Source organism: Cupressus sempervirens, chromosome 4 (assembly GCF_028749045.1).
Source record: "Cupressus sempervirens isolate cs-2001-9-10 chromosome 4, ASM2874904v1, whole genome shotgun sequence".
Taxonomy (NCBI): domain Eukaryota; kingdom Viridiplantae; phylum Streptophyta; class Pinopsida; order Cupressales; family Cupressaceae; genus Cupressus; species Cupressus sempervirens.
The window spans coordinates 239,711,871-239,783,959 of NC_143121.1; the positions used below are offsets into that span (position 1 = coordinate 239,711,871).

General features: G+C 33.6%; 1 protein-coding gene and 1 long non-coding RNA gene across 3 annotated transcripts; both read left to right on the forward strand.

Moving 5' to 3' along the window:
* Positions 1-37,091: 37,091 nt before the first annotated feature.
* Positions 37,092-45,119, forward strand: LOC149560893 (disease resistance protein Roq1-like). Of its 2 annotated transcripts, XM_089824877.1 has the most exons (6): positions 37,092-39,076; positions 40,267-41,440; positions 41,682-41,960; positions 42,127-43,012; positions 43,154-43,470; positions 44,009-45,119. In XM_089824877.1, the coding sequence occupies exons 1-6, from the start codon at positions 38,586-38,588 to the stop codon at positions 44,510-44,512; spliced, it is 3,651 nt and encodes a 1,216-aa protein (XP_089681003.1). In that variant the 5' UTR covers positions 37,092-38,585; the 3' UTR covers positions 44,513-45,119. The 2 variants fall into 2 exon arrangements, with proteins under 2 accessions (XP_089681003.1, XP_089681002.1); XM_089824876.1 differs by having other exon boundaries at positions 37,093-39,076; positions 42,127-43,470.
* Positions 45,120-54,292: 9,173 nt separating this feature from the next.
* Positions 54,293-56,602, forward strand: LOC149560894 (uncharacterized). The gene is made up of 2 exons (XR_016363731.1): positions 54,293-54,925; positions 55,440-56,602. It is a non-coding gene; the product is annotated as an uncharacterized LOC149560894 (long non-coding RNA).
* Positions 56,603-72,089: the final 15,487 nt, after the last annotated feature.

Sequence of the window (72,089 nt, forward strand, 5' to 3'; positions counted from 1 at the left end):
GAAAGCTCATTAAATGCCTTTGTAAAAGAATTAATTTGAGAGGGAGGTAGGGGATGAAATAAGGTATTAGCACTACATGATGGGCATTGTTGGTATCTTTAGCTATTATTGTCTATTTGTGCCAAAGACTTAGTCATTTACTAGGTAGAGTTAGAAAATCATCACTGCAACCAAAGTACTCTATATAGGCTAAGTCATGTATATAAACTTGTATATACCAAGCTCTATAGGAGCCAAGAAAGTATGTGGTCATCAAGTATTTTCAATACAAGCCAAGTTCAACACCTACTAAGTGTTGAGCACAATATAGACTGAGCACCAACAACATGTTGAGTATCAGAGACAGTAAGTGTCAAGCAATGTAGAGTTTACATACAAGTTAGAAATTATACAAACTTTAAGGTAAACTATTTTCAAGTCGACATGAAAGGAACATTTAATATTTGTAAAGGTTGTTATAGAGATTTTTACACATTTATGAAGTGGATCACATATCCCTATTTTTTGTGATCAATGACTTAGATGAAGCGACAAAATTTGGAAGCATCTAGAAAACTCTTTACAAAACTCTTTAAATAGAGACGATTTTAACCTAGATTAGTGTGTATGAAGAGAGATATGTGAATAGTGTGACATACAATATGAAGAGAGAGATGTGAATAGTGTGACAGATAATATGAAGAGAGGAGTAATATGCAAATGGTAAAGCGAAGGATCAAGATCAGATCAGAAGTCAAGTAGAAGTGTTATGTTAACTCTAGTAGAACACGTGACCTAATTAGTGTAGTGAAGGGAATTAAAGCTTTATTAAATCTGAAGAGAGGATTAGTTTGTAAAGAGAAGACTCAAAATAAGCTTATACAACAAACTAAGAGTTGGGTATTGAATCATTTCTAGTCAACTTGAACTAGGGCAAATCTCTTAACAAAGTGATCTTAATAGATCTTTGTAAATCTCCTAATAGAGTCCTTACTTTGTTGTAAGTGCTAAATCCTCTAACAAGGTGAGACCTAATAGTCTCAAAAACTTTTAACGAGGAAGACCCCTCATAGGGTAGATCATATATTATGGTCAAACATTATAACCCTAATAGGTCAACTTTATTACTGTAGTAGTGAAGATTTGTGGGTGTCATCCCTACACCCATTTTACCTTCACCTTGGAGGGTTTCTAGGTAACCAAATATTGTGTTATGTGGCTATTTTCATGCATGTGATAGATTAGATTTACATGTTACATCAAGTTTACTTTTACAAGTTTTACATGCAGAAGACAACAGGTGAATGTATCAATAGATTAATGAAAAGTGAAAGTGTTAAGATTCTGATTCAACACCCCCCCCCAAGTATCTTGTTATCCCATTTATACTCTCATCAATCAATAATTGGTATTAGAGCATTGGTTCTCTTAGAAAAGCTTAATCACTTGGAGATTTTTATCACCCAAAATTGGCCCCATAAACCCAATTTGCTAAATTCATTGCTTCTAGTGATCAAAATCAAATAATCATCAAACCTTGTCTAGCTCATGCTCCTTAATTCAAATGTTAGGCATTTTCATTTAATTAATTACTTGAACCCATTCAAAAATACACATAAATATTAATATCAAATAAAGCTAAAATGAGTATTTATCTCCAACGATGATTTTAATATTTGGAAAAGTCCCAAATCATTTAATATTCATAATGGAATCATATTGGGATCAAGGAAAATATTTAATATTCATAGTGGAGTCATAGTGGGATCAAGGAAATCAATTTAATATCCAAGATGTCATTGTTGGATCAAAGGTATCATAATGGAATTTAAAGTGGTTCTGTTACACACTTTAAATATTCAAAGTGCTCACTTTAACATTTGAATATTCAAAGTGCTCAATTTGATATTCAAAAGAATTCTCCACTTTGTATAAAACACCAGAAATATGACACACCCACTCACCTTTGGATCAATTTCCACCCTTGATCTTGACCTCTAGATTTTGACCTCAACCATCTGTTCAACTTTAAAAGGGAGAGCTCTCTCCCTCTCAAGAGGACTCTCTCTCATTCTCTTAAGGTTATGTTGTAGGTTTAGAATCCATTATTGCAATCATTATTTTGGCAAGCTTTTCTTAGAGCTTTGAGGAGAGCTTCTATCAAAGATTATCTTAGTGGTGAATCTTTGTCATTTGGCGATCCCATCTCATTAGTTGATTGTCATTTGGTTAATAGTGGATGCAAAGTTGGTCAACCACGTTGCTAGATATATATACGATTTGGGTCCAATGCTCGTGCTAGTCACCCATTAGTTTTCACATGATTGGTCAAGAATCTTGGACCAATCGCCACTATAATATACATTTTGGATACATTTATTTTTAAAAAATTCCATCCTTTGCATGTTGTTTCTTATTGCACAACATTCTTTCTCCATTACTACAAACAATTAATTTTCCCTTGGGTTGGCCATCACCTACCATTTTCCCGATGTGTGTCAACCACAAGCCCCATTTAGCCAACTGTTTTCTATTGTGAGCTCACATAGGAAGGTGCATTTCACCTACATTTGAAATTCTCGATTTTTAATTCCACGTCATTCACCAACCTAGATTAGTAGTATATATACATTCATAATTATAAGATATTATTATTCTACACAATTCACTCTTTTCTAGTCTGGAGACTGGCATTTCATATTGATGCCAAAGTTTTAGAGTGCATTGCCCATTGACTCGTGGATTGTAGGTTTCATAAAAGGTAAGTGATTTTTAATTTACTTTTTATGTGGTACTGGTACTAGTTACTTTTTGCTGTCCACTAGACATCTCACATGCTAGTACCATAGACTATAGTACCCTAGTACCCTTTTAATTAGAATGAATCATATTATTGTTATTATATGTAGTCTAAGTAGTCTATATCACAACCTTTGACTTGTCACTTTTTGAGTGTTTCGTTCAACAAGTTGATTTCTTTTTTGTAGCCTTTATCAGTTTGCATTGTCAAACAAGAGGGGTAATAGGGGTTGCAATAGGATCCTTGAAAGCCAAGAGAGACCACCATTACCAAATCACATAATCATATCCACATATTTTGGTGGTCAAAATGTTGGCAACCTACAAGATTCACAAATTAGATCTCTAGTGTATATTGAAAAAGGAGATTCATCACAAGTTGGAGACCATATTGAAGAAGTTCAAGTTGGTGAACCTGATATCTCAGTCGAGGACAAAATTGAACATGATTTGGAGGTACTTCCCCTAAGTAGGGAGTCACAAAATGTAATGCCTTGCCAAGGGATCCAAAATAATTAACCTAAAGCTTTGATTAATTTTGTCAAATGTTTTTTTTTTTTTTCAAACAAGAAGAATAACATACACATCAAACATAAAGTAGCAGAAACAACAACATACAATCATCTATAAGCATACATAACAGGTTACATTCCTTAAGCATCCCAAGACGTTGAATCACATTTAAATTTAATTAATACTAATTCCATCAAATACCACATCCATATAAAAGAATAATTAAAAAGTCCAATGTCCATTTAAATAATATACATTTGTTCTGAATGCCACTTAGCAATAAAATTTGGAATGCTCAATCATCTACTGTACATGTCACAAGGTATGAAAGGCTAAAAAAATATAAATTTATAAAAATAGAATTACATCATCCTCCTCGAATCCATGATATGAAGTACAATATTATAAATGAAATCATCCACCATAAAAATATATATTCATCCATCGTAAAAGATATAAACATCCATCATAAGATATAATCATCCATCATAATGATACAAAGATAGAATGAAAGGAAATGTAGACAGGGAAACTCCTGTAGTATCTCTCATGTTTGTAGTCTGTACCTTATCTATTTTGATTCGAGAGATACTTGATACTCTTATTGTTTTATTTACTTTGAGATGACCTGAGGGTCGAATGTTATACTTTGATTCAATACCATAGATGCTATACTGCTATGCTATTTATTTTATCATATTTGCATGTTGATGCTATTTTGAGATGATAGTAGATTTATGATGATATCTGGTTATATGGTTTATTAGATATATTTGTTGATTATGTTATGAGATGGATTCTATGCTATAGTTATTTACTTCATTCTTGTTATTTACGCTTTCTATGAACGTGAGTGATGTAAATGGATTTATTAGTTAATTAATGCTTTAATTTGCTCTGGCTATTATATTATATGCAATTGCACTTGATCGTGTGTTTTAGTGTGCAAGAATTATATCCCTGGCAGTGGTGCATGGAGTTAGTGATTCAGTTGTTCATATTTTACCAATGTCATCCTTGTATGATCGATGTATCCTTATTTTAAGTTGTTTAAATTAAAACCTTTTGTGATTAGTAAATCCAAACTCATCTACATTATGTGATTAGATCACTGAGCATGTTTGTGCATTTAGAGGTTCACTCTGTCGCAAAAGTGTTAAGTGATTTTCTATGATTTTGGGTTTTCAAGCTTTAAATATTTTTGGATTTAATTTATGGTAGCTTTGCCTTATGTGAATTTCTATTACGGATAATAACCTATTTTCATTTGGGTCAATTCAGAGTTTAGCGACTTCAACTAGCTATTTTCCATAATCGACTATTCACTCGAAAAGTGAATAAGTATTGGAAAAGTGAATACATTATTCACTTATCACTTTTTAGAAATAGAAATTTGAGAGCTATTTTGGAAATCCTCTTCTAAAGAATTTGTTTTATGTTCATTTTGGGAGCTGTGAGCATGGGATTTTCACGAGGTCAATCTCGTTGGATCCGGGTCAGGGAGACCTTGCTTTGTTGCCACTTTCAACAATTTCAGCGGGTTATTTATTTTATCAAGCTATTTATGGATTTTACCCCTTTTTCTATCAAGTAGGGCCTTTTTGTTTTATTGCTTTTTCTCTATTTCAACTTCTGTTTCTTGTAGCAGTATGTTAGGAGGTTGAGAACTAGTGTTTCCCTCTATTTCTATTTGTTGGTTCAGCCTAGTTGGTTGGGTATGAACATTTTCCTTATTTTCAGGATGGGGGTTTGGGGTTTTGAGCTATTATGCTAGCGATTTTTGCATATGATGTTTGAACTCTTTTATTATTGGATTTTTGGGGTTTTTGCACCCAAAGACCAAATGGGTTTTAATTTTGAAATTTTTCCAATTTTTGGGGTTTTTACCTTATTTTGCGTCTTGCCCAGTTTTCTTGGGTTTTCTTGGCATGAGTTTTGTCACAGACTTGGACAATCTATTTGGATGTCAGTCAGACCTTTATTGCATTTTGGTTTTCCATTAGGATGCATGTAGCATCTGTCATCCCGATTATGTTTTCAGTTAATTGACTTTTTGCTTTGTGTTCTCATCTAGTCCTTTTGTTATGATCTTCATGATGGTGGTGCGCCACACACAAGTACATCTATTGGGTGACCTGCAAGGCCTGATCTTCCATGGTACTTCTGGAAGTTGTGATCATTTGGGATGGGTTGGGAATTTGCATGCCTATGGGCACTCATCGTTGGATGAGCATGGGTAGGGTAAGGTAGCATATGGAGGGGGCTTCTACCTCACAGCCTAGTAAGCATTGTGCCCAAAGGCTTGGCGAAGGAAGCTTTAATTAAGTGATAATTAAATAAAATCTTGCTTATATTTCATCCTTGTTTCCAAGGATCTTCGAGCGGGGCGTTATGTCTAGTATCAAAGCCCATGTTGCAACATTGGGATCTCTATGTTATGCTTCCACTATGGTTTTGTTTCTATTGTGTATTGTTATATTATGTGATTATTTGATATCTTGTCAATTCATGGTTTTGACTCTAATGCTTGTGATCTGAGTGTTCTGAAATTATCTTGTTTGCTCCCATAGTGATGCCTCCTACACATAGACTTGGTGGCCGTGGTGGTACCCATAGTGGTAACTGTGGAGATGAACACCAAGAAGAGGGATGTCAAGAAGGAGAGAAAGAGTAGGGAAATAATGATAATCAAAATGGCGTAGGGGTATTGATGCTAGTACTCCAACAAATTCTTGCTCGATTTGGCTCTTGTGTTGAGGAGCGCAAGCATGATCATAACCAAGAGGAGGGGTCCCATCACTCTGAGCATAGAGAGGAGGAATGTGAACATGAGCATTCTCTTACCCCACTAGGTGGTAGAAGGCACCATTGGAGTATGAGGACCACAACAATGAGGATTCCATCAGGTTGGATATCATGAAGTCCCTTTAGCAATCTAGACCACCAGTGTATGATGGTAAGGGAAGTGGCCTCAAGGCTGAGACTTGGTTGTTGGATATGGAGTGTTGCTTCACCATGTATCCATATTCAACAAATATGAGAGCCCATTATGAAATCATGCAATTGAGGGACCACACATCCATATGATGGAATATTGAGAGTCAGAAGATTCAGATTACTATTGCAAATCTCACTTGGGAGATCTTCAAGGAGAAGTTTCGGGAGAGATTCCTATCTCCTTAGTTCAAAGAGGCCTATGCTGATGAGTTCCACTCACTCCAACAAGGAAACATGTTAGTCGATTAGTACAAAACATGATTCTTTGAACATAGGCAGTATTCTAGTTATAACCATGATGACTTACTCCTAGCTGATCATTTCATTCGAGGCCTTAAGGATGTTCCCATTGGAGAAGTCCATATGCACTAGCCCAGGACTCTTGTTCTCATTGTAGAGAAGGTACGTATTGCAAATGAAAATCTAGCTAGAGGTTTCAATATCAAATCTACTTCTCAAAACCAAAGTGCTAGGAATTCAAGCAGGATGCATAGTTTACCTAGTCATCAAGAAAAGGCCAAGCCCAATCTAAACCCTCTTAGGGTGATCCTTACTGTAAGAATAAGAAGAAGTTTTAGGGAAAGTGTGGACAAGATTCTGGTACATTGGGAAAGAAAGGGGATAATCAGAACTGAGGATAGAGATCTTAGTAGGATCATCCTACTCAGAATGTTCAACAAAATTCTAGTAGGGGTAGTGCACCATATTCCAATGCTACTCAAGGAGGCCAGGGAATAGGTGCCAGCTTTGGGGGAAACTGCTACTCTTGTGGCTAGCCTGGCCATAAATCTTATGATTGTTTGATTAAACCATCTTTAGGACCTAGTAAGGGCGCATCAAGATCTAAGCCTACTATAGGAGATGCAAGTCAAAACCATAGAGTCTTTGCGGTAGTTGAAAACCATCACACAGAACACCAAGGTACAGTAGTCAAGGCTACAAGTACATTGTATGGTATTTCAGCTTCAATTTTATTTGACTTTGGTGCTTCAAATTCTTTCATTTCACCATCTCTCATTCAGCGATGTGGGCTAGTGGTAGTGCATCAAGTTAATAGGTGGTAGGTTGAGTTAGCCACGGGATCCAAAGTGGCTGTTGACTCATTGGTCAGAGGTTGTAGTTTGAATTTGGGAACCTTCACCACAGTGGATCTACGTATTCTACCTCTAGGATCATATGACATTGTGTTGGGCATGGATTGGTTAGCCTCTCATCAGGAAAATATATATTGCCATCACAAGGTGGTACAATGTGTGAATGACACAGGTGGGCAGGTAGAACTATTGGGAGTTCAAAGACTAGTCTCACTTTGTATGATCTTAGCTATTCAACTGAAACAGAGTGTGTGGAAGGGTTGTTAGTTGTTTCTAGTGTCTAACAATGATCTTGAGGAAGCTGAGAGCTATATAGTGACACTTGATGATCACCCACTCCTTCATGAGTATGCCGATGTGTTTCCTGAAGAGATTCCAGGTATGCCATCACAACAACATTGATTTCTAAATTGATCTTGTACCAGCAGCATAGTTGATTTCATGAGCTCCTTACTGCATGACTACTCAGGAATTGAGTGAGCTCAAATTATAGTTGGATGGATTGTTGGACAAGGGCCATATCTATCCTAGTGTATCCCTATGGCGTGCACCAGTCATCTTCATGAAGAAGAAGGATGGTTCGTTGTGTTTGTGCATCGACTATTGGCAATTGAATAAGGTGACAGTGAAGATTCATTATCCTTTGCCAAGGATAGATGACTTGTTCGATCAGATGAAGGGAGCATAAGCGTTTTGAAAGATTGATCTAAAGTTGAGATACCATCAGCTTCGCATACAAGAGGTTGATATTCATCAAACAACTTTTTTGTACATGGTATGGGCATTATGAGTTCATGGTTGCACCCTTTGGGTTAAACAATGTGTCATCTATGTTTATGAGTTTGATGAATGTCGTATTTCACACTTACCTCAATCAGTGTGTTATTGTATTCCTGGATGACACATTGATCTATTTGAAGACTGTGGAGGAGCATGAAGTCCATTTATGTCAGGTATTGTAGTGCTTGAGAGACCATCAGTTGTATGGAAACCTGAGTAAATGTGGGTTCTTCCAGTTTGAGGTGAAGTATTTGGGACATAGAATCACTGGTGATGGAATTGCAATGGATCCGAAGAAGATTCACACTATCATGGATTGGCCAATACCCACTAATGTCTCAAAAGTTCATAGTTTCATGGGATTGGCAGGTTACTACCATCACTTTGTGAAGGATTTCTCATGAGTAGCTCATCCCATCACTTCTCTTCAATGTAAAGGGAAGAAGTTTGTTTGGTCAAACTAGTTCAAGGTAGGATTTAATACTCTTAAGGATTGTTTGACCAGTGCACCATTCCTTGCAGTGCCTAATCCTGTAGGTGATTTCATGGTTTGCATAGATGCTTTGTTAGAAGGCGTGGGTGCGGTGTTGATGCAGGATGGTTGAGTGATTGCATATGAGTCTAGGGAACTCAAGGACAATTTTCTCAACTACCCCACTCATGATTTGGAACTCACAACCATAGTGCATGCCCTTGTCCATTGGAGGCATTTTCTTTTGGGACATAGGTTTGAGCTACATAGCAATCATAGGAGCTTGCAGTATATCTTTACCCAACCAAACTTGAATGCATGACATCGTCGTTGGATGGAGTTCTTGTGTGAGTATGACTTTGATGTTCATTACATTAAAGGGAAGGAGAATGTCATCACAGATGCTTTGAGCAAGAAGCAACATGAGGTATCAGTGATGTCATTAGGAGTGGACTTGCAAAGCCATATCTTGGAGGCTTTTCTTAGTGACACTTAGTATCAAGAGGTGAGGGCAGAGATTGAGTCTAGATGTACCCTTGAGGGGAGATTTTCAGGTTATATGCTTGAGTCTGATGGACTCCTACGACACTCAGGGTGTATCTATGTACCCGTGTCTAGTGATCTTTGTACCTTAGTTTTTTCAAAAGTGCATCATGCATCATATTCTGCACATCCTAGAGTCAAGAAGATGCATGTTGATCTCAAATAGTTGTACTTCTGGGTAGGGATGAGACATGATATTGTTGATTTTGTTGCTAGATGTCTAGAGTGCTAGAGAGTGAAGGTAGAGCATCAACATCTAGCGGTTCTTTTGTAGCCACATACCATTCTAGAGTGGAAGTGGGATATGATATCTATTGATTTTATCATAGGGTTTCTTATGTCATCACAGAGACATGATTATATCATGGTGATAGTAGACAAGTTGTCCAAGGTAGTACATTTTTCACCCATGAGAACATCCTACATAGCTTCTTTTGTAGTGCATGTTTTCTTGGTGGATATTGTTTGTTTGCATGGGATTCCTCATTGGATCATTTCAGATAGAGACCTAGTGTTTACTTCTGCACTATGGACATCTCTCTAGCATGTGTTGGGCATGCAGCTGAATTTTAGTTTGGTTTATCACCCAGATATTGATGGTTAGATTGAGAGAGTGAATCAGGTTTTGGAGGATATGCTTCACATGTATTTTATGGATAGGTAGGTGAAGTGGGAGGACTATTTGTACCTTGTTGAGTTTGCATACAACAATGAGTATTATAGTTCTCTTGGCATGTCACCTTTTCAGGCCTTGTACAGTAGACCATGTCATACCCCTTTGAGTTGGGATTGTTTAGAGGACTGAGATCTTTTGGGTCCAGAGATGATTTAGGACATGGAGCAGTAGGTTATTCATATTAGAGAGCATTTGGTTACTGCTCAAGACAGGTAGAAGAAGTATGTAGATGCCCATAGGTTGGATTGTCACTTTTTTGTTGGTGACAGGGTGTTTTTTGCGAGTGCATCCAAGGAAGAGCCCCATCCATTATGGGAAAGGCTCTAAGTTGGCACCACATTTTGTCAGGCCTTTTGAGATCCTTGAGAGGATTGGTCCTATTGCTTATCGACTAGCATTGCCACCTAGCCTATCGTGCATCCATGATGTTTTTCATGTTTCTATTTTGAGGCAGTATATTTTGGATGTGACCTATGTTCTTGATAGGGATGCTTTACAGTAGTGGATGGGTAGCTTACTTTGGAGCCCATTTGTATCCTACAGTAGCAGAGGCTGACCTTACGAGGTTAGGACATCGAGCAGGTAAGGGTCCATTGGGAGCCGAGCAATGAGACCTCTGCAACTTGGGAAGATGCTACACGATTGAGGGGATTGTACCCCTACCTTTTTGTTGGCTTCCAAGAGTAAGCCTATGCTAGTGGGGGAAGATGTTGTGCCTCTCGTGTTTGCAGTCCATACCTTGTCTATTTTTATTTGAGAGATACTTGATACTCTTATTGTTTTATGTACTTTGAGATGACCTGAGGGTTGAATGTTATACTTTGATTCAATACCATAGATGCTATACTATTATGCTATTTAGTTTATTATATTTGCATGTTGATGCTATTTTGAGCTGACAATAGATCTATGATGATATCTAGTTATATGGTTTATTAGACATATTTGTTGATTATGTTATGAGATGGATTCTATGCTATGGTTATTTACTTCATTGTTGTTCTTTACACTTTCTGCGAACATGAGTGATGTTGTCATGCCCAAAAATATAAGGGTAAAACACACACACTAAATTTTTTTATTTATTAAGATAATAAGGTTGACAAATGTTCAGAAGATTAACTATGATTAAATAAGATAACATGGTCATAAGAGATTTTAAAAGTTTAACTATAATGGGACTAATTGTTCGAGTAGTTTTAAATTTGGATTACCAAAGATACTTTGAAGATAGATACAAGTTCACATCGATAAGAAGATTACAACTTGGTTGAACATTTTGTAAAAAGGGTTATAATGGGTGAACTAAAATTCTCTAATAAATCAATTAATTAAATTAAATAGCTAAATTCCATTTAACTAAAGTCCTAATCCATCAATTTGCTTTAATAATTCCTTAAAATATTACCTCCTAAGGATGACATTAGACATAACACAACATCTTATTCGATACGTTTAAACTAACATGCTAATAGATTGACATCTATCTCTTAATTACATAATCTTGTTTTAGATACAATTTAATCGTGATCAATATATCACTAACCTCATAATGGACAAATTAACTAGTCCCTTCTATAACTTAAAAACTAGATCGTCATAACAAAATAAATCATTTAACATTAGGAGAATTCGAAGCTCTAGATGATCAATTAAATTTAACTATGCAACACATACTAATTACATTTAAATTTTCTAATCCAAATCAAATTTATTAATTTTAACGTTTGCAATTAAAATTGAAAACTAGTCTTATTTCAATTAGATCAATAAGTAAATCTAAACTTTATTCTAAACTATTCTGAGATTTAAGTCCAACATTGCATTGCCAATATTACGATCAATCTAACTAATTCACAATAGTATAAAACCAATTAATAAAACATTAAAATTATTTTAATTAAAACATTCAAATTTCTAGTTAAAACTTTTTAAATTAAACTAATTTAATACTCTAACAACTAAAACACTATTATATACTAACATCCATGCCAACATAAAAACATTATATCTCTCTTAATATTATCTAATATCTACAATTCTAACTAAGTTTCGATACTACTCTTATTCAAAATTAACTATAAATTTAAACCCTAACTAACATTTAATAAACTATCCTAAAATTACATACTATCTACTTTACAACTTACACTAACATTAAAACAAAAAATCACATAACATAAAACAAAAAATCACATAACATAAATGAATTAAAAACAACTACACTAAACAACTAAATTAAATCTAACACTAACTAATTATGATATAATCTAACTACACATCATATAACTAACTACCCTATACTGCACATCCTACACACTAACATAAACCTAAGCTAGCCCAAAACATGGGTCATACTCCAAGGTGAGAGCGCTATCCCAAGCCTGTGCCCTGCAGACTTGGTACCCACTTCCCTCCACCTTGCATGACCTTCAAACCACAAGCAGCGCTTGGAAGAGAATGGGAGAGGGGTAGGTAAAAGGTAAGTCTTAAATTTTTGCACACATTACTTGCCCCCCCCCCCCCACTTGAATGACATGACAGCATGTCGCCTTCCAAGGAGAAATAAATAAGGTGGTTGCTACCTGGATTTTAAAAAAAATACAAGAGTGAGATAACTTTAAAATATATGTTGTTTTCTTTTTAAAAAAACTTACAATCCCAACTCCCATCCATCCACATTTACTTCATATCCCCTCACATGCAGCCCACGAAAGATATATTTGCAGGGTGTATTGGTCAAGAAGGTGGATTGTAAGTTTTAGAGTAACCAATGAGTCTATTATTTTAATATGGTAGTGACATGCGATAAGGGGTGGTGGCATAGGATATTTATCCTAGAAATTATTATTTCCATTGCTTGTTACCCTTTTTGCTAAGCTTACACTCCAACTCTCAATCAATTCAATGATGCCTAGGAAGATGTAGTCATGAGGAGAGGAGAGTAACTAGATAGGATATTCTAGGGTAGTTATTACTAAAGTTTTATAGTTGAGGTAGGATATTAGTCATATGTAATATATTTAATTTTGTAATTAAGTTATTGCATTTGTTTAAAAGAAACAATGATTATTAAAGGGCATCTAAAAGAATATTCTCTGTGACTTGGGGGGGGATTAAAAAATTTCCCCGTACATTTTCCAGAGAGGTTATTAATTCTTGGAAGTGCACTTTTTCCTTTTGAATCCAATTTGTCTAAGTGATGGTATATCTTATCTCTTGCTATATGTTTTTTTTATAAGAGTGAATTTTATCCTAATGACAACATAGATCTCCTATGAACAAGTATACTAATATAAGGATGTGCGTAGCATTATACTTTGTCTTTCTCTCGTGTTAATTGTGTTTTATAAATCATCACATAGCAAGGTATATGTTCCTTTATAATCAGAATTCATGGTGATGCATAATTCTTAATCAAATTTTGATTGTGTCAATTTTGAATTCTAACAAGAAGAGAGATAACTTTGTGATCACAATGTAGGAGTTTATTTCCCCTTACTACTTAAACATCAAATTGGGAACTTCAACATATCAAATTGCTTTTCATTAACATAATTGAAAATTTGAAAATTCATAATTCAAGACATCTATCATTCTATTTTCTCACATACATTTGCAAAATTTGAAATCACATGAGAGCAATACAAGGAGATTTTCATAATCTTTTTCTTTCTCTATTATTCATCCTGGTTCAAGGCTCCATCGAGAAAGAACCAGTAAGAAAACCCGATGTCTTTGCCAATACATCAAAATTTAAATACATTTTACATAATATTACAATTCAAATAAAATCTCTTCTAGAACCTACACAAGTGCTTCCTTCCAATATCTTCAATTCTTCAAGGAAAGCAAGGAGAAGACAAGAGTTGCCCCGGGGTGAAACATCACAACATCAAGAACAAATCAAGCATGCACCCCAACCCGATTTTACACAATAGGTCCAAGCATAGAACTTGACTAGGGGGGAGGTGGATTTTCTCAATGGGAGACGCCAATCACCATACCATAACATAGCCCTTTCAGGGCTAAAACTTCAAGAACTTTCATTCTTCAACAAGGCCCTTTCGAGGTTATTACCACAAGGGTTTTCATTCCTTTCCATATCAAGAATTCACAATATCAACAAGGTATGTGATGACAAGTAGGGGCCCATACACCCTACCCTCTTTCCCTCCTCTCACCATGAGAGGAGACTCTACACCATTGAGGTCCAACTAAGGCCCTTCCCCCATACATGGCCACTTTTTTCCTATCTCGGGGTGAGTAATGCCAAAACAATCCCCATGAAATCCCCTCAAAACACAAAACATCAAAGCAAGCATGAGAATAACATCAAAAGAAAACAAGTTAAGATCCCTCCCAATCAACCCCAACACACAAGAAAGAAATACAAAAACAACACAATGCCTTAAGCATGATTCAAACAAGATTCAAGCATGAACAAATGAAGAACACAACTCAAAGAAGTGAAGAATTCCTACCTTCACCAAAAGAGTTATGGCAAAAATAGTAGGTTGAGAAGAGCTTTTCCTCTTTCTTCCTTCAATCTTCCAACTTTCTCCAAATCTAGAGATTGGGTGACAACCCCAAAACTACTCCAAAATCTTCTAAGTATCATCACTTAACTCAACTAGACTTCAAGCAAACTCAAGATGGAGTTTGAATCACCAACACATGGAGATGACAATCAATTTTCGCAATCCATCAAAAATAGGGCTTTTGAGTGACCCTAAAAGTCAAACTAAGAGGCTAAGGGGGTGGAAAGTACTCCCCACCCATACCGTTACCCCTAGGGCACTTAAATTTAATGATTTTGAGCCTTAAAGACTTAATAGGAACAAATAAAAGCTAGGGGAATAATAAGACCAAATAACAACCTTTAAAGAAAGACAATGCAAGGATAGCACATTTAAACAAGGGGTTCACTTCTGTCTTTCCTTTATGTCATGACCCCAAATTTAAGGATATATGAATATATGAATAACATATTATATAATGATAATAATTAAGAATAATAATAAATATTATAATTACATTATGAAACCAAAGAAGATTATAATATATTCACATTTGAATATATATATAATATTAATAACTAATAATAATAATAATAAATTGATTAATAGACTAATCAATATAATATATATTAATAATACAAGAATTAATATAAACAATAATACAATATGATATTATATTTATAACAACATATATTTGAATATGTTATTATAAACATACAATATTATATAACATATTTAATACTTATATCTTATAAAAAATATAAATGATATACTTATTAATATAGTTATATTAATTAATCAAAAACTTATTAATATAAATATATAATTAATATAATATAACTATATTATTATTATTGATATAATGAAAGGACGTGACCTTTATAATAAAATTATATATATATTGAATCAACTTTGGAGAAGAAGCATCATATAGGAAGATTATAAAAGTGGTACAGATGAAAATGGAAAAATATATGAATGTCTCAAAAAGGGGACATTACAAATGGTATCAGAGCTAGCATCTTGCCAGCTTGTAAATCATAAAGACATTTTGGAAATCTAAGAAAAAGAATCATGGTCAGAAGAATAGAAGTTAATCATCTTACAAAGATAGCAACGCATATTCTGGGAGAGGACAACAACAATAACATATACCCAGTGATAGAAATAATATAGACAAATACAACATCGAATGCAGATATAATTTCCAATTGTTACTGGAGAATAAACATATAAAAGATGTCAATCCTCTAAGAGCATATTAAGAATCACTCAAGGAAAGGAATACAGACAATGGAGATTTGATTCATTAGTGTGCACATTCATAGGGAATAATCAAAAGAGATCCCATTTGCTATAAAATTAGAATTCATAGCCAACGAATTATGTTAGAAGCATGTAAAGACTTATCAAAACCCTGTAGACATCAAATATCAAACACAGTTGCAATTATTAGATTCATAACATGATCACATCAGACATGAACAGTAAGAATCCATAACTTAGAACATTATATCTAACTCAACATTTCATTACTAATCATGGAAAGAGAAGAGGATTCAATTTGAAAATATATAGACATCAATATTGCCACGGATTGTGTGAAGGTCTACGCCCAAAACATAAACAGATACCCACAAAAGTCTGTGCAAAGGGGATTGTACATCAACAATACATCAAGGATGTTGTAAATATACATTTAAGGGAAATTCCAACCACGTACCAAGTCACGTAAATGTTTAGGCCGATTACACAATACACCAGACCCTGTCAAACAGCAAGTGCCAAGTGTTAATCAGATTGCTTCATTGATCGGGGATCTTCACCAAAGACAGGTATATATTATATACTTAGTGTCTATATCTCAAAATATACATTACACATTTGAGATGTGCTACAGATTATGATATATATACAAGTGCAAGAAAACTATTGATACACCAGCGAAGATATTGTATGGAGAACAATAGTAACTATAAGAGGAGTTATCTAGTGATGAATAGAGGCATAATTGTGAAAAAGAAAAGACTAATATAAATGTTGAACAAATATAACCCACGAAGTACGAAGTGTTCCAAACACCACTTAACACTGTGACTAAGATTAAAGGTGAATAAATAAGAGCTAAGACATGGCAATGAGACTGTTGTCTAAATACAACTATATTAAATAGTGACAATGAACATTATTACTCGTCCATTTAAATAATCCATTTCAACTTAGTTGTGATAGCAATAACTAAAATTAACAGCAGTAGTTGATGATCTCTCTTTCAAGCTCACGAACTCAATGAAGTGACAATAAACAAAGAATACAAAAAAGTTCAGTAAATTTTTACAATTCCTAAAGGTAGTAAAGAGGAGGATTAAAATAGGGGAAGACTCCTCTTTGGTTAGATCGAGGAAAAAGATATGGTAAAAATGGTGCAAGCACCCTTAATCCTCATTCGATCTGGAGCTTCCACTCACTCTAGCTGCGAGCACCCAAGTTCATCTTCAAATTCAGATCAATGGATGAAATGCCAGTGGCCCCAGACTTGTGTACCTAATAATGAGTTGTTGCTGATATATATAGGGTTACTTATCTGTATCTTACATATTATTCATTAATTGGTAGACAAAGGGAAATAATGAACTTGACATTTACGTTATGAAGCGAGATGAAGAACATAGAGTTTGTAATTACAAAGTAAAGTGTAGCAGCTTCAATATAGCAGCGAAAGGAATTCAAGTTCGGCAAGGGAAACAAAACAAATAAAATATAAGAATAGTGGTTCATAGTGAAATCTTAGAATTATCACATAAGAAGAAATTGATTTCCAAGGGCGTGGCTAAGGGGACTTGGTCCGCACATCCTCACATCATAGCCGATAGGGTTCAACAACCATCCCAACAGCATCTTGCGTCCATGCGGATATAGCTTTCACTTACACTCACTACAAGATAGAGATTAGGTATTAATTCATGATGGGTTTGTATGATGCCTATCAATAATGGACCCCAAAGCGATCGTAACTGAAGAGAGGATTAAGATAAAATATGTAAGGATATCGCCTGATATAAGGAACCCTCCATTAATAACCTCTGATCATATATGAAAATAAAAAATTCAACCAGTCATATGAAACAAATTAGATGTACTGCGAAGAATCTGACCAAGAGGTCATTCAGAATGTAATATGATAACGAAGAAAGATATATATATTTACAAAACCCTATGCAGATATAGTACTAGTTATTGCCATATATGGTGTGGAAGAAATATGAGATTGTTAAAATATAATGGAACTTGATGGTCATCAAAGAGGGAAATCATTTAATTTTCCAAAGGAAGATAAAAATAAAAAGATGACACATAAAAGGTAATGAGGTAAGTTATTTATTGTCTTGGTATATTTTCATGAAATATTATTATTAGTAATTTTGATGAATGGTGAACATTCAAATACCTATGATCCATGGTTATATTGGAGAGTCGTGTAGAATACTAATTAGTTAACATAATGGAATTAATTAATAGACAATTGTTTTCAATTACAATATTAATGTCAAAAGAAATGAAGCATAAAATAAAAATTTGTTGATATGAAAATAAGTATATATTATCCTTTGAGTATAATCTATTCATTATAGTCTCTCTCTTATTCTTTATTTTCTATTAGAATTATGTGCCTTGATCTTTTCTTCGAGAAATTTCTTGCAGGAAAAGAGGGAGATTAAGATTCAGAGGGAGCCTCGAGGAAGTTCAACCATAGTTAAAATATGAAATTGTAAGTTTTCTTAATTAATGTAATCATAAAAGTGTAAAATTGATTATTTGAGAAATGATTTAGAGATTTCAAGTAGCTTTCCTATGGAGTCTACAATCAAGAAAGGTCTATAAGACGCCTTATTGTAGTACTAGTTAAGGGAAAGACTATATAGAAACCCTACTGTATTTAACTTTCCTATGGGGTTTGCAATTAAGGGAGGTTTGTTAAGACACCTTATTGTAGTATCAGTTAAGGGAAAGGCCCTATTTAACTTTCCTATGGGGTATGCAATTAAAGGAGGTCTGTTAAGACACCTTATTGTAATATTAGTTAAGGGAAACACCATATTTAACTTTCCTATGGGGTCTGCAATTAAAAGAGGTCTGTTAAGACACTTTATTGTAGTATTAGTGAAGGGAAAGGCCATATTTAGCTTTCCTATGGGGTCTGCAATTAAAGGAGGTCTATTAAGACACCTTATTGTAGTATCAGTTAAGGAAAAGGCTATATTTAACTTTCCTATGGGGTCTGCAATTAAGGGAGGTTTGTTAAGACACCTTATTGTAGTATCAGTTAAGGGAAAGGCCATATTTAACTTTCCTATGGGGTCTGCAATTAAGGGAGGTCTGTTAAGACACTTTATTGTAGTATCAGTTAAGGGAAAGGCCATATTTAACTTTCCTATGGAGTTTGCAATTAAGGAAGGTCTATTAAGACACCTTATTGTAGTACTAGTTAAGGGAAAGACTATAAGGGCATTTATCCTTCCTATGGAGTCTACAATCAGGGAAGAGTTGTTATGATACCCTATTGCAGTACTAGTTAAGGGAAAGATAGTAATGATTCCTTTTCACAAGAATCTTTCTAGCCAAATAAGAAATCCACTAAGTAGACCACCTCGTGTGGATGCCTAACACCTACCATTGAGGCCAAGTGGACCAAAAGTTTCGCTCTTGGGCTTAGCATGGATTTGGCTTGGATTAACTTATTATCATTCAAATTTCTTTGAAGTTTATATATATGCATGTACTAATTCTTATTTTGTGGTTGCAGGATTCATAAGCCTAATGAAGAAGTATAGTCATTGTGCATTGTTAATTGTAGGATTTAATCAAGGCTATGTATGATGTGTCTACATCATGTCTACTTCGTGTCTTCATGCATCAATGTGTATGCCTCATGTTTTCTTTGTGTCCTCATGCATTCATATGTATACCTCATGTTCAAATGCATACTGCATGTATGGCTCTTTACAGAATAGAATGAAGTAATCTTATAAGTAAAAATTTGAATAGGATCTAGTAGTCAATTTTGTTATATAAGGGGGAACAAATATGAAAATGATTATTTCTTGAGGACAAGCAAATTCGAGAGGGGCGGACTTGTCATGACCCCAAATTTAAGGATATATGAATATATGAATAACATATTATATAATGATAATAATTAAGAATAATAATAAATAGATAATAATAAATATTATAATTACATTATGAAACCAAAGAAGATTATAATATATTCACATTTGAATATATATATATATATATAATATTAATAACTAATGATAATAATAATAAATTGATTAATAGACTAATCAATATAATATATATTAATAATACAAGATTTAATATAAACAATAATACAATATGATATTATATTTATAACAACATATATTTCAATATGTTATTATAAACATACAATGTTATATAACATATTTAATACTTATATCTTATAAAAAATATAAATGATATACTTATTAATATAGTTATATTAATTAATCAAAAACTTATTAATATAAATATATAATTAATATAATATAACTATATTATTATTATTGATATAATGAAAGGACGTGACCTTTATAGTAAAATTATATATATATTGAATCAACTTTGGAGAAGAAGCATCATATAGGAAGATTATAAAAGTGGTACGGATGAAAATGGAAAAATATATGAATGTCCCAAAAAGGGGACATTACACTTTAGGTTTCCTGGCTAAATTTTCCTGCACACTCGTTGCACACATCAGTAGTTCAAAAAAAAAATATATATATATATATATATATATATATATAAAATACGCATTAAGAAATTCATGTAATTTAAAACATCCATTTTCTACAATTCAATTGTTTATCTTATTCTATTCATTAAAAAGAAAATTGGAAAGTTCAAAGTGTTAGTTCTACATTCATCTACTTCATCATCATACATGTTTATAAAGCATTAAATGATGAAATCAAATATCTGAAAGTAAAGCATCACACATCATAAATAGCATAATAATGTCTAGTGCATCAAATAATGTTATGACATATCGAGTCATGAGTATCAAAATAATAATGTATCATCGATGCTAATATGGGTCGGGGCGAGGCCTCACAGATGTAAATTGATTAATTAGTTAATTAATACTTTAATTTGCTTTGGCTGTTATATTATATGCAATTTCACTTGATCATGTGTTTTAGTGTGTAGGAATTATATCCCTGGCAGTGGTACATGGAGTTAGTGATTCAACTATTCATATTTTACCAATGTCAACCCTTTATGATCGACATATCCTTATTTTAAGTTGTTTAAATTAAAACCTTTCGATGATTAGTAGATCCAAACTCATCTACATTATATGATTAGACCAGTGAGCATGTCTATGCATTTAGAGGTTCGCTCTATAGCGAAAGTGTTAAGTGATTTTTTGTGATTTTAGGTCTTCAGGCTTTAAATCTTTTTGGATTTAATTTTTGGTAGCTTTTCCTTAGGTGAATTAAGAGTTTAGCTACTTCACCTGGCTATTTTCCATAATTAGCTATTCACTCGAAAAGTGAATAAGTATTGGAAAAGTAAATTCATTATTCACTTCTCACTTTTCAAAAATAGAAATTTGAGAGCTATTTTAGAAATCTTCTTCTAAAGAATTCATTTTCAGTTCATTCTAGGAGTTGTGAGCATGGAATTTTTGCGAGGGTAGTCTCATTGGATCCAGCTTGAGAAGACCTTTCTTTGCCACCACTTTCAGCAGTTTCAGTAGGTTATTTATTTTATCAGGTTGTTTACAGATTTTGCCCCTTTTTCTGTCAAGTAGGGCCTGTCCATTTTATTGCTTTTGCTCCATTTTAGCTTTCATTTCTTGTAGCAGTATGTTAGGAGGTTGAGAACTAGTGTTCCCCTCCATTTCTTTTTGTTGGTTCTGCCTGATTGGTTGGGTATGAATGTTTTCCCTATTTTCGAGATGGGGGTTTGGGGTTTTGAGCCATTATGCCAGTCATTTTTGCATATGGCATCCAAACTCTTTTATTATTGGATTTTTGGGTTTTTTTCACCCAAAGACCAAATGGGTTTTAATTTTGGAATTTTTCCAATTTTTGGGGTTTTTAACTCATTTTGCATGCCACCCAATTTTCTCAAGTTTTCTTGGCATGAGTTTGGTCGCAAGCTTGGATGATCTATTTGGATATCAATTAGACCTTTATTGCATTTTGGTTTTATATTGGGATGCATGTACCATCTGTCATCCCAATTATGTTTTCGGTTGATTAATTTTTTTCTTTATGTTCTCATCCAGTCCTTTTGTTATGATCTTCATGATGGTGGTGCACCACACACGAGTACATTTGTTCTGTTTTCAATTGATTAATTTTTTGCGTTATGTTCTCATTCAATCCTTTTGTTATGATCTTCGTGATGGTGGTGTGCCACACACGAGTACATCTATCAGGTGACTTGCGGGGCTCAATTTTCCATGGTACTTCTGGAAGTTGTGATCATTTGAGATGGGTTGGGAATTTGCATGCCTACAAGCACTCATCATTGGATGAGCATGGGTAGGGTAGGGTAGCATATGGAGGGGGCTTCTACCTTGCAGCCTAGTGATCATTATGCCCAGAGGGTTAGAAAATGAAGCTTTAATTAAGTGATAATTAAATAAAATACTGGGTGGTAATAAACTTAAAATAATAAAAGATGTGGGATGCTAGAGCCTTCCATTGAGGAGTTGAATCTACACAAGTCTAAGCTTGGGTTTTCTGATGCCAAGCGACTCCCCATGATGTTAGCCCCTACTTAGTGGCCCTTTGAGATGTCTGACCAGGACCTGTTGTTATGCATTGTCTCTATCTTGGATTTAGTCATCACATTGCTTGGTGTGTGTATTAGCCATGGATGTTCACTTTGTGTGTGTTTGGGGTTGGATCATTATCTCCATCAACATGGTGGTTGTGGACCTATGGGTGCCACATGATTGGGAGGCATAGCTACCTTCACCACTGTTAGGGACCAGTGTACAGAGACAATCTATTATTCTAGCATGACCATTGCTAGATGTTTTCACTTGGTACTTCAGTTTATGGAGTATGCTTTCTTGTGATTTATGCTTTCATTGGTATGCTTGTATATCATGTTAGATGATGTTAGTTTTGATGCATTCCTTATTATGATGATTAGCATGTGATAGGTAATGTTATCTACTTATAGGATTATCTTATGCTTTACTACTAGCATGTTAGATTTCCTTATGCTTATGGTGTAGCATGCTTTAGTAGTGATGTCCCTATTACAACAATATTGACAATCTAATCAGTGGCTTGGGATGTTACGTGTAGGGGATGGCTAGGGCCCACAATGGTCTTATGATGCCATTGATGGTTGGGAGAAACTACATACTTGGTTATTTTTCTCATTGTGATGTTAATTATGTTTAAATGTGATGTTTCTTTTAGTACACTGTGATGTTTCCCTTTTGTACTTTTCCTTCATTGTTTGTTAGATGGTTAGATTCCATCTTTCTATCTTTCAATTATTCAGTTATAGTTTGAGTGTTCATGCCTTGAGATGTGGATCCAATACTCCTCGGTGTGGAGGAACTTTTTTTCGTAGATTCCTTAGTTTTTTTCTGCTTTTTGTTCTTGTGTGTTGATTTGAGATCTCATGCGAGAATGCAAGTTCTAGCATGGCCTGTTGGGTTTCTTTGCACAGCTTTGCACTTCTTCATGCAAAACCTGACATCAGTCTATGCTATTGGAAAGTTGCTTCTTCACACAAAAATGCACTTCTTCGCACGACATGTGGTACTTCTTTGCATGAGAATCTGGTATTTTTTGGCTTTGCATGAGAAATAGGGGCTATCTAGGCTTGTCGGAGAAAAGTTCAAAAATTGGTTTTGGATACCCTTTTTGGTTTTAGACCTTCCTAGTTCAAAATAGATTTCCTAAGGGGTTTAAAATATATCATTTAAGTATCTTAAGATATATTTGAATATATGTGATGAGTCATTTAAGATAGGTTTCAAACCTCTACAAGCTAAGATAAAGATTCTAGGAAATTTCAAGGCTTCAGGATTTCAAACTTAGCCAATCTTCAGGAGTCAGCATTTGTCTTTCATCTTGGATGATCTCTTATGTTTTCTCATTTATGTTTTGGTTAGTAGTGGTGTTTGGGGATCCGTTGGAGTTTGGATGATTGTTAGTCTTTCGTTGTGATATTTGTGATCTGTGTATGTTGTTGTCATGTGCACTTACACTTGTTTTAAATTTTTTTTATCTTTCTTGTATTTCATCCTTGTTTCCAAGGATCTCTGGGTGGGGCATTACAAATCTAGCCATGGTAGCAACTGATTGATCTCAATGGTAAGAGTAAAGAGCACTACCACCTAACCACATGGAATCTAAATGGCCCACTCCCACCGCACTGAGGAGATAGTCTCAAGTCCCAAATAGGATATCAAACCAAATATCAAAAGTACTCTCTAAGTCCAAGAAATCCTAAAAGTATTCTATCTCAAGGGTTCCAAGATAAATCGACATCTAAACCGAGAGGCACACAAAGACACGTAGGAAACTTACTATGTAAGTGGGCAAGTGTCATCACATGAATCATGCTAGAGTTACCCTGACAGTCTCTCAAGACCCCGGCCCCCTAGTAATCCCTATGTGGCCACTAATATCCTCTTGTATTGACAAGGCATACTACAGATGCAAGGTCATAACCAAGCATTCTCTCTATTCCCATCCTAGTTTGTACTAGCACTTGTGGCATGGGGGAGAACATACAAAGACTCTTATTAGGTTCATTTTATTCCCATTTAGTATAGTGTTTTCACTTATTAAATAACTTACAATGGGTTACCCTAGCAGCCATTTAGGGCCCTAGCCCCCATTGTAAGCCACTTCCTAACATTACATATAGATAACCTACCCTAGGCTCATAAAAGAAAAAATCAAAGAATCATATAAAATCACCTCAGTCATATACAAGTGACTAGAAAGTATCAAAAGATAAATCACAATAACACATCAGTTCTCTACAAGCAACTAGAAAGCATCCCAAAATAACTAATTGAAGACTCAAAATGGTTAAGTTAAGTAGGTCATACATTCACCTTAGCATCACATAAGAACACTGGAAAGCAATAACAATCAATAGATCAACACACATCATAGAGCATACTAGACACATTACCATGGTTGGGTTTAAAGAATAGAGATCAAAACATCATCAAGACATCACAAACACAGAACTCCTAAGCCTCTAGTAACATCCTAAGACTAGTCAAAGATAGATCAACCCCAAAACCCCAAAGCATAGAAAACACACAAAACACAAAGTAGTCTTATAGTTTGGTTTGATTTGAAAACCTATCGTTGAGTTAAATGGAAGGTTTCAATTTTCGTTTCAATGTACGTTTTCAAATAGACAATTCTCAATTTCCCCTACAAGTCAACCCAATCATTTATTTGAGTCATATATAGAATTTACCCCATTATATTTAAATCAATTTCTAAAAATAATTAAAGGATAATTATTTATTCATTTAAATTATTAAAATAATTCCACTAACTTAAAATAAAATAAATTACAATTTTATTAAAAGTTAGGATTATTAATAATTAAATAAATCTCTATTTCTATTAAAATAACTTCCATTATTAAATAAATAAACTAAATTAAATTTCATTAGATTAACTAATTATTATTAATATATATAAAATAATTTTATATAGAAAGGGAAGTCGTGCAGCCAACGACTATCGTAGTACCTGCAATAGTAGGTACAGTTGCCGCCAACTATGGGTAGTGGAAGGTGAGGATGTGGTGGCCCCGCCTCCCCCCCATTTTTTTTTTAATATATAATTTTATATAATAACATTTACCCAAAAACAAGACCCCCCTGCCCACTAGTATTATATATATATATATATATATATATATATATATATATATATATAACATTTACAATTTTAGTCTGATAGGAAAAATACATTTAACCATTCAAATTTCTAATTAAAAAATTTATTTTATTTCAAACTCTTCCCGAATAAAATTAACACTCCAAATCTACAGAATGAGGTTTCTTTTACTATATTTTAAATCTCCATGAACACACAGAGGTATTAACATGCATTCAATAATTTACAATATTGAAATATTTGCGAGTTCATCATAGAAAAATTCAAATTTACAATCCATAGTCACAAAGAAGACAAAAAAGGAAAAAGCGTAATAAATTGTGTGAATAATCACAAGCATCTACTAGACTCTAATGCTAATTGCTACATCCAAGAAGATTGTGAGAAAAATCTCTCCTCTCAAAACCTTGTCTCTTCCAAAATTCTTTCCTCTTCCAAAATTCATGGTCCCTTCCCAAAACTTTTGGTCCCTTGAAAATGAACCCTCAATTGGTGATAAGGAGTTCTCTCCTAAAATTGAGGTACTAATTGTGCGACTACCCAAGAGGACTCCTTGCTCACCAGACATTAACTCATATTATCTTTTATTTATCTTTTATTTATCTTTACCATGCACGTCTATTGAATTATAAAATAACTTTATTTAATTTTTACTTGACTTCACTTTTCAATTAATTTATTAAATTTTAATCTCATGCATGCATTATGCAATTTTGAAACTTTAATAAAATAATAGTTTTTTCACTTTTAATTTATTTTTGAAATGCTAATTGATAAAATAACTATTAACGTAAATAATAATAATATTTAACATTTATTTAAAAATGAACTCTAAATATTATTATTTTAAAATTAAATAAATATTATCACGTTCTAAAATTTAAACTTATAACTTTTATCTTAATATTTAATTCTTTTTATTTAATTAATTCTCCAAATTAATTAAATATTAAAAATATTATAATAATTTTTCATTAAATTAAATCATTAATTTAATTATTTAATTTGACTTAATTAACAGAAAAATCACCAAAGACTTATAAAATAAAATATGAAAACTCATCATAGAAAACCACATACTAAATCAAACTAAAGGGTTATAATCACGAATTAATGTCATTCGACGTATTCAAAAGGTAAACAACTCAGATACTTGTCCTAATTTTCTAGGACAAATGGCTTAAAGGTTTAGGATTTGGATTAAGAACTTATCCCCCCTCTCTTACCATTGAGATAATGCGATAGGGTATGCTCATTTTGACAATTCAGGGAAGTCAATACCTAGTACTTGTAATCTGCATAAAATCCACGCATGTACAAACACAATATTCTAAACAAAACAGGCAATGACAGGAAGTGGTGCATCATGTAGATCCCAACTAGTAGGTGACTATGAATCCCTTCCTTAACCACATCAAAAACACCATATATAAAGAAAACATACACGCACACCATACAAATGCAGTATGGGGTAAATATCCATAAGAAAACACATGATAATCCATCTAACTAATCATCATCAATAACTAGAAGCATTGAATAATCATCATGCATACATGAAGTATAGAGTACCAAGTAATCTCATCGTATAATCAACTGAATGTAAAATAATATCTGATAATCTCAAAACAATACTACTAATAATCAAGCATAAAACTGGCCTAAAAGAGTTTGACAATGATAGTAAAATGCAAACTAGGGGTAGAAACTACATCCACCCCCCTAGACTTAGGCTTACTCCTGGAAGCCTACAAGAATTTTAATACTAAAGAGCTCAATGTGTGGGTCCCATTGGACCCTTTCCTCCTATAGGAGGATATGACTCCATTGAGAACACTCTCTGAGATCTACCCATGTCTCCAATTGTAGGTTCTAAAGTTGTGGGTCTCTGGCCTGAGAATTATGATTTCCCTTGAGGGCAATGGGACGACTTGTGTTGATGTTGTCTACATGAGAAACTCCTCTGCACTCTAGGTGCACTAGACTACTAAAAACTACGCCCACTAGGATAAGACTAAATACTCTAAGATGATTGGTCATACTGGTTGCACTTATTGCACTGTGCATTGTGGTAGTTCTTAGAGACAGAACCACCATCACTACTCCGAGTTGGAGGATAAGATCCTCCCTACTGCTGATTACCCCAATAGATCAACACACATCATAGAGCATATTAGACACATTACCATGGTTGGATTTAAACAATCGAGATCAAAACATCATCAAGACATCACAAACACAGAACTCCCAAGCCTCTAGTAATATCCTAAGACTGGTCAAAGCTAGGTCAACCCCAAAGCATAGATAGCACACAAAACACAAAGCAGTCTTATAGTTTGGTTTGATTTGAAAACCTACCATTGAGTTAAATGGAAGGTTTTAGTTTTCATTTCAATGTACATTTTCAAACAGACGATTCTCGGTTTCCCCTACAAGTCAACCTAATCATTTATTTCGAGTCAAATATTGAATTACCCCCCACTATATTTAAATCAATTTCTAAAAATAATTAAAGGATAATTATTTATTCATTTAAATTATTAAAATAATTTCATTGACTTAAAATAAAATAACTTACAATTTTATTAAAAGTTAGGATCATTAATAATTAAATAAATCTCCATTTCTATTAAAATAACTTCCATTATTAAATAAATAAATAAAATTAAATTTCATTAGATTAACTAATTATTATAAATATATATATAATAATTATATATTTTAAATAATTATTAAATATTAAAATAGTTCATAAAATTTATTTAAATAATAATTAAAATTAATAACAATTAATTATAAAACCTTAGTAATAATCATTATTAAATAATAATACAATTATTTTAAAACACTTAATAATAAATATTATTAATTAATAATGAATAATATTAAATTTTTATTGTTAAATAAATTTAATATCAAAATTTGCAAATTTTAAAAAAATAACCCACTTGTGTTTTTAAAAAGCCCACCAGCTTTAAAGGGAGGTCATGCAACCCCTCCCTGCTATCGCAATCCTTCAGAAGCCGAGTTGAGAGGTAGGGCCATTGTAGATTTCAGCACCAGGTTCAAGCTCTACAAAAGTTGACAAGGTAACTCACTATGGTGATGTAACTTTAGATGGAGAAATAGTGATATCTCAGTTTCATTATGCAACAATGACACTAGAACAAATAAACATGTTGCAACAAGATTTGGAAAAAAAGAAACATTAAGAAATACTTAGAAAGGAATTTAGGCAAAGGCAAGCATTACAAGAAATCAAGGAAATCTTCTTAGATGCATTCAACCTGCCTACACCTAAAGAAACAAAGCCTTTATTGGAATAATTGTTAGAAAATTGTTGAGAAGGTCAATAATGAAGATATTGACACAAGTGCAAAACACCCTGAGTAGCCAAAGAAGAAATTCCAGAATAAAGTCAACGAGAAAATATCTAGAGAGATTGCACTCACTCAAGTTGCACTAACCACAAAGGTTGAAGATGTGAAGAAAGTACTGTAGAATAATTTTGCATTGTACAATAAACTGTGTGACCCAGCACTCTCCACTTAAGAAACAAGACATAGAATTCTGAGTCTGGAGAGAAATCTCAATGTATCAGGTATGCAACTACCTCAAAACCCAGCTCAGAGTGAGAAGAATTTTCATGCATTGCTTCAATCACAGAGTCAACTAGCTATGTTAACAACAGAAGAGGCTAATATAAGAGCTAAGTTGACACAAATTCAAGCCTCCCTCACCCCACATATGGAAATACTCCATAAAGAGCTAGGATATGTAGAAACTTTGTTAAAGAAAGATCCTCATCTTTCTACATTAGATGGACTAGTTCACCTAGCAGTCAAGCTGGCAATCCAACTCAAGTCATTGGATGTTGCATGTGACAACTAGGACGTAGCTTTGAAGATAATTATGTAGGTCCACAAATCCTTTTTGGACAAATACACTCTAAGTGCATAGACCTTTTGACATAAGTGTCAAAAAGGGGGAGATAAAAGAATGAAATAAAGGAGATAAACAAAAAGGGGAAGAGAAAGAAAAGAGTAAGAGGGAAATAAATGAAAGGGGGAGAAAATAAGGAAAGGAGCAAATAAAGAAAGAAGAGAATAATGAAAAGGGGAGCTAAATTAGTTTTTGACCCAGGTGATATACATTTTGAGGAATACAAGATTAGAACAAAACAGAAGCAGAGCATATCAGATGACAATGCATCAATTACAAAAACATTAAAGGCAAAGAGTATCAGTCAGCAGAGACAAACCCACTCAGAATGGAGAATAGATTTTTGATACAGAACAAGCACATTAACTCAGGGGGAGTTATAAATTTTGAGGTATATAGGTTATTACAAAATTTTGAAATTTTGAAGTTTTATATATAAGCTGAGTTGTGGATATGATTATACTCGAGAAGATGAGATTGATTATGTACAGTTAAGTGTTTTTGACACTCATGTCAAAGGGGGAGATTGTTGATCTCAGATTGGTTTTGATAATTGAGTGTCAACACACTTAAGACATTTACTTAGTTGATGTCGAACTAGTAATGTATGTCGAGTATAATATGTAAATACAAGACTCTACCGAGTTGCACTGAGTGTCAAGTCACTCATGTGCGTAGTCCCTCAAGTGCGAAAAAAAAGGACCATGCTAAGTGATTCAGGTGCTGAGTAAACAATTGATGCTGAGTAGTCCTAGTGTCGAGTCAAAAATAGAATTACAGTATGTGCTGAGCATCAGTAACATCAAGTGCTAAGTAACACAGATTGGACATATTTGTTTGTGATTGCACAAACAACTATTTAAACCATTTTCAAGCTGACATAAGGTCAGATTTTGATTCTTTGAAGATAAAGACAAATCTATTTGCAAAATCCCTATGTGTTTGCATGTAGCCAATCAGAAAATAGGAAGGATTAACTGGCAAAAAGGATGAATCTCAGTCATAGATTCATACCTAACCCTAAGCCACCAAAGTATTTATAAGGAAGATGAAGCCACAACAAATATGATGAAGCAAGGAATGAATAGAAAGTGCGAGAGATAATGTTACAGGAGGTAACAAAGGGGTGAACACTTGAATTTGTTTACAGAGCACTTCAAGGTGACTTAGCAGTGAGAGTGAATTACATAATCAGTTGGAGGAGAACAAAGAACAAAAGGATACAACCATTATTACATTAGATTAGAGAGGATTAGGAAGGACACTGTACAAATTTGATCTCTAATCAGACAACTAGAGCCAATCACAAGATCTATGCTGAAACATCCTAACAGGTGATTTTGGTTTAATCTCCTAGGTAGAGTAGTCCCAACAGACTGTTGTAAATCCTTTAATAGGGTGACATTCCAAGTGGATGTTCTAAAGTCCTTTAGCCAGGCACACTTCTAATAGGGTGTTAAAATCCTCTAACAAGGTGGGACTTAATAGTCCTTGTAAGCCTTTAACAGGGCAGATCATGTTTCATGATCAAACCATTATAACCTTAATTGGCTACACTTTATTGCTGCAATAGTGAGGATTTGTGGGTGTCATCCCCACCCTAGTTTTACCTTCTCTTTGGAAGGTTTTTGGCTAATCATATCTGGTGTTAAGTGTGTATGTTCAATTGTTTACATGTTTGAGATGCATTTACTTTTCATTTTATTTTCAACTCATATATTGCCTGCATCTAATGAATGGTGAAAGCTTTACTAGCTGAAGTTTGAACTCCAACACATAATGTGAGTTCATGATTTGGTTATATTAGTTATGGCTATAACACTGCACAAATTCCATACTTTTTTAAGTTTTACTTTTTTAGATTTCTTCTTGTTGGGTTGGGTATCCTTTATGCCAGAAAGAATTATAGGGAAGCATTAATGCTTTGTGGTAGGGTGGAAATATTGTGAACAAGTGTTTGAATCTTCTTTCAGGAAGGACCGTCTTTGTAGTGCTTAAGCTCCCATGTCTTCATCTTGATGGTATTGGTAATTTGTTGTTTACTTTTGTTATTGATATAGAATTTAATATTTGGTTTAATCTTTATTTTACATTGATATGATTTTCCAATTCGTAAATAGCATTTTGAGTTTTTATGTAGACAAGTTTGTCAAAAAAATTTCTAGATTGATGTAACATCTCTTATTGTGATTATGCTAGGACATTCTACAGATGGACGATATTCATGTTAAGAAGTCAAGTCCACACACAACTAAGGGTGAGTGAATCAGTTGTCTCCGATTATAATTAAAACCAAACTTATAAATTTGGACTCCAACAATTAAAATAATAACGCGAAACAATAATAAAAATTATACACTATAACAAAATGATTGTGTTGACTAGGGAAATCCTTAATTAGAGAGAAAACTACAATGGGGATGGTATCCATAAGATAGAGTACTAATATATAAGTTCCTTGTTGGTGGATGTGACCCAGTTACGAGTAAACTACAATGCATTTGGTATAATAGTTCTTGTTAGGGGACAAATCTCTATTAGGAGACCTGCAATCCTTGCTAGAAGGTTCCAACCTTGATAATGTTGATAAGAAACAAATAAAATCACTACCTAAATGCTCCAACAAGTGTGAAGAATAACCCTTCAGTATAGCATATCCAAGAAAATGAACTGACTGATCTACAACTTGTCAAAATAATTCCTTTGAATCTCTCCACAAACATAACACAACACCGCTCTTCTATGATCATCCAACATAAAAGCTTGCATCCACTGACCACATATACAACATACATGATGATTTCCAACTAAGGAAAACATCATTTCTTTATACCCTTACAAATAATTAATTAGGTTGGCTTGTTAAGGCTACCCAATGTACAATTAATTACATAAGTCCATGCTAAGGCATACATACCTTCATAGGCATCATTAAAAGTATTGCAATATAGTTCCCACATGTCTTAATAAAAAATTACATATAACAAGGATAAATGATACGCTTCCTCAATATTGTTGGTTGCTAGAAAAATATATTGCACATAACACAACATTGACCTTTCCATAATAACCCAAATGTCTTGCTATCATGAACATAGGCACATGAAAAAATCTTCTACCATATTAAAAGCTTGTTGACATAAATTCCACATCTCTTATAAGATACAAAAAATATGCTATTAATTATCTCTACCAATAATTCTTATAGAGTGGTCAGATACCAATCTTCACCAAACATATTGAAACTCATTTGGAACTTTATATAAGATCCAACAAAGATATATATGATGTCATTACTCATTCTTCTACACAAATCTAAGCTCACATAACTTAACCTATCATATTGCAACTTTGTTGTGCTAATAATCATTGTGTGATACACAAAATCTATGTCTGTCATGATCAGTACATAAAAAAATGTTGTCATTAATGAGAAACATAGTCACACATAAGCAATACATCCAAGTGCCAACAAGACATCTATTCCTAACAATCCCCCACTTTGGCATTGATGACAATATATGATGAAAAACCACCAACTCAATAGTAACCTCATAACATGTTGACAACTTAATACTTTTTTTGAACATCCTCAACACATATAGCCTTTACAATTATGCTACAATCTTACAATACTCTTCCCCTTTTACATATTGTACTTCTTCTCTCTTTTATTTAGGTTTTTCAATGTACTTAATCTCCCCCTTTGATGCCAATGGTAATGGTGCCAATATGCCAAATATCATTTGACCTTTCAAAATGATCCCGCTTCGATGATGATCTTCATCAAAGTACTTGAATTGGATCAAACCAATTTGCAACCAAAAATACGTCAAGTGCCAAAAAATACTGTTATGCCAACTTTGGTGTGCTAATAATCATCTTGCAATACAAATATATATATATTTATCATGATCACATAAACATATGTTGTCATCAATGACAAAACTAATCATACATAAGTAATACATCCAAGTGCCAAGAAGACCTCTATTCCTAACAATTCTTATTTCATAGGCACTAAAGTATGCCTTATCTTCTCAATAGTTTTGGTTATAGTTGTATATTTTTTATTCCTATATTATTTGAAATCTATTTATATCTTGTTGAATTATTCATTCTACCTTTGACCCATTAGACCAACTCCCTTTATTTTTGTGAATTTTGTTGATGTGGCTTTGTGTCATAAGGGCTTTCTTTACATGACACTTCTACTATAGGCCTCATCTCATTGATAATTTCTTCTTACTTATTTGATCTGTATACACTAAACAAATTATTAAGAACAAGATAACTCTAATACCAAACTATAAATTCAAAATAGCAAAAATCAAGAAGATAGAACAGAGAAAATATATGCTATATTTAAACACATTTTTTATTTTGAAGTAGAAAAAGTACATTTAATATTATTTATTATCATTAGATTCATATGTTTTAAATGCAAAATTTATTTTATTTTGAAAGAAAAAAAGAAAACACATTTAAATTTCTTTGCATGTTTTAAATGTAATTTTTTTGCATTCAAATAAATAATGAATTTGATTTTATTTATTATTATTAGATTTCATAATTTACATAGTAATTTTTTTCAAAGCAAGAAACACATTTATTTTCTTTCTTAATATAATTTGGCATGCCCATGATGAACAATATCTTTGTCTAGTTAGAATAGTTCATTTCATTTTTATAAGTTTTAAATGTATAGTATTTTTAATGAGAAAATAAATAAATTTATTTTTCTTTATTATTATTGAATTTATAATATCTGAATCAAAAGTTGTTACAAAATAGGATACCTACTTTATGTAAGATAAACTGCAATGTAAAAGTTAATGTTAAGAGTTATATTGATGATAGTGGAGACAAAAAGAAATTGTAAAATTTAAATTAAAAAAAAGGATAATATATTACTAGCCTATGTTGATGTATAACTCTCTGGATCCCTTCTAGGGATGACCTAGTACACCTAATGGCTATTGGCTAGTTGGCTTTTCGGGCTTAACCATGTTGCAAATGAAATTTGTCATTTCAATCCTTAGTTTGGTCTAGCTCTATTCAAGCAATTCATGTAACTTGTAACTATGTAATTGGGTAAGACCCATTATATTAGGCATGATCTATATGATTGTAACTTGTAATTAATAGGTCTTATCCTACTCTTGGCACCAAAACTACAAGGGTGATTGGAGGTTTATAAAGAGGCATTGATTCATATATATGCAAGGTCATTCTTGCATCAATATAAAATAGATTTTGTGGTATACAAAATATTTAGTATGCTGAAGGATGATGATAAGAGCATATCATCTATGGTTGGGAAGGCAACAAATCTAATGGTTCATGAGCACTACCATAAAATTGACATGGTATCATAGTAGGTCAAAGAAAACAACCCAAACCAAAATAGGAAAACTAGATTCTAGAAGATTTGTGATAATGGGTGTCAAATATACATGTGGTTTGATGAATTATTAAATATTGAGAAATTCTTGCTAATTGCATATTGGTAGAAATTTGAGAGAAAGAACCTATACAAATTGTCATTGTGATTAATATTTTTGAAGAGGAAGAAATGACATTTAGAGGGAGAGTATTCAGTTGCAAAAATTAGATTCAAAGAGAGCTTGAGTGGCAGACGTAGGATGCTAAGTCCTTTGCAAAGGATCAACAAGCTTGTGTAGTAGTATAACTAAAAAATCTCAAATTGTTGGACAAACCTCGGAGCCAATTTCTTAGTATTGTAGTAATCAAATCTAGTGAATGTTGCCCCTATTAAGAGGGTGTCTCAGCTAAGAGGGAGTCTCAACTTTCAAATGATCTTTTATGTGTTGTCAATGAGCTCTTCTCCATGGGAAAGAAGTTCAAGATGCAGTCTCTCATTAATGAATTCTTCTTCGTGAGGGAGAAGTTTGAGGTGCAACCCCTTGTTAATGAGTTCTTATTTGAGAGAGAGAAGTTCAAGGTGCAATTCCTTGTTAATACATTCTTCTTTTCTCAGAAGTTGGAGTTGAAATCCCTAATTCCACCCTATGTAAGTAGGCATGGTGGAGATGCATTCTTCTCTAGGAGTAGTATGAGGTGAAAGCCCTCATTTCAACCTTTGTGAGTAGGTATGGTGGATCCACCCTCTATATAGGCATGGTGGATATGCATTCTTCTTTGGGAGAAGTCTTAAGGTGAAAGTCGTTGTTCTACCTTCTACGAGTAGGTATGGTGGATCTAGCCTCTACAAGTAGGCATGGTGGAGATGCATTATTCTCTTGGAGAAGTATGAGGTGAGATTCCTCGTTCCACCCTCCATGAGTAGATATGGTGGATCCACCCTCTATGATTAGGCATGGTGTTGATGCATTCTTCTTTGGGAGAAGTTTGAGGTGAAAACCCTTGTTCTACCCTCTACAAGTAGTTATGGCGGATCCACCCTCTGTGACTAGGCATGGTGGAGATATTCTTCTTTGGGATAAGTCTGAGGTGACAACCCTCATTCCATGATCTATGAGTAGGTATGGTGGATCCACCCTCTACATGTAGGCATGTTGGAGATACATTCTTCTATGGGAGAAGTTTGAGGTGAAAGTCCTTGTTCTTCCCTTTGCGAGTAGGTATGGTGGATCCATCCTTTGCAAGTAGGCATGGTGCATGCCATGGAAGAAATTCCATGATGTTGCACTTTTGTTTAATTTCCCTCTAGGAGTATCCATGGTGAACATCATCATATTTCTATGATCAACACTTGTGTTTTAATTCATGGAAGTAGCCATGATGGATCCACCCTCTAGGAGTAGCCATGGTTGTTACATTCACTTGCATTTTTATGGGAGCATCCATGATGGTTTCCACTATGTAACTTAGATATTGAGAATGAAACCCCCCCAGCTAAGAGGGAGTGTTGATGTGTAGCTAGGTCAAATCCCTTCTAGGGATAACCTAGTACACCTAATGGCTAGTTGGCCTATATAGAACTTTTCCATGTTACAAATGAACTTTTTCATTTCAATCCTTAATTGGGTCTAGCCCTATTTGGGCAATTCATGTAACTTGCAATTATGTAATTGGGCAAGACCTATTACATTGGGCAAGACCTATATGAATGTAACTTGTAATTAATAGGTCTGATCCTATTTATGGTACCAAAACTATAAGGTCGACCTTATAATTTATAATTTATTTAAAACTTTATATTATTAATGTGTTTTACTTTAAAAATTAGAATATATATTTTCAAACTTGATATTTGTTAATATATTTTATTTATAATTTATAAAAAATATAAATATATTAATTAACTATAATATATTATATTTTTTCCTTTTATAATTTGTTTTTTCTCTTAATAGTAGGCTAGGGTAGGTACAATGAGGGAGATCATATAAAAATAAAACAAATGGACTTTCAAATAAATATTATAAAAAAAAATAATAATGCAGGAAGGAAAAATAGAAAACTGCACCCATGTACCAGTTATAACACGCTGAATTACAGAAACTGGATGCACCTAAAGAAAAGACTAGTTTTTCTATAAGGATAAAATTCAGGAAATAATATAATAATTTGCATTATTGTTTGGTCATACTTGGCGCCCAAGCAAAGTTTAGAACTTTCGCTATGCCGGTTTTTGAATTTTATCAGTGTCACCGTCAAATACCGTCAAATATCATTCAAATCTATGAATAAGAGATTGCCTGTTCAGCTTTTACAACATTCCTTTTCTTGTCATGTGGTTCTGATTCCGATAAACGTTAAATATTATGAATAGCCTGATTGACCTATTTGATCTCCCTGGTTTATCCGGGAATATACACAATGAATTGCAGATTGACCCGTTTTATAATATATGCATTTTGTATTGCCTGCAGAGTTTTAATGTTGAAATGTTCAATCAGTTGAGCCACACAATTTTTCACAAGTCAAACCCATTGCGATGCTCTAACTTTCGTTGCAGATAACAGGCAATTTCGTTGCAGAAACCAATGTAGCCTTGGGGCACAATTGGAAGCTCTGATAAGGACTTTTAACTGGGCTTGAAGTCTTAGGCAAGGAAATTGCCATGAAATTCACTGAATGATTTCATTCTTCAATCTGTCGCGACATCAAGATGTAGAACAATACGCTACGGAACCGCATTATCAAAGTTTCGTGGCAAATTTGATGAACACTGCTAATATCATACGCGTCTTTATGGATTTTTTTGGTTGAATATTCTGAGGATGTACGTTATATATCGTAGGCTCGTTTGGGCTACATTGTGCAGAGTTTGCTGGATGTGACTTCCATCTTACAATTCAAATTGGAATTGTGTCTCTGGTATGTTTTCAGTCTTCTAGTTTTAGTTTGAATTGGTGAGTATCGTTGCTGCAGGACACTTCAGTTTGAGCTTGGCTGTGGAGAAATTCTTTGTTATTTTGTTATTTAAATAGGAAATTCAAAGTTGACCTAGATAATTTCGAAATTAGGTCTTGTAAAGGGTACGAGACATCGCCCCTTTTATGAAGAGAAGCACAGTAGTCTTTAACAAGAGATTGCAGGCTGAATCATTAAACCTTCCCCAGGATTATTAGCCAGGTAGTATCTTAATTCATCCAGAAATTGAGATAACACCCACTAGCAGAGTAAATCACCCCAGCCTTCGAAGAGCAAAAGCCCAAGTGTCTCTTAACCATATCCGGTAGCTACTAGCTGGAGGATTTACTATAGAGTTGCGAGAAAAAAATCTACAATATTTTTAAACTAGAGATTCTACCTAAGCATAGTAAACTGAAACTCATCAGCCTTTGTGAAGATTAAAGCCCAATGGTCTTAAAGACACAAAATTGGAGATAGTACAAAAAAATACTATAAATCACCTCAGCCTTGCCGATTATTAGAGCCTTACTGTCTCAAACTCAGATTTTAGGCCTAATCGTGCTCTTGCAAGATCAAAAGCCCAATAGTCTGAAACTCAGATTACATATAATAGCTGGAGAAATCAATCCAGCCTTCCAAACAATAAAAGCCCAATAGTCCTATGCTCGAATAATAGGAAATAGCCGGAGAAATCATCCTGGCTTTATCAAGATAGGTCCAAGACTAAGAGCCTAAGTTAGTGACATAGGGATTATACTCAATAGGAGGAGGAATCACTTGACCTCAACTCACAGCTTACAAAGTAGTAGGAGGAAGAATTGTCCGAACACTTGAAAGACTGAAATTCCAATAGTCAACTCAGATTAAAGCCTTGCAGCCTTGGAAGGACTAAGATCACAATAATCTCATTTCTACATACTAGGGAGACGGAACTGTGTTTTGCTTTGGCAGAAGAAGAAGGGGCCTCTGCAACAAGCATTAATTAATATGTCACTGACTAGATACAATCCCTTAAACAGGACTACGTCCTCTCCATCCAAGACATATGATGTTTTCTTAAGTTTCAGAGGGGGGGATGTAAGAAAAACATTTGTAGATCATCTGTATACTTCCTTGGAAAATGCAGGGGTTAATGCTTTCCTGGATAGCCAAAAGTTGAAAAGGGGGGACGAGATCAGTTCAACTATTCTAGAGGCAATTGAAAACAGTGCCGTCCTCATTCCAATTTTCACTGAAAACTTTGCAGAGTCCCATTGGTGCTTGGATGAGGTTGCCCACATGTGCAAGTCAAATGGAATAATTATACCCTTATTTTTTAAAGTGAATCCAACAGATGTAAGAAATCCTGGGAGAGGTGTCTTCGCTGAGGATTTTGAGAAGAAGAAACAAAGATACCCACCGGAACGAATTAGTGAGTGGAAAAGTGCTCTTTTAAAAGTTTCCTCCTTCTCTGGATGGTCTACAGAAGACACAGCAGGGTATGTAAGCTAATTGCCCATTCTTTGTTAGACTGTTATTTATATTAACTAGTAAAATAAATGTGTTAAGAGATTGTGTTCATGCTACTCTGAAGAATTCTAGGAATGTTTGGTAATATAAATTTTTATTCAGAGGGTATTTATCATTTGTAGATTGTATGGACTAGCAATATCAAGGACCATAGATTATTAGACTTCAGGTGGAACTACTCCAGTTTGTGAACTGTAATATCCCGAAAGTCTAACCTTTGAATACCTTGACAATGCATTTGCCTTAACCAATTGGATCAAGAATTAAGATACATTTATCATAGTAATCGGTGAACCATGTATTTATTATTTTATTGCAGTTAGAATCCCAGTAGTTCAATAATATGAATTGTATTATTTATTTGACTGAAGCATAATTATGGATAGTCCCGTTTAACAGGGCTTGTATATGAGTGTGATTGATTATATAAGAGGTATAACAATATGCACCGGTATTTTTCTTCACTCATACTGTTGTATGTTGTGAAATTTCTAACTTAATACGGTAATGATGATTAAGAAGAATGAGAAAAAATTACTTAATGTTGAATGATACATTGATATAGCAAGATTGACAGAAACAGAATTGTCAGTCAATATTTTAAGAAATACTTTTTCTTCATCATCATTATAGATATCAATCTATCTCATTCAGTAGCTCTGTCGTTCTTTTCTAAAATCCCATGCATAATCACAAATTGAATAACATCCAAATTTCAGACCCTTATAAGGAAACGGCTATTGAGCCTCTGCAATGCACGAATTCATTCATGCCTCTCATCCATCATAACTTCACCCGCTTCGATGCATTGGTACATCATAAGGGCTAGATAGCTGCTTCCCTAATTTACATACTTTCTTCTTCTTTCTTGGAGCTGAATCCTCTAAAGTCATTGTTGTTTGGGTGAATATTCTTTATCACTCTGTTGAATTTGACAATAAAAACAGTCGAACTTTGGGAGAATTTGTTCCTCCTATGTACATATTGAAGGTCTCTCATATGATTTTAAAAATCACAAACCCTATAAATTCTTAGGTTGAACAGCATTTTACTAATCAGTACTAGTCAAAGAGTTCTCTTTTTTGTTGCTGGACACATAGTAATAATTATTACACAAAACTGGACAATGTCTTATTTTGCAATCTCGTTTGTCTTTCAGATATGAAGCAGAACTCATCAAGCTTGTAGTCCAGGATGTTTTCAAGACATTACAACAGAAAGTAACCTTACTGGAGGAAGCTCCGCCCCAGCCCTCAGAAGAAGAGCCCGCAGATACAGCACCCCAGGAGATCAGAAATGAACCACTTAAAATTTCAAAGTCAATCTTCATCGACATGCAAGAACATACGAGTAATGTTATAAAATTGCTCAATACGGATTCTGATGAAAATGTCCTCACAGTTTTCATTTATGGAAATGGAGGTGTTGGAAAAACCTCGCTAGCAAAGGCCATTCACAATCACATTTATCTCAAATTTGATGCTACCTGCTTTGTATATGACGTGCATCATAAAGCCCAAAATACAAATGGTGTAGCTAAGATGCAGCGCCAGATATTGAAAGACCTTGTCAAGTTCAAGGATAAAGTTAATGACGAGGCTCATGGAAAAATGTTGATGAAAGGCCGTTTGAGGTCCATCAAGGCCCTTGTTATTCTGGAATATGTTGATGACTGGAAGCAGTTGGAGGCTCTACGAGGTGATTGGTTTGGACCAGGTAGCAGAGTGCTTGTAACAACACTTGATCCCAACACACTAAAGAATGAAAACGGAAGCTTTATTTATGAATTGCAGGGACTGCCTAAGGAACATGCCCTTGAGTTTTTTAGCTGGCATGCTTTCATGAGAGATAAACCAAAAGAAGATTATATAGAGTTGTCAAGCAAAGCCGTGGATATCTGCAATAAGTTGCCATTTTCACTTGAAGTTTTGGGTGCTCATTTGTATAACAAAGATTTAAGCCATTGGATTCAAGTTATTCAAACACTAGAATCTTCAAATTGCAATGGAAAGTATGCCATTCTTAGATTTTGTTACGATGGCCTCAAACCTGAACAAAAGGAGATGTTTTTAGACATGGCTTGTTTATTCATAGGAAGAAAGAGGGAAAGTGTGATCAGCTTTTGGAGAGCCAGTCATTTGCATCCAAATGCAGGCCTAACAAAAATGAAGCTGAAATCACTCATCAAATTAGATGAGCATGATAGACTTGCGATGCATAGTGAGCTGAGAGATATGGGAAGAGCCATTGTAGAAGATGAATCAGCAGAACCAGGGGAACGTAGCAGATTGTGGAAGCCAGAAGACGTTGAACTAGTTTTAATGGAAGACAAGGTAAGGCTTTGAGTTCCATTTATTTTTTGCTTCCTCCCAGTATTTTTCTAGTCCTTATGTGTTGGACCAAACGTTATTATAGACAAGGTATTTGAGGTGTGTTTCTAGTTTATCTTTGCATTTGGTCTTTCCACTGTATTTCATTGGCATGTTCCATAGGACACTAGTTCTTTCTGTTTCCTCTCATAATTCAAAGTCAATATTAATGCTAATAAAACTGTATCGATTGTAACATGACCAGGGAACAGAAAGGGTGAGATGTCTTACATACCTTCAGCAAGATGTAAAACTTCAAACTCACAGTTTTCAAAGAATGTGTAATTTGCAATTGCTTTGGCTTGATGGAGCTCTTGTAGAGGGAGACTATAGAAAAATGCCTCCTGATTTGAAGTGGCTAAGATGGGAAAACTGCCCTCTAAAACGCTTGCCATCTGAATGGACTATGAAACATGTAGAAGTACTTGACTTAAGCTTCAGCAAAAGCATCGAGGCACTGTGGTCAGAACCATCCAATGTAGAGGTGATTTTTAATATTTTAGGAAGTTAAAAAGATTGAAGATGCATAGTTTATCACTCAATTCTTTCCAATGACACAAAAGCACAAAACCTTTAATGACATCAAAAAACTGAATAGACAGGAATACCTGCTTGATGAGTTCCTAATAATATGCCTTTCCTGTTTGCAGGGTCCAAAAAATCTCAAAGTACTTAAGCTAAATTACTGCACTAATCTTCAAGTCCTCCCAGATTTATCTAACCACACATCTCTTATTCAACTGGAGCTCTGTGGTTGTAAAGAGTTGAGGGAACTGCCAGAGTCCATTGGATTTCTGACAGAGCTTAAGTATCTTGATCTGTCAAATTGTTGCAACTTAATCCAACTTCCAATCACCATAGCTAGCCTAAAATCTCTGGAGGTTCTCTTTCTATCAAATTGTCACAGCATCAGAATGTTACCCGACTCATTTGAAGATCTGGGAGTTCTGAAAAAAGTCAAATTGGATGGAGTGCCCTTTAAGAATTTGCCCAAATCCTTTAGATGGTTGTCCTGCTTGGAGAAGCTGTCCCTTCTTGGTTGTCATGAATTAAGAAGCCTTCCTCAACCAATAGGAGAATTGAATCGCTTGCGGTATCTGGATTTAAATGGTTGTTCTAGTTTACGGACTCTACCTGATTCAATCTACGAACTTGAAAGTTTACACCGGTTGGATTTGACTGGCTGTGAAAGAATCAGCTTAGAAGCACAGATAGGGGACCTTGTTTGTTTGGAAAGGTTGGTTCTAAGTAATTGTGCAGCAATATGGAGCTTGCCTATATCAATTGGTCAAATAAATTGTTTACAACACCTGAACCTGAACCACTGTACTTCTTTATTTCGACTGCCAGAAGAGTTGGGAAATCTAGTCTGTTTAGAGGAGTTGTTGCTCAATGAATGCTACAATCTATGTGAGCTTCCACAGAGCATTGGGAAGCTTTCTTGCCTAAAGACTCTAGAAATGGAAGAAACCTACAGCCTTTCTGTTCTTCCAGCTAGCTTTTCAAGGCTTACTTCCTTAAAGAAACTAAAAGCAGGTGGTTGTCCTCTACCACAAAATATTGGAGAGCTGTCATCATTAGAAAATATGCATCTAAAGTCATACAAAATGTCTATTTTGCCACCAACTTTTGGCACACTTTTGCACCTAAACAAACTCTATCTGCGTCACTGTACAGAATTTTTGGAACTTCCAGCTCTTCCAAAGGAACTCATTGAAGTTCGTATTCAAGACTGTTTGGGACTAAAGAAAATCTCCAACATGTCACATATGAAGAGGCTAAAGCTGCTGAGGATACACAACTGCAGGGGACTTGTTGAATTGCCCGACTTCAGGTCATTGCAGTCATTGCAAGAGCTCTCAATATCAGAATGTAGGAATGTGAAGCCTATTCAAGGGATGGAAGGGCTGAGATCCTTAAGAAGAGTGCATGTTACAGGTTGCAGATTGGCTGGCTCAGGAAGCTCTATATTGAAACCTCGCCAATTAATCAAGGTATCTCTCATTTTCCTTTTACTCTGTTTATCAAATGCTAGAACTACTTATAGTTTAATTACGCAGATTGGTTGCTAGACTGCTACTTTCAGAATATCGTAGAGAAAAAAAATTAAATTGGTCCAAGGGCACTAGATTCTATAGTTAGCAAGCTTAGAAATCTTTTTGTTGAAAATAACCCCTAGAAGTATGGGGCAAAAAGGAGCTAGGACAAATGGTTAGAGAGATAGCTTACTTAATTTGAGCTAGTCACCCGTAACAGTTTTATTCGAGAAGCAGTCAGCATACAATTTGAAATGTCTCGTGTCGGACATGGGATATTTAAGGATCCAACATGAGATATAGAAGAATCCGACTTGAATATCGAACATGGAAGGGAGGAGCCATGCTGTAGACCACATTTCTGTCTTTTGATTAATGGCCCGTATCCATAACTAGAGAGTTACATTTTGATTGACATCCATCTTTGTTTATAGTGTACATCTTCAAAATTTGAGGGTCAATTTATGCTTACCTTAATCTTCTACTGTTATTACAGGAAACACGTTCTCTAGAGTTACTCAGTTTTTCAGCAAACAGGGTTCCAGAGTGTTTAGAAAAGAAGATGGAAACTAATGGTGATTATTTACTGCATGCAACATTGGACTGTGCTGAACAGTGTTCAGGGATTATATTGTGCTTTATGGTGAGGTTCGAGAGTAAGATTAGTTCAGTGGGTGTGGACATAAGCACTTTAAGACATGGTGAGGAGATTTTCAATACCAGGCTCGTTAACCACTCAAAAACTGTAGAAGGAGATCAGATTTTTGTGCATATTTTGCACAAAAATCACCCCATGGTTATGATGGTGCAGAGTGAAGATGCTGTCCGGGCAAAGGCAGACATAGATAAAGGAAGAATGATTAGAAGTGGTGGAATGCAATTCTTCTCTGAAGGAGAAGATGGGAAAAGAGAAGATTTAATACTGGAGAGCTTGGGAAAGGGTTTGACAATGTTAATGGAAGATTACCGTGAAAATCTAGCCTTTGAAGATGAGGAATAAAACTCAAGCTGGAAAATCTTCTCAGGTTACTGTTCTGTGCAATAAGATTCCACAGCTACCGGTTTAAGCTGTCCAGTTTGGGTTTGTATTCATTCTTGCTGCCCTGCAGCACAGCTATTTTTTGTGCTGGATATAGCAGTGCTGATTCATCATTTCTAACAAGGCTGCTTTGTATAGACGGTTCCACCTTCTTTGAGTTTACTGAATTTATAGATGCTGGTATCCCGTCTGTTGATGTGGCTGTTCCCCTTTTGCTGATCCAGCAATGTTGTGGTTAGCTGTAGCTGTTCCATTTCAGCTGGTCCAGCGCTGTCTCTGTTTGATATAGGTGTTCCTTCTATGCTGATGCATCAGAATCGTTTTAATATGTTCATTTCATGATGGTTCACCTATACTTTCGTAATTTTTCTGAAGCTTCTTGCAATTAAAAAGAAGGCTGTCTTATTAGGATTGTCTCGTTTTCTTGAGTAGCCTAAAAAACGGGATGGTGTCTGTAATTGTTTTTAACCATAAACAAGGGTAAGTTATGTTGATCGTACGTTACTTATATGAGATGTTAAAAGTCCTATATGGGCAACTGGAATAAGTCAATTCAAATGTTTCACAATGCCCTTTCAAATGGACTTCTGACTTGAAACAGCTATGTGAACTGCTTACAAGGATTAGATTCTTTGATCCTACATGTCCGGGGAAATTAAAAAAGTATTTCAATTCTGTTATTATTATATATTTTATAATGGTAGTTAATTAGACCCAAAAAGGTTTGTGCAGAGCTTGAGTCCCTGTCTTACGTAGGGAGAGATGAATAAGTAGCATTAAAAGATATATGTATGTTTGAATTTTTAGACAGGGAAGTCTTAAAAGATGTAGCATGATGTGTTTCTTTAAACAAATCAATTATATTTTCACTGTTAAAAAATAATATAGTTTTATTGTTAAAAACATTTACTCTAATTCATTTTGATGTGCATCCACCTTTTGCAAATATTAGCTCTTAGTTTACTTTGATGTGAACCCTGCATCTTCCTAGTTTAGAATTGACTCATAAATTTGTGCCCTTGTCTCTGTCATAAGGAATTCCTAAATTTACTTCATCGGTGCTTAAATATATATTCACAACCCTTAATCAAATCTTTGGTTGTGCATTAGACTGAGTTCACTTCATTGTCATAGATCTCAATGTTTTCACATTAAAAATATAAAATCCAAGTCACCCACTGCTGATCACTAGCAGCTATGAGGAAACTTAATTTGCATAATCTTAATTTCCATGTTTGGATGTTATATAACAATCATACAAGGACACAAGCTTTTAAATTTCAAGTACAAAAGTAAATTACTCATAGATTGATTGAGTTAAGGTATTCTTGAGCATATGGATGCATTCTTGCACAAGATTCATATCACATAGTTTTTGAATACTTAGATTTTAAAATTCAAGTAGGTAAACTACTTATTAATAGGTTAGAAAGGGAAAATACTAAGAAACACTCTTGCACATGAAAGAAGAGAAAACTAGGCAATAATAAAATATATATAGAAGAATAGAAAGAAAAAAGTAATAGGATAATATCTCACTACTTTAGTTTAAAATATAGGTCTACTTTTGATTTTAGAGGTGGTGGGAATCATGAAACGAAATTATCAAATATTTAATGGGAAAAAGCAAATTGGAATATACTCAACAATAAGGTGAAGGCTTTTATAGTTGGTTACAATAATTAAAATATATTAGTTAGGATGGTAATTATGTATGTTTGCAATGTTTATTGCTTACCACTTAATTATTGAAAAAATATTTTGTGTACTAATAGTAAACACACACTTTATTATAAGAAGAGATTTATTCAAAATTTACATTTACTGGCTTTTAAGTTAATCAATGCGTATCATTTTAAAAAAATCTTTATTCAAAATCCATGAACATTTGTCACACATTTTATTGGTAAATTACTAAAATATAAAATTGTTGATAAGAAAACTATGAACAAAGTTTAAAGTTTAATAAATAATTAAATAGATAAAATTTAAAAACTATAAATAATTATTACATTTTCATCAAATTTCACATTGATTTATTGTTGTTAGAATTTAAATTTAAAACTAACTATTGTAATATAGTATGTATGTAAGAAAAATAAATTACTAAATCATGAAAGAATAGATTCTATATAATTAGAAAAATTAAATATTATTTGAAGAAAATAAAATTGAAATATCGTTTAAATATATATAATTTTTTATTTATTATAAAATATATTTATTTAGGCATCTTAGGGGAGAAAAACTCATTTTCTTTTTGCATTATTAAATTTTGTATATTTTTTTTATAAAATATTATATCATCTCAAGACGAATGACCATTTCTTTAGATAATTGATTTTTTTTCATCTCTATTTTTCATTTACTGTTTATAGTTATTATTTAGGTTTCTTGGTAATAATAGTGATGGAAGATATAATTTGAATCTAAGGGAATGCTTAAAGAATGTTTACTTGAAGATGTCATAACAATTATATATTATATCCACCTCAAAAATTATAAATAAATATGCACAAATTTCTAATTGTAAAATTGTTAATAATTTTACATAAATATACTAGTAATAAAATGATATATTTTAATTACAAAAGATAAATAAATAAACTTTTAGTAATTGAAATTAGAATATAAATAAATAGAAACTTAGTAATTGAAAAAATGGATTAATAAGAAATGGACCAAATTTATTTCAATAATATAACTATTGAATGATCTTTGATAAGGAAAAAAATTTCCTCATCTATTAAAGGGAGATTGATGTGTAAATTGAGAGGACAGTAGTCCATATTTTTGCATTCGCGGGTATGACAACCTAGGATTCCCTTGAACTTTCTTTTAAAACCTCTAATGACTCGATGCTCATTAAACTCTAAATAAACTGATAACTGAAGAAAATAATGGCAATGTGCTTTGGTGGTCAAGTCACACAAATTAATAGCACAAAATGGTCGAAGGAGGGGATTTAAGTATTTTAGATGAAAATATGATGAGAGACAATTAGAAAAACATGTCACATCCTATTAAAACTTGGCATGTGAGGAAAAAGAGAACAAAACCAAGTGTGCTAATGCCAAGTAACTTTTCAAAATCTGAATCCTTCGTATGAGATGGAAATAATGCCAAATGTGAATAAAACCACCCACAAATAATCAATAATTAACAAATTATTCAGGCAAGCCAATAACTATGATGCAACACATAGTGTGTTTCAATGCGTCACTAAAACTTGTGATGCAAAGTACTTATGAGCAACATGGAAAAACATATCCTTGTTTATAAGACTTGTCTTTAGGATATCTATTCTTATAGCTTGATAATGGGGCAAGAAATCATTGAACTTACAATTTGGAAGAAATACATCAACATCTCTCCTAATTGAAGTTGAAATTGCCCTCAATATGAGATATCTACATTTCTCTAAATGGCTTGCAAGCTTCTGTATCATTTTCTTGTAAATCTAGTTGTAGCATATTAATTGCTTCTCTAAAAGAAAATCTCAATTAGAGGGCAGCTTGTAGTGTGTATTGTGGACATGCTAAACCATCAAATCCTAGAAAAAGGCAAAAGGAAAACTCATGAAATATAAAATATATAGGATTTCCTATCAAAAACATTATAGGTAGTGATTTTGTTGTATTGAAAAAAATTATAGACCACAATAGGCTCCATAAAAGATCATGAGCAAAACAACTTAAAATTTTGAAAATTCTCACACCCACATAGGATTCATAAAGAAAATGAGCTACAAAATTAAGATAAACAAATTGTCCAGAGATGATAGGTGTCTTGGGCATGCACATTAAATGGAAAATGACATGTGTAGAATAAAATTGGGCATATATGGAGTGTCCTTGTGCTAATTTTTTTTTGACAATCTTACACATTTAATACAAGACAATATCATTTACATTACTGGTAATATTCAAAGGAGCTTCATGTTGGAATTGTTAATGATAATTACAATCAGAGCACATAAAATCTGGAATACATGTGTTAAAAGACGTAAAATCATCTCAAGACAGAAAGGCATATGAAGATTTTTAAAAGAGGAAATAAAGTCTTAGGGAATGCAACAATCACAAGAGAGTCACACTACATATTTTTTTATGAAGGCTCAATACCAATTAACACTATCAAAGCAAATTAGCTAAACTACAACTAACAACAAGCCAAAGGTTAAGAAGAGAAATCACTGGGTATTGTAAATGATTGAAAAAATCTTGGTATTTGTAACAGAATACTAGCTTAGTTTTGGATTGAATGAGATCTTATAAAAATTAAAAGATATTATAAAAATAATAGAGCCGACCTTAGAGCACTATAAGTTGCCCTCTTCCCCACAAAATTAAGGAGAAAATTGGTTCTACCAATAAGAGACACACTCCCTGCACAGTGTACACCTTGAGAGAATACTTCATTAGGAAGGCATGAATCTCATCTATAAAAAAGGAAAAAAACAATAGTAATTGAATGAATTAGATGCAAACATGAACAAATTTATTTTAATTTCAAACTTACACAAAAATCAACTGAAAGACCACTGAAGTTTCTGCCTCAACATAATGCTTTAATGGGAATAATTGAAAATGTCTTCCTATTTTATAAAGTATTGGCACAAGAATTGATAAAAAAAAAACTCTTCAATCTACTTCCACATAGCTGCATGCAAATAAATCTTGTTAAACCACTTGTCTTCCTCTTTAGTAATTACATTGACATTTGTCTAGGAGTATACAAAATGAAAAATCCAATGCTATGCATCCTTGCCACGTTGCTATGGTAAAAAAATGCCAGTTGCAACTCTTAAACATCTTTTTAAAAATTCCCATTAAAAAAGGAAAATACTACCAGGAAAACAGCCTCAGCCAATAGAAAAAAAGGAAATTATTAATTACTGATGTCAGTGAAATTTCAAATTATGGTAGAACAATATATTTAGGCAAAGATTTTTGCATACTACACATTTTCCAAGAGCCAAGTAATGCTGAAAAAACCATTGAAAACTATAGTCTCCCACCTTACCGCAAGGACTAAAAATTGAAGGAACTATGAACTTGGGCTATGTTATTTTTTATTTCTGTTTCAGTTGGTTACTCTTTGAATTGGTAGTCAAGAGCCCTTGGAAACTTTAATTACTTTGTAAGTCCATATTATAGGTTTTCTTTAAGTAGGTATAATTGGGACATGTTTATTTGTGCTAATTGGTACATGTCTATTTCTACTATTTAGATGAACAATACTTTGTCTCATAGTAATTTTGCTACTATGTTAGATGTGAAGTTGTTTTGGTTGTACAAGTTCTGGGGACTATGTTTATGATATTAAGGGATGGGGTTGTAAATGTGTTGGTAGCTTAGTTGCTAATTATCTATTGTGAATGGTTTGTCCATTATTTTGTTCTACAAGGACAACACCCTTGTTTCAGGTTGTCACTAGTCAAATACTACAAATAGACATGAGTATGTTTTTTTGCCTAACATCTTTTCTCACTTCAATAAATGTATGTAGACATTTTCTTCATAAAACTCTACCAAAAAATATATTATAGGAGTAATACATGCAAATCTTTTGTTTTTGTATGCTTATGTCTTCATAGAAATCTACCACAAAATATATTATAGGAGTAATACATGCAAATCTTTTGTTTTTGTATGCTTATGTATTGAATGTGATAACATCTTATTATTTACTCAATCTTCTATATATATATATATATATATATATATATATATATATATATATATATATATATATATATATATATATATATATATATATATATATATATATATATATATATATATATATATATATATTCAAATGTACATTTAAAGAGTTAAATAGATGTCCAATAGCATCATTGTTACTACAACTTTGATTTCTTATGAAACTTGAATCAATGCTATTAAATTAGGAGACAAACTTGTATTGGAACTCCTTGGTTTTTGCTTGTATTTTCTTACTTCAAGTAAGTACCAACTTGATTAACCAAACAACATTGTCTTGCCCTCAAGTCTAGATGTACCAATTCAACTTTTACTAACTTCATAGAACTTGATCAATCTAAATACTCTCTCGGTCTATATATAGCATATCATTAGAAAATTAACATTTCTTGCAATATCTTAACTCTCTATCTCTATACGTGTCGATTGCCAGTAAATAAACTATTGTAAAATATAGCATGCATAACAATAACATCCACCCATGAAAATTACACTTTGACACAAGGATTTATCGTGTAAACCCAATTTATGAAAAACCACTAAGTAACATGCTACTAATTTTTCACTCTTTTGAAGTGAGCTTGGTTAAAAGCCAACTTTGTTAAAGGTTATACAACACATTGTTAAATGTGACCCTATTAAAGGATTTAATCACCCTGTTAGGATTTGTCTTGTTAGAGGACTTTAGAACATTCTATTAGAATGTCACCTTGATTAAAGGATTTACAAAATGACTGTTAGGTCAACTTTGATTAAAGCATTTTTACTTATACAATGGTTAGAATGTAATAGTAGGTTTGATTTATATAGTACAACTCAATTCACAAATTCAGATCTCCATTTTCTCATCTACGAGTTCATTAACTGGCCTCTATTGTCATCTCCATCACCGATCTACATGGCATCTCCTCAAGCAATCAATCTTCATCAAACCTTTCACACTTCAGCTCTATTGTTCTGCTCTTCATAGCTTCTCCTTAAGATCACCATTCAAGAATGAACCAACCTTAGAAAGCATCTCTTATGTTTTCTTAAATAGTTAATTTTGATCTTTTGCCTCTTAAACATCACTATTGATCTTAGGGTTAGGTCAGATTCATCAATTCTTTCCATCTTTTTGTTCTTCTTCTTCTAGAAACTTCTGATCAAATCCTTGCTTTTGACTACATAAAAAACTCTCCTCGTGCATCAAATACACTAGCTCATCAATCCTTATCTTCCACATGCTTTGACTAACTCAAAATTCCAACTATGTCAGCTTCAAAATCATTTCTTTATCAAATTGTAACTTTTCTTGTCACTTGAAAATCATTGTATTCTTCTACTTGGTCATTATTATGTAGCTCAACATACACTCTACTTTCTCACTCAACATCAATAGACTCACTTGGTCATTACTATGCTCGGTCCCTACTAATACTTCTTCATACATTTTCTCAGCAATAACTAACACTTGGCTCAAACTATTTGTTCGGCTTTCAATTAAGTTCCTTAATCTTCTACTTCAGCTCCTTCATTGACTGACCAATGTTGATACTCAATCAAGCTTATCCTTTTGACTTTTTTCAAGTCTAAGCTTCATCCATCTATCTTCTTTACTTCATGTATTGATTTAACAACACATTATCTTGTCAAGGATTAACTTATCAAGTGTGCATTGTATTTCCATGATACTTAACACATCTCAACTCAACCTTTCACTAGGTCATCTCATGATCTCTTCTTTTCAAATCCCCTTCATCAATCAAATGATATGACACTCTAAACTGTTAGTAAATGTCTCTCCAGTAGGTTTGACATTATGTCTTATCAATAGGTTTGACATAAATGACAACATAACAATTGGTCCTGTTGGTTGTTTTTTAGACTACTAGGTACCTTAAACCCAATACCAAAATACATAAGACAAAAAAAAACCTAAGGATTAGCCAAATCTTATATTTAGTGTGATTAATCTTAGCTTCTAGACCAACTTCAATAGAGCATACGAATACTCCCTTCACTTTAGGCTCTGCAAGGCCAAGGTGGGAAAACCTTAGGGATTTATCTGAAAAATTTTATGATATATTTCTCTTCAAGATTATCCCCCGTATCAGAAAAATGGTCATAATCTTCTTCTTAGATTTTTAATAAACTTCTTGAGTACAATGGCTTTTTATAATCAATAGGAAAGCAATTACAAATAAGGGTTGACCAACAACTTTAGTTCTTCATTACATAAAATGGAAAATTGATTTTGATTGATGTATATATCTTGCAATTATATAAACCATCAACTTGCAATTGAAATTAAGTAATTAGTGCCTTATCCGTTGCTATACAAAGTCAAAACCATCAACTTGTAGTTGAAATTAAGAAATTCCATGATGTTGCACTTTTGTTTAATCACCCTCTAGGAGTATCCATGGTGAACATCATCATATTTATATGATCAATACTTGTGTAACAATTCATGGAAGTAGCCATGATGGATCCACCCTCTAGGAGTAGCCGATGGTGGTTACATTCACTTGCATTTTCATGGGAGCATCCATGATGGTTTCCACTATGTAACTTGGATATTGAGAATGAATCCGCCCTAGCTAAGAGGGAGTGTTGATGTGTAGCTAGGTCAAATCCCTTCTAGGGATAACCTAGTACACCTAACATTTGGCTAGTTGGCCTATATAGATCTTTTCCATGTTACAAATGAACTTTGTCATTTCAATCCTTAATTGGGTCTAGCCATGTTTGGGCAATTCATGTAACTTGCAATTATGTAATTGGGCAAGACCTATTACATTGGGCAAGACCTATATGAATGTAACTTGTAATTAATAGGTGTGATCCTATTCGTGGTACCAAAACTATAAGGTTGATTGGAGGTTTACTAAGAGGCTTTGATTCATACATATGCAAGACCATTCTTGCACTAATAGAGAATGAATTATGTGATGCACATAATATGTAGTGTGCTCAAGGGTGATCACAAGATTTTATCATCTATGATTAGGAAGACTACATATCTCATGGTTTGCCTAAGGTTAAGGAGCACTACCATAAAACTAACACCCTAAATGATTAATTAATTAAAAGTTTATATCAAATATCACTAATAAATGATTCAAATTTGATAACTATTAATACATTTAAAGAAAAAGAGATTTTTTAGACTTTATATTATTAATGCATTTTACTTAAAAAATAGACTATATATTTTCAAACTTGATATTTGTTAATATATTTTATTTATAATTTATTAAAAATATAAATATATTAGTTAATTATAATATATTATATTTTTCCTTTTTATAAATATATAATTTTTCAATTAAAAAACATAAAAATAGAAGCTTGGAAACATGGTTTGATTAGCGAGAATTCTTAATAGTAGGCAAGGGTAGGTACAATGAGGTAGATCATATTAAAATAAAACAAAATGGACTTTCAAATAAATATTATAAAAAATAAAAATAATGCAGGAAGAAAAATTAGAAAACCTTTGCCTTACATCCTTTTGCATACAATTGAGCACACTGCAGAAACTGGATGCACCTAAAGAAAAGACAAGTATTTCTATAAGGATAAAATTCAGGAAATAATATAATAATTTGCATTATTGTTTGGTTATACTTGGCGCCCAAGCAAAGTTTAGTACTTTCGCTCTGCCGGTTTTTGAATTTTATCAGTGTCACCGTCAACCATCATTCCTTTTCTTGTCGTGGGGTTCTGATTCCGATAAACGTTAAATATTATGAAAAGCCTGATTGACCTATTTGATCTCCCTGGTTTATCCGGGAATATACACAATGAATTACAGATTGACCCGTTTTATCATATATGCATTTTGGATTGCCTGCAGAGTTTGTAATGTTGAAATGTTCAATCAGTTGGGTCACACAATTTTTCACAAGTCAAACTCATTGCGGTGCCTTAACTTTCGTTGCAGAAACCCATGTAGCCTTGGGGCACAATTGGAAGCTCTGATATAGACTTTTAACTGGGCTTGAAGTCTTAGACAAGGAAATTAACAAGAGTTTGCAGGCCGAATCATAGGGTTATTAGCCAGGTAGTATCTTAATTCATCCAGAAATTGAGATAACACCCACTAGCAGAATAAATCACCCCACCCTTCGAAGAGCAAAAGCCCAAGTGTCTCTTAACCATATCCGGTAGCTACTAGCTGGAGGATTCACTCTAGAGTTGTGAGAAAAAAATCTCCAATATTTTTAAACTAGAGATTCTACCTTAGAAAACATGCACCTAAAGTCGTACAAAATGTCTATTTTGCCACCAACTTTTGGCACACTTTTGCACCTAAACAAACTTTATCTGCATCACTGTACAGAATTTTTGAAACTTCCAGCTCTTCCAAAGGAACTCGTTGAAGTTCGTATTCAAGACTGTTTGAGACTAAAGAAAATCTCCAACATGTCACATATGAAGAGGCTAAAGCTGCTGAGAATACACAACTGCAGGGGACTTTGTTGAATTGCCCGACTTTAGGTCATTGCAGTCATTGCAAGAGCTCTCAATATCAGAATGTAGGAATGTGAAGCCTATTCAAGGGATAGAAGGGCTGAAATCCTTAAGAAGAGTGCATGTTACAGGTTGCAGATTGGCTGGCTCAGGAAGCTCTATATTGAAACCTCGCCAATTAATCAAGGTATCTCTCATTTTCCTTTTACTCTGTTTATCAACTGCTAGAACTACTTATAGTTTAATTACGCAGATTGGTTGCTAGACTGCTACTTTCAGAATATCGTAGAGAAAAAAAATTAAAATGGTTCAAGGGCACTAGATTCTATAGTTAGCAAGCTTGGAATTTCTTCGTTGAAAATAACCTCTAGAAGTATGGGGCAAAAAGGAGCTAGACAAATGGTTAGAGAGATAGCTTACTTAATTTGAGCTAGTCACCCGTAACAGTTTTATTAGAGAAGCAGCCGGAATTCAATTTGAAATGTCTCATGTCATACATGGGATATTTAAGGATCCAACTTGAATATCGAACATGGAAAGGAGGAGCCATGCTGTAGACCACATTTCTGTCTTTTGATTAATGGCTTGTATCCATAACTACAAAGTTACATTTTGATTGACATTCAGCTTTGTTTACAGTGTACATCTTCAAAATTTCAGGGTCAATTTATGCTTACCTTAATGTTCTACTGTTATCACAGGAAACACGTTCTCTAGAGTTGCTCAGTTTTTCAGCAAACAGGGTTCCAGAGTGCTTAGAAAAGAAGATGGAAACTAATGGTGATTATTTACTGCATGCTACATTGGACTGTGCTGAACAGTGTTCAGGGATTATATTGTGCTTTATGGTGAGGTTCGAGAGTAAGATTAGTTCAGTGGGTGTAGACATAAGCACTTTAAGACATGGCGAGGAGATTTTCAATACCAGGCTCGTTAACCACTCAAAAACTGTAGAAACATTTTGCACAAAAATCACCCCATGGTTGTGATGGTGCAGAGTGGAGATGTTGTCCGGCAAAGGCAGACATAGATAAAGGAAGAATGATTAGAAGTGGTGGAATGCAATTCTTCTCTGAAGGAGAAGATGGGAAAAGAGAAGACTTAATACTGGAGAGCCTGGGAAAGGGTTTGACAATGTTAATGGAAGATTACCGTGAAAATCTAGCCTTTGAAGATGAGGAATAAAACTCAAGCTGGAAAATCTTCTCAGGTTACTGTTCTGTGCAATAAGATTCCACAGCTACCGGTTTATGCTGTCCAGTTTGGGTTTGTATTCATTCTTGCTGCCCTGCAGCACAGCTGTTTTTTGTGCTGGATATAGCAGTGCTGATTCATCATTTCTAGCAAGGCTGGTTTGTATAGACGCTTCCACCTTCTTTGAGTTTGCTGAGTTTATAGATGCTGGCATCCCGTCTGTTGATGTGGCTGTTCCCTTTTTGCTGATCCAGCAATGTTGTGGTTCGCTGTAGCTGTTCCATTTCAGCTGGTCCAGCGCTGTCTCTGTTTGATATAGGTGTTCCTTCTAAGCTGATGCATCAGAATCGTTTTTATATGTTCGTTTCATGATGTTTCAGCTATACTTTCGTAATTTTTTTGAAGCTTCTTCCAATTAATAAGAAGACTGTCTTATTAGGATTGTCTCCTTTTCTTGAGTAGCCTTAAAAATGGGATGGTGTCTGTAATTGTTTTTAACCATAAACAAGGGTAAGTTATGTCGATCGTACGTTACATATATCTGATGTTAAAAGTCCTATATGGGCAACTGGAATAAGTCAATTCAAATGGTTCACAATGCCCTTTCAAATGGACTTCTGACTTGAAACAGCTATGTAAACTGCATATAAATAAAGAAAAGATTCTTCGATCCTACATGTCCGGGGAAATCAACAAAAATATTTCAATTCTATTATTATTATATATTCTATAATGTTAGTTAATTAGACCCAAAAATTGAAGGAACTATGAACATGGGCTATGTTGTTTTTAAGTTTCTGTTTCAGTTGCTTACTCTTTGAACTGGTTGTCAAGTTGTAAACTTTAATTACTTTTTAAATCAATATCATAGGTTTGCTTTATGTAGGTATAATTGGGACATGTTTATTTGTGCTAATTGATACGTGTTGATTTCTACTATTCAGATGAATAATACTTTGTCTTTCAATAATTTTGCTACTATGTTAGACATGTGAATTTGTTTTGCTTGTACAATTTCTAAGGGACTATATTTATGATATTAAGTGATGGGATTGTAAATGTGTTGGTAGCTTAGTTATTGATTATTTGATGTGAATGGTTTGTCCATTGTTTTGTTCTACAGGGACAACCCCCTTGTTTTAGATTGTTTTAATATTAAAAATATGGGCTATGTGAAGGTTTGTCCATTGTTTTGTTCTATAGGGACAACCCTCTTGTTGTAGATTGTTTTAAAATTTAAATATATGGGCTATGTGAGTTATGTTTGTTTCATGTGAAAGAATAATTATTTCTGTCATTTCAGTTCCTCGCCAAAGTTGTAGCTAAAGTTAATTCAGTACTCACATAATTTGATATAAAATGCACAATGAAACAATTTAGGTCATTTATTTGTCACTAGTCAAATACCATAAATAAATATGAGCATGTTTTTTTTTCTAACATCTTTTCTCACTTAAATTAATGTATGTATACATTTTCTTCATATTAGAAATCTACCAAAAAATATGTTATAAGAGTTACTGTAACTTTGATTGCTTATGAAACTTGAACCAATGCTATTAAATTAGGAGACAAATTTGTATTGGAACTCTTTGGTTTCTGTTTGTATTTTTCTAATTCTCAACAAGTACCAACTTAATTGACCAAACATCATTGTCTTATCCTTAGGTTTAGATGTACCAATTCAACTTTTACTAACTTCAAACAACTAAATTAATCTCGAATACCCACTCGGTCAATATGGCATATCATTAACAAATTAACATTTCATGCAATATCTTAACTCTTTGTCTCTATATGTGTCGATTGCCAACAAATAAACTATTGTAAAATATAACAAGCATAACAATAACATCCACATATGAATATCACACTTTGACATTAGGATTTAATGGGGCAACCCAATTTGGGAAAAACTACCAAGTAACATGCTCCCATTTTTCACTCTTTTGAAGTGAACTCAGTTAAGAGTCAACTTTGTCAAAGGTTATGCAACATGTTGTAAAATGTGACCCTATCAAAGGATTTAATCACCTTGTCAGAGGACTTTATAATATTCCATTAGAATGTCACCTTGATTAAAGGATTTACAAAATGATTGTTAGGTCAACTTTGATTAAAGGACTTTGACTGATACAATGATTAGAATGTAATAGTAGGTTTGATATGCAAAGTACAACTCACTTCACAAATTCAGATCTCGATTCCCTCCTCTACTGGTTCATTGACTTGCCTTCATTGTCATCTTTATCACTGATTTGCTTGGCATCTCCTCAAGCAATCACTCTTCATCAAACTCTTCAAACTTTAACTCTATTGTTCCGCTTTTCATAGCTTCTCCTTAGGATCACCAATCAAGAATGAATGAGCCTTAGAAAACATCTCTTATGTCTCCTTAAATAGGTAATTGCAATCTTTTTCCTCTCAAATTAGGTTAGATTCATTGATTGTTTCTATCTTTTTGTTCTCCTTCTAAAAACTTTTGATCAAATCCTTTCCTTTGATCACATAACAAACTCTCCTTGTGCATTAAATACACCATCTCATCAGTCCTTATTTTCCACGCACTTTAACTAACTCATAATTCCAACTGTGTTGGCTTAAAAATTAATTCTTTCTCAAACTGTAACTTTTTTTGTCACTCAACAATCATTGTATTCTTCTGCTTGATCGTTATTGTGTAGCTTGACACACACTATACTTTCTCACTTAGCATCAACATGCTTGCTTGGCTATTAATATGCTTGGTCACTACTAACACTTCTTCATCCATTTGCTTGGCACTAACAAACACTCAGCTTGAACTATTTTGTTCGGCTTCTACTTAAGTTCCTTAATCTTCTGCTTCAATTCCTTCATTGTCTGACCAATGTTGATACTTGGTCAAGCTTATCCTTTTGACTTGTTTCAACTCTAAGCTTCATCCAATTGTCTTATTTACTTCATGTATTGATTGAACAACACATTAGCTTGTCAAGAATTAACTTATCAAGTGCCCATTGTATTTTCATGATACTTAACACATCTCAACTTGACCTTTCACTAATTCATCTCATGATCTCTTCTTTTTAAATCCTCTTCATCAATAAAATGATATGACACTCCACGCTATTAGTAAATGTCTCTCCAGTAGGTTTGACATTCTATCTTACCAAGAGTTTTGACATAAATGACAATATAACAATTGCTCTAATAGTAGTTTCCAACAACCTCCCTCTTAGAATTGATGACAACTCCACTCTAGTTAACATGCAATCCAAAATCTCCAATATTGTACTATCAACTCCCTCTGTGTTTGTGTTCTCTCTTTCTTAGTTTCATTTTGATTCTCCTTCATGCAATCTCAAGATGCTCCCTCTACCAGCACAATACATACTCTTTCTCTGTAGCAACACATCAAATTTGTATGCTAACATATGTCTCCCTCTTGACACCAATCATTCTCTCCATATTTATGTATACTTGTATGGTAACTCATGCATTATCTCCCTCTTTATCTGATAACTTATATGTTAACTTAATCATGCTAATCTCTCCCTCTTTGGCAACAATGCCAAAGACATCAACCATACACATATATCTTCATGCCACTAATCTAACTGATCTAACAATCTCATCTCAATAATAACTTTTTGTAGCTTCATCTAGTCATAGTTTAGTGTCTTACTTTTCACACCTTTAGGTAGCTCCTAAATTGTGACCTCCTACATCAATGTATATGATATTCTGATTAAAACATTTGATGCAATGCAACATCTCTGTTTAGTTTGCTTTAGGTAGGGGAATGATCCCTAACTTATCTCTTAGATACTCATAAGAATCCTTAGGTAGTGCGTTAGTGAATATGTTAGCTAATTGTTCTTTTGTGTTCACATATTCCAATCTCACTTCTTTGTCTTGTACGAGCTCTCTCAAGTAATGATACTTGATCTCAATATGCTTAGTCTTTGTATGCATCATACGGTTCTTTGATATGTTTCTAACACTTGTGTTATCACAATATATCACAATAGGTTCAGTGATCTCTTCCTTCATTCCTTTAAATAATTATTTGATCCATACAATATTTGAACAATTCACTGTTATAGCAACATATTTAGCCTCTCCCATAGATTATGAAATATAATTTTTTTCCTTGTCCAAGAAATCAATCTTCTTCCAAACAAGAAAGCTCCTCCACTTGTACTCTTTCTGTCATCAACATTTCCTGCCTAATCAACATCTGTATAAACCTTCAATTCAAATGTGTTACTTCTCTTGTACCATAGTCCATAATCGTATGTTCCTTTTAGGTATCTCAGTATCCTCTTTCCTGCCATCATATGATTTTCTATGGGATTAGCAGAGAGTCTAGCAACAATACCAATAGCTAATGCAATGCCATATTTGCTACATACAACATATTGTAGTTTTCCAATCATTGACTTGTATAATGTTTGATTCACCTCATCAGAATCATCATTCTTTGATGGTTTATGTCCAGTCACCATAGGTGTTCCAACTAGTCTTGATTCTTCCATACCAAAAGTCTTCAAAATTTATTTGATATACTTAGATTGGGTAATGAAAATATGTTTATTCATCTAATATACTTGCAATCCAACAAAGAACTTAATCTCTCCAAACATTGACATCTCAAACTCATTTTTCATTTGATCAACAAATGACTTGCTTAATGAATCATTTCCTCCAAATATGATATCATCCACAACACTTTTAGCTAGCAATATCTTGTTTTCAACTTCACTTTTTAGATATAGATTACCATTGACACTAGTTCTTGCAAAACTAACTTTCATCAAATAGTTGTTTTATATCATGCTCTAAGGGATTGCTTTAAACCATATAAAGCTTTGTGTAACTTACATACTATTTCTTTTTGTTTGGATCAAAAAATCCTTTGTGTTGTTCAATATAGACCTCTTCCTCCAAAATTCCTTGAGAAAGGCAAATTTTACATCTATTTGGTACACCTTGAATCGTTTGTAAGAAGCATATGCAAGTAAAGTTCTCACTCCTTCTAACCTTGCAATTAAGGTGGAAGTTTCACTATAGTCAACTCCTTCCTCTTGTGCACATCCCTTATAGACTAGGCTTTCCTTATTTGTTGTGACCTTACCTTTCTCGTTCAACTTGTTTATGAAAACCCACTTAGTTCCAATCACATTCTTATCCTTTGGTTTGGGAACCAATGTTCAAGCCTTGTTTTTCTCAATTTTCTCAATTTCTTCATTTATTGCCTTGATTTAATCTTCATTCTCCAAAGAAACTTTGATAGATTTAGGCTCAAACTCACATAATAAGCATGTATCATTCTTCAATCTTCTTCTTTTCATGACTCCTAAATCTTTATCTCTAATGATTTGATCGAGTGCATGATGTCTTCTCACATACTTTGTCTGATGGTCAACAATCTTTGTCTGGGACTTAACTCCTGTAGCCTAATGCTTAACAGTTTGTTGGTGCTAGAAAAAACTTTATTGCAGAACCTCAATAGTGCCTAGTTGTGGATGCTTGGCAAACACCTTTTTCTAGTTCAGGTAAGGTGCTAGGTTCACCTTCATAGATATAGACAAACTTTTTATAGTCTTCAAGTTCTTTCTTGCATTCTTCTTCATTTTTCTCCATAAATTTATCAACTCTAATGTTTGCACTTTCCACAATCTTGCTAGTGTTAGAATTCAAACACTTATAAGCTTTTCTCTTAGTGGAATAAAACCTAGGAATGTACCTTCATCACTTTTTGCATCAAGTTTATCTTTTCTTGCATCTTTCAATATTTAACACTTGCTTCCAAAAAATTTAAAATAATTCACATTTGGTGCATATCCATACTAGAGTTCAAAATTTATTTTGTCTATTCCTTTCTTAACTTGTACTCATTTCAGAGTGTAGATTGTAGTACTTACAACCTCTCTCTAGTATTTATGTGAAACATCCATCTCCATCATTAGTGTTCTTGCACAATCCATAATCGATATATTCCTTCTCTTAACTATATTATTATGTGGTGGAGTCCTTGGTGCACTCATTTATCTCTTGATTCCTTTATCATAGAAAAATATTTTGAGCTCGTCTGAGATGAACTCACCACCTTTGTCTAAATTTAAGCATTTCATACCCTTTCCTATTTCTTTCTCAACTCTAGCCAAGTACCACTTAAACATTTTAGATACGCCATATTTTTCTCTAAGAAACATCATAGTCATCATTCTAGAAAAGTCATCAAAAAAGAAAATGAAATAATAGCTTTGCACTCCAATAGGACCACATAAGTCAGTATGAAACAAATCCAAAATATCATTAGAAGAATAAGTCTTTCTCTTGAAACTAGACTTTGTCATTTTACCCATTTGACATTGTTGTACATCACTTCATCAAGTTTGTTTAGTCTTGGTAATCCTCTAACGCTTTTCATCTTACTAATTCTTACCAAATTATCAAAGTTCAAATGATGTAGCCTCTTATACCATAACTAGACATCTTCACATTGTGCAAATAGACAAGTATCTTTAGATAGGTCTAGATAGAACAAGTTACCTCTTGTTTGTTCTCCACTTCCAACTAGTTCACTAGTAGCATCATAGATCTTTGTCTTCTTGTTCTAGAAATCAACTCTGTAGCTTGAACTTATCAACTCTGCCAAAGTCAATGAGTTATATTTCAAACCATCAACCCAATATGCATGATCAAATTTGATCTTATCATCCAATTTAATTGATCCTTTACCTTTCACATAACATGGTGCATTATTACCAAACTTAACACTACCTCCATTATAATGATCTAGGTTCTCAAACTTGTATCACCAACCATATGATGTGAGCAATCACTATCAATTATCCATCTATGATTCTTACTCATATGTGAAATCAATGTAGTTTTCTTATCTTCATCAAAATCATCTTTCATTGCAACATACACAACTTCTTCATCAAGATCATTAGAATTACAGTTAGAATCATCCTTTTCAACAATATAGCAAGATTTCTTACATTTATCCTTGTAATCTCTTTTATCTTTATCACCTCTGTTGTCTCTAGCATCTCTTCTTCCTCTATACTTGAAGTCTTTCCTTACAAGTACCAACACTTTGATACCAATTGTTATAAAGATTTAGAATAATCGAGAGAAAGTTGGGGGGGAGGTGAGTCGATTATCCTCAAGTCTAGATGTACCAATTCAACTTCTACTAACCTCAAACAACTTAATCAATTTCTGATACCCAATCGGTCTATATAGTATATCATTAGCAAATTAACATGTCATGCAATATCTTAAACCTCTATCTCTATATGTGTTGACTACAGTAAATAAACTACTACAAAATATAGCATGCATAACAATAACATCCACATAGGAAAAAGATATTTGACATTGAGATTTAATGTGGAAACTCAATTTGGGAAAAACTACCAAGTAACATGCACCCAATTTTTCAGTCTTCTGAAGTGAGCTTGGTTAAGAGCCAACCCTACTAAAAGTTATGCAACACATTGTTAAATGTGACCTTGTTAAAGGATTTAATTACCTTGTTAGGAGTGGCCTTGTTAGAGGACTTTGGAACATTCCATTAGAATGTCACCTTGATTAAAGGATTTACAAAATGACTATTAGGTCAACCTTGATTAAAGAATTTACAAAATGATTGTTAGGTCAACCTTCATTAAAGTATTTTGATTGATACAATGATTAGAATGTAATAGTAGGTTTGATCTATAAAGTACAACTCACTTCAAAAATTTAGATCTACATTCCCTCATTTTCCAATTTAATGACTAGCCTCCATTGTCATCTCCATCATTGATTTTCTTGGCACCACCTAAAGTAATTACTCTTCATCAAACTCTTGAAACTTCACCTCTTTTATTCTTCTATTCACCCCTCTTCATAGATTATATTCAAGATCACTAATAAAAAATGAGCCAACCTTAGAAAACATCTATTATGCCTCCTTAAATAGGTAATTTTGATCTTTTTCCTCTTAAACATCATTGTTAATCTTAGAGTTAGGTCAGATTCATTGAATCTTTCCATCTTTTTTTTTGCCTCTTCTAGAAAATTTTGATCAAATCATTATCTTTGATTTCATAACAAAATATTCCAACTCATCAATTCGTGTCTTCCACGTGCTTTGAATAACTCAAAATTCTAACTATGTTAGCGTCAAAACCAATTCTTTATCAAACTGCAACTTTTGTTGTCACTCAATAATTATTGTGTTCTCTTACTTAGTCATTATTGTGGAGCTCAACACACACTATACTTTCTCACTCAACATCAACATGCTTACTTGGCCATTATTATGCTCGGTTACTAGTAACACTTCTTCATATATTTTCTTGACAATAACTAACACTCAGCTTGAACTATTTTGTCCAACTTCTACTTAAGTTCCTTAATCTTTTGCTTCATCTCTTTCATTGACCAACCAATGCCGATACTCTATCAATGTCATCCTTTTGATTTGTTTCAACTCTAAGCTTCATCCAACTATCTTCTTACTTCATGTATTGATTGAACACCAAATTATCTTGTTAAGGACTAACTTACCAAGTGACCATTGTATTTTCATGATTCTTAACACATCTCAACTCAACCTTTCACGAAGTCATCTCATGATCTCTTCTTTTTGAAATCATCTTCAACAATCAAATGATATTGCACTCTACATTGTTAGTAAATGTCTCTCCAGTAGGTTTGACATCAATGACAACATAACAACTACTCCAATTGTAGTTTCCAACATTGTGAAATTCATTTTTTTCTTTAATTATTATGGCAGTGATGACTTTATGCCACTAGCTATGCTTAAACTTGGAAGTGGTTATCTTCTAATGTCAAGATAGTCCCTTGACCTAGATCTAAGCTTTGAGTGTCTATTCTTGTTGATGTTGTATATGTATCCCCTTGGGGGAAAACAAAGGTTTTGTAGTTTCCAACTACAATTTTAGAGAGAATTTATTCTCTCTTTTGGTATGAGATATTTAATATTTTTAAAATATTGACTCTCAATAATTTGTGTTGAAGTTGATCAAGGATCAACCCCACAACTCCCAAGAATCATATGCATGCAAATATCTATCACAAAAAGGAAAAAGCCTACAATGGAATGGTAACTTGCGAGCTTCTCATGTGGGAGGTCTTGGGTTTGAATCTGCCTTCCTTTAACATATAATATTAATTAATTCAAACAAATAATAATAATAAATCTAGGCTTCAGCTGTTTATCGATCCAAAAAAAAAAAATCTATCACAAAAAGAGAGAAGCATAAGGTATAGAGGCTAGAATTTTTAGATCCATAGACGAGACATTCTTGATGAGAAAAAAGAGATATTTCTATTATCAAAAGTGAATCAATGTATAATTACAAAGAGATATCATCCTTATAAAGGAGATAAAAAACCTAACAAGTAACTAACCTAGGTTACATGATAATAATTAATAAAAGAATTAATTATTATATGCCTAATGTTTAGCTTAAGTAAATGAGAGATACTAAGTGGTCCTTAATAATTAAATCAATATGACTTAATCAATAAGAAAAAAACTTTATTACTCTAACACCCCCCTTAAGGTAGACTTAGGGAGTAGCTAACAACCTAGAAACTACTACTAAAAGTAAATTTGGGTCCTAGCAAAAAAGCTTGATGAGGTACCCAAGAACAACCAAATTGCTAAAAATAGGAGAAATAGAGAAAACCACATGGGAAAAGCCCTACTCCAAAAAGAAATGGAAATAATGCTCAAAGAACTAGTGAAGGATTGAAGAAGCCCCCAAACTAGGAAATTTCGATGAAGATAGGAACAAAAGATGATCATGAAGAACACCACTAAAGCATGAAGTTGCAAACATTGCCAAACTGTTGATCTAAGGAACCTCCACCATATCTTGAAAATGACTAGGTAGAGAAGACTAAGTCTAAAGAGCTGATTAATTGAAGATGGAAGGTATCTTCTTGGCTTCCAAAAATAGGAATGAAAGAGTGTCTATATGGTAAATGATCCATCTCATCGAAATGCATATGTATCAAGCCACTACAATCTCCTAGTACATAGAATCAAATATTGAATACATAGCTCACTCCATCGAACTAAGAAAGAAACAAAACCAATATAACCCCCTTATAATGCTCAGAGGTAAGACACTGAAACTAAATGCAATATCTCCTGTAGAAAGAAGAACCAAGAACATCGAGAGTGAAAAAGAAGTACAAACACCTATAATGACACATGCCATCGACACATAATGACACTAATGTCATGGAACAAAAAATCACTTGACAAAGGAAGATGGAAAATATGGTCAACATGAAATCCCCCAAGACACTTTATAATGTAGTGTGAGTACAACAAAATAAAAAGCTTTAAAAGAGCTTGAAATGCAATAGAGTGACAATTTATCTCAGTGCATTTGCAAATATACTACAATAGGATGTCAATAAAGAACAAAAGAGACATAAGGCTGATACAAGAGATAGAACAACCCCAAGAAAATTCATCTAAAGCAAAAAAATTGATCCTCAAACTTGAAACAACCAAGATATTCACCATAATGAAAAAAATTGAATGGGACATCACAAGTCCAAATAAACTATGCCATTATGACAGGCTCAAAATCAACTTTTTGACAATATCTCATTTGCGAAAAATAGAGTTTGGATGGGCAAGTTATGACCAAAAATCCATAGATAGGTCAAAAAAGAGCTAGAAGGGAAAAATTAAAAATTAGTGCCTTAGAACCTACATCAAATAGCTCAGGAAGCGTGCCCACTAGAACCATAAATTACCTCAAGAAGTGTGCAAGTCATACCAAAAACTATCTCAAGAGGTATGTAAGTTCTGTACCAAAAAGTGCATCGAGAAGTGTGTTAGTTTTGTGCCAAAATTTCCTCAAGAAGTGTACCAGTTATGTACCAGATATTGTCTTGAATTTTGTACCAAAAAAGCTTGATTTTTTTTTCCAAAAAATCTTGATTTCCATTCCAAAAAACCTCAAATTCCATGCAAAAAATCATAAAATTACCACTTCAAGAAATGTACCCAATTTGTGAGCAATTTTTTTTGCCTTAGATTTCAAATGTGTTCAAATTGGACATGCCTTGTATGAAAATAAGGTTTTTGGGCACTACAAGCTCAACGGTGAGGTCCATTTTTTCTTAAAGTGCACCAAAAATTAGTGACCCCTAGTGACCCCTAGATCCAATACACAAATGCTCTAAGAAATGAAACCCTTTGAAATAAAAAGAATAGATCTGAAAGTCAAGCTAAACCTCTCATAAACAAAATAGGGGCATGAAGATCTGGAGCTCTGATACCATGTTGAAGTTGATGAAAGATCACTCCCAGAGCTCCCAAGAATCACCTGCATGCAAACACATGTCACAGAAAGAGAAAATCAAAAACTATGGAGGCCATAATTCCTAGATCCATAGATGAGACATTCTTGATAAGAAAAAAGAGACGTTTCTATTATCAAAAGCGAATCAATGTATAATTACAAAGAGACGTCGTCCTTATAAAGGGGATAAAAAACCTAACAGGTAACTAACCTAGGTCGTATGATAATATTTAATAAAATAATTAATTATTATATGCCTAAATTTTAGCTTAAGTAAATTAGAGATAATAAGTGACTTAATAATTAAATCAATATAACTTAAGTAATAAGAAAAAACTTTATTACTCTAATAGTAATCTTGTAGCTTAGTTCAATTATAATATAATGCTAACTATTTTCCATCAAACATTGGTTCCATACAAAAAAATATCAATTAGTTGCATACAAACATACACAAATGCACAAGGTCATATCATTCAATAATCCTTGATTTCTAAAGGGAGTGGCTTGAGTGCAAACCACATATAAAGAAGATAACTAGCTTATGCCTATGTCACATGCCCATTAACTAACTCTAGCATTTATCACAATACACAACAAATAGCTCCAACATACATCAAATATACACAATGACTAGCTTTAGTATACATCATAAATGTATAGTGACTAGCTATAACATATATCACATATATACAATGACTAACATATACATTATGAGAGATGGCACATCTAGTTTGGCTAACTATCACTTTCTAATAGTGCATTATAGATAAAAATAAATGTTGATGCATTGTACACTACACCCTTGGTAACATTTGTTTCCATGATCTTATACATGAATGAGAAATTGATAAAAGACTAATGTATTTTGTAGTACTTAGAGGATATGTCCTCAATCCAACAAGGTTAAGTATATCATTTATATATTGAGATATTCATAAACTATGCTATGAGTTTGGTCCACTTGTTACTTACATTTCATTCATTAGAAACTTTCTTTTGTGTAGTTCATTGGGTGACTAAGAAAAAATGAAATTCATTATCTACATGTTGTTGGTGAACCCACATGTCATCCAAGCCTTGGACATCCATGATTGGTATGGCATTGACCATAAGGGCCACATTCTTTTAGAAAAATTTGTCAAGGCCTCGAAAGTAACACGAGGTATACATCTCCTGCACATTGTTGGCTCTAACACCCGCATTTTAGTGGCAAAATGTATCACAGTATTTGTGTGGTATGACTAGCCATTTTTCAATGTAATACACTTCTTGACTGCTATCAATTTCAAGCATCACTAAGTTATCTTTGAATGGGTCCTAACATTTAAACATTAGTGGTCACCACAAATGGAAAGAAGTGTCCTATTTATCGAAGGTATACAACCTATATGTATTCCCTCTTAGAATCAATATCATGCCTTGTTTAGGTGTCTCATATCTAACTAGCCAATAATATCTAATGGAATATAAGTTTGAGCAACAACCTATTTATTTATCTTGCTTGGCTCATCATTGTTTTTTTTCTCCTTTGACTCATGTTCATCTTCCTTCTTTGTAACTTTCATCTTCACCCATGCTTCTACAGTTTCAGCATGTACATTATAAGTGCCACCAACTATGATTCTTAAAAATCTATTTTTGAGTTTGAATTCTTGTCTATGGGCTTCAACCATTATCTTGATATTTTTAAGATCTAATTCAGTAGATACTTCTATAAGTTCTCTTTCCATAATTCTATGTCAAAATTCAATGTTGCTCTTCATTTAGCATCAATTAACTAGTAAAGAGCTTTAGGTAATGTATTGTATAGTCACTTGGTGTTTTGTAGAACTTGTGCATACACCATATAATTGTCTCTTCTATTTTCTTCTTATCTTCATCATTGAAAATATCATAGAATCCTTCTATGTCATCTACTCTTTTATTGTTCATTATATCTTTGACAATGTAATCCACAATAGGGGCTTTTTTCTTACCACTTTGTCTTTTTCTTCCTTATCTGATTATGCCTTCTCTGCATCTTATTCACCTATATCATTTTTCTTTCTCTTCAGTTTCTTCTTTTCACTAGCTTATTGACATTTTACTTCCTTAGGTTGTCTGGGTTAGGTGGTCCACATGACTTTCCTTTACCTTTCCTCTAATAAGTTCTTTCTACTAAAGGTATGCCTCTTTCTTCTTATGCATCGATTGATTTAATAAGAATTAAATGGTCATGGCAGAAATTGATGTACTAGATTCCTCACCACAAAATTCTCATTTAGTTTACTTATCATTCTCCTTGATTTTCTTTACATCACTAGTTTCTTTAGTTCCAAGATAATCTTTAAAAAGGCTTCTTCATATATACCAAACATTGGTGGTGTAGCATCAATAGGTTTAGACAATAACACACTTGCATACAATCTCACTTCATCCTCATCTATCTCATGTCCATGGATGGCTACCAAAATGCTCTAGGATAAACAACCTATAAAATGCAAGTATCCATGACTACAAGAAATCATGTATCCTCTTTATATTCCCTAACCATACTAGCAAGAATCCTTTCTCTTTTGTACATTTTGGACTTGAAATCCTTAAAGTAGCCCCACATAAAATTATTAAAGCTATCTTCTAGTTCTCTAATGAACTCATTTATTTGCATAATCACTGATTTATCAGTAGACCATTGCACTACACCTTTGTGTGAAAATAAATTTTATACTTAAAAGAATGTACATACTAGAATTGCACCATATTTGAATCATTGTTTCTTATATCTCTTTACCTTATCTTTTTTTACCAATAGTTGCCTCCTTAGCACCTCACATAGGTCATATTTGGAATATTCTTTTACCATTCTATGCACCACATGAATAGTTCCATTAGACACGTTGTTTAATCAATTTGACTAATGAATTATGTAAATGGTAACCATAGTTGCATATCAAACTTCCTTGTCTTCTATGTGATTGACTGTCATAGCTTGGTAATCAAGTTTAGTTTTGGTTAAACATGCAATCAAGTTTATGGTAATTATCTCTAGGGTAGGAAGCTCACCGATTGCATAGAATCATGTAACTACATGAATAATCTCTTTTGTGATCTTGTACTTGACTCAACACATATCTAATCCATTCATGATGAAAGTTTTTTGGCATGTCAACTACATATGCCAAACCCCTCATTCTCAAACATGTGTTTCCATCCTTCAACATTGTTCTCACATAAAATTATAAATTCTTTGTTAATATTACCTACACCCAATTTCTCAATCTTGCAATGAATGTATGAACTAATGTCTTCAACCAATAATACTCTAGGGGGTATCAAAGATAGGGCTCTCATAATATTATTCTTACTCACCTTCATCAAATGTAACTTGATTATGAGTTAAGGCTTCTCAATCACATCAATTAGGATAGGAGTATCCACAATTTGTGTCATGTTTCAATGTAGATATGTAATTTAAAATCTTATCTTGATCTATAAAATAACCTTAAGCTTTTCCAATTAGAGTCTTCGCAAATGGTTCCACTTCTTAGTTTGTAATTCACATGTTACACAATATTGATCACTTTATTCATACTTGATAACTTCATGCATGCACTCAAGAAAGAAAGGTGATAAATGAACACATTTTACTCATATTTATTCTTGAAAATAGTTTTTGCACTTTTTTCTAACAATGACGCTTCTTTGGATAGGGATTAAAATGAATGGGATGAAGGGATGGACACAGGAGGTGAAAGTGTGGAGGCTGAGGAGAACATCGGGGAGGTAGAAGACAAGGAGTAGAGGAAGGAAAAAAGAAACATAATCATCAAAGTTCCAGCCAGTAGAGAGAGAGATGACGGGGATTGGCAAGCATAAAAGGAAAAGCTTGGAAGACAACAAGGTCAAATAAGGGGAGGAAAGGGAGAAGTTGGAGGAGGACCCCATTGACAGACTGGAGCATGAACACGACCAGAGATACGATGAAGTGGGCACCACCACCTATAGATGTTCGATCACTGGGAAGAACAAGAACGTGGTATGGAAAAATTTTGACTATGCTTTGGCCAATTTAGGAATAAAAAGGGAGATTATCAGAACCTAGGTTAGAGAGAATGAAGAAGGTAGCATTCAAGTGGAAGAGCTAATTGATCCCACCCTGGTTATCCTCAGTGATATTGCCAGGGAGAATCTGGAGATGGATGTTCTGAACAATGCAAAAAATAGTGCTATGGATAGGTACAAGACCACAAAATGGATGTACCATGAGATACTCAAGCTCAAACATAGGCTTAGAACTCTAGAAAGAGATACTTATAGCCTAAAAAATAGGGTCAGTGAGGAGGAGAAAAGTATGGATAATAAAGTGGAAGCAATGCACACTAGAGCCCTTGAGCTGAATAAGACTATGCAAGGCATAGTTGAGCAAAACAATAATATTCTCAAGGAAATTAAAATATCAAAAAGTTCATTCACTTTGGAGAAGGTCAGAATATTTGCAAGGAATAGGACCAAGATGTCACCCTTAAGGACAAGACTCTAGATGATGGTGCCAAGAAATGTACCAGATCAAGTACTAGGAAAAAAGATACTCCAACCCTAGATCCAATGCTCTCAGAGATGAAAGAGGAGGTAGGAAAGCTGTCCAAACTTGAAATTAGTGCTATTGAGATGCTTAAAGACATCATCTAAAGCTCCTTGACCTTTGGTGGCTTATCTTGGTTTTTTGGTGTTTTTCACTAGCACTTTCATAGTTTTTCTTTTTGAGGGATGTTGTTTCTTTTGCTTTCTGGCTCTTGGTAGCCTTTAGCATTATACTATTGACTATTTTATCTT

Coding starts and splice junctions, on each gene's coding strand:
- LOC149560893 (XM_089824876.1), top strand. CDS start 38,586: ATGTCACTGACTAGATACAATCCCTTAAACAGGACTACGTCCTCTCCA. Junction 39,077..40,266: donor TCTACAGAAGACACAGCAGG/GTATGTAAGCTA, acceptor TTTGTCTTTCAG/ATATGAAGCAGAACTCATCA. Junction 41,441..41,681: donor TAGTTTTAATGGAAGACAAG/GTAAGGCTTTGA, acceptor TAACATGACCAG/GGAACAGAAAGGGTGAGATG.